The following is a 72089-nucleotide window of genomic DNA, read 5'->3' on the forward strand; positions in this document are numbered from 1 at the left end:
TATTTGCTCATCACCACACCCATAGAGATATTCACTCACCCAAACAACTGTTAGAACATGTAGTTCTAACTTCATATATCTATTGAATCAACTATTCACACAGCTTTGGGCAGTCACACACACCCCACCGAACCACACACACATTCACTCTCCCATACAAATACTCAGTTAACTAATCAATAACTAATATAGAATTTCACATAGCTAGTAACCAACTGGAGAACCAGTTTACAAAACAACTGACAAAGTGATACAGATATTGAAACAGTTTAGTCACTATCCACTATATTTAGTGAGACACTATAAATTGGTCAAGTAAACAGTCAATTACACTGCTACTAAATCCTCCATCCAAATATTTATTTTTATATATCCACTCATTCTTCAATGAAAATTGCTATATATATAATGCATATTTAAATAATGAAGCAAACCACTTTCACTGGATGATGTCATTTGAGATGTCATCAGTGATGTCCCTGACCATGCCTTGAATGATGTAATATGTGACATCATCAGCAGTGGATTGCTAGTGCGCGATATATAGTTAGTACAACTAACTATATAGGAGCAATTTCAATGGTTTTGTATGAGTGAAATGTCCAGCTAACTATAAGACCCCTAAAACTTATAGTTTTTTGAGTGAATTTTAAAGGTTTCTTAAATGCTAATTCCCAACTATATAGGGCCTGAAACCTATGTTTTTTTCAGTGAATATATAAATATATATATATATATATATATATATATATATATATATATATATATATATATATATATATATATATATATATTACCTACTGGCTATCGCCAGTAGGTATATATAGTTAGGATTAATTCCCTATGGGATTTCTGAAAATTCTATGTCTAATAACTTTGGCGTTTGTGGACGGAATCGGCTGAAATTTTCAGGAAAATGGCACATTTTGTTTCTGAGCAGCCCCTGAAAATTTGGTGGGGTTTCGTCAAGGGAGGGCCGAGAAAAAAGGGGGGTCCCAAAACGCGTTTTTCCCATTCATTTTTCCATAGGGCCTTTGGCCTCACTTTTAGCTCGAACGGCTGAATGGATTTGCACGAAACTTGGCAAAATTGTAGAGACTGTTAGCCCGATGTGCCTTTGCTAGGTCTCAATATATGTGCTTCAGTGGATTTTGAGAAATTAACGTTTAAATCAAGATATATATCTGTAACAGCGCTCCGGGCAGCGATCCGGTCCGCTTACTTTTCGCTTATCGGAACTTTGCGCGCAGAAAGCTGATTGGCTCTCCGGTGTCTGTCAACATTCTAAACAGTCCGGAGCGGCCGCCATCTTGTCTCTCGGTAGGATCGAGAGAGAAGAAAAGGTGAAAAACTAAGGGGGAATTTAATGAAAGGGGGCAAGGTATCCCCCTCTTGACCCCCTAGGAATGTTGTTGGGGTTATTAAAGGGTCCCGTGGGGAAAATAAAAAAAAAATGATTTTTCACGGTAGAAGCGCTTCACGGGCCGCGAACTGGGCCGCAAACTGGTAGCGAAACGGGAATTCGCCATTTTGTGCTTCGTTAATTAAAGTACTAGGTATAAGGGGGTGCGGGAGACGTATCCTAATCCCCTATGTTTCCTGAGGGTGGCTGAGGAGGCTGATATATGTTGATACATCTCTTCCAGCGGCTGCGCCATCTTGCCTTTTTTCGAATGCCACAATTTTGTCGTGCACGGCAGCCATTTTAGATGCCAGGCTGGTCCCAGGCTATCACCTAACCCTGCGGATGTAGTTTATGGCCCCAGCTGTAGAGAATTCAGACATGCCAATCCTCCTGATTCAGGCGTGTGACTACTGTTTCAGTGCTAGTCTCCCGCCTCCCGATTTCTGCAAGCAAAAACCCGGGGGCATATTACGAACAACTAGCGATAATTTTTGTCTCTAACTTGTTTAGAGACAAAAATTATCGCCGCACATCGGCGATTTTTATCGCAGATAAACCTTGCTATTATCGCAGAAAAGTCAGCGATATTCATGTATTATCGACCTAATGCTCTTAGCCATGTTATCCACCTCCCATTGGATAGCATGGCTAAGAACTGCTCAGGGCAGGTGTTAGATTTTGGAGATATTCGCGCTTAGCGCGAATATCTCCAAAAGTTGGTAATAGAAGGTAGCGATGTTAGGGACTGTTTCTAGTCGCTAACATCTTGGCACGCCACTTTGCATGTCATTAGTGATAAGTATCACTGACATGCAAAGCGGGGCCCAAGATGGTCGCAATCTCCTTTTAGCTGTCACTAACTGGTGTTAGCGACAGCTTGGTAATAGGGAGATAATTTTATCTCCGCTTTCAAGGCTTTTAAAGCCAAAAAAGCGGAGATAAACCCCCTTGATAATATGCCCCACGATTCCTTGGGGGTTTCAGCTGACAGGGCTTGGTATTGGGTTACATGGTAATTTTTCCAGGAAACGTCAGAGGGTCGATGCAGGGGTTCTAGAAGAGGTGATAAACCATTTAAGCCTCATGAACAAGCGCATGGTCTTTTAAAGATTTGTGAAGTACTCGGAGCGGCGGTGTGTGTGTGTGCCCTCTTTCAGGAGCGGGTGGGGGGGCACTGCCAGCAACTTGCCAGGTCAGGTAGTGTTCAACACGTGCATCACCCTTTCTCTGCTTGCTATTGCGCTCCATGCTTCGGAAAGGTAAGAAAAAGAACGTGCATTTGAGTTTGAAATGTCCGATCCTGCAGCAGCACACTTCCAAAGCCCACACATGACAATAACCCGATTCAAGGCCCCATTCACCCGTTTTTAAAAAAATAGATAACACTCCAACAAAGTAAGGTTATAAAACTTTATTAACTACTAACTTTAACGAACGGAACAAAAACTAAAAACATTTAAACATTTCTCAACACAAAAAGCAACAATGGTTAGAAGCTGTCTTTTGTGCGAATAGTCCCAAGGCAGCACAACGTGCAGAGTTCTGGACGGCACCCAGGTGATGTCGCCTGGGTGCCGCACTGGTTTAGGGATCCTACAATGCAGCACAGAAAAACAGCGTGGGGTGTCCCGGGTGGTGCGGGGGGAGGCCTCGTCAGTAGCGGTCTGTGTCCAGTGTCACATGGCTGACACAACATGTACGACAGGCACCCAGGTGATGTCCAGTAAACTGCTGCACTGGTTTTGGTATCCTACAATGCTGCTCCGAAAATTGGCGTGCGGCGGCCCGGGGGGGGCGTGGGGGAGCCGGCGTGAACGGGCCTCCCCAGGTGGCGGCCATCTAGCTGAGTTGCGCCCGCTCTTGCGGCTACAGCGTCTCGCTCACCATGTTGTTGAGTTGCTCCCACTCTTGCAGTGCAGCGATAGGCGGCTGCCACATGGCTCTTAAAATGGCGGACGGCTCCTCGGTTTTAGGCCTGGTCCACTGAAATGGCCCTGGGACACTTTGGAACTCGGACGCTTGCCTGCTAGGGCTTGGGCTCCATTCTCGAAAAGCGTTCCCTCAGCCGTGAAGATTGTATAAAAGTCTTGGGGGCCCCCGACTCCCGCAGGCTTCCGGTGGGGAGCGGCTGCCATGATTGCTCGCGGAATGACCACGACGGAGCCACGAGATGGTGGCGCTCTCATGCTGACGCCAGCTTCAGTCTGAATGATCCAGAAACAAGGTGGGGCTTTCATCGTTTGGGAAAAAAAAATGTTCTAAACCAATGAAAAGTGTTATTTTTAGGTCATATGACCAAGCCTTCCATCTTTAGGAAACCAAAAGTAAAATGAACCAATGAAAAGTTTTATAAACAAGTCACATGACCTGTTATGCGGCATAGGGCTACAAAAAGCGTAGAAAATCCGTTGGCACGTGAGGCGGCGTCAGTAGCGGACCGATGTGCGAATAGGCCGAAGGCAGCACAACGGGCCGAGATCCGGATGGTACCGAGGTGGTGTCCAGCAAATTGCCGCACTGGTGTGGCCATCCTACAATGCTGCGCCGAAAGACGGCGTGTCCAGCTGAGTTGCGGTCACTGTTGCGGTACAGTGACTCGAACGCGCCGAGATCCGGATGGCACCGAGGTGGTGTCCAGCAAATTGCCGCACTGGTGTGGCCATCCTACAATGCTGCGCCGAAAGACGGCGTGTCCAGCTGAATTGCGGTCACTGTTGCGGTACAGTGACTCGAACGCGCCGAGATCCGGATGGCACCGAGGTGGTGTCCAGGAAATTGCCGCACTGGTGTGGCCATCCTACAATGCTGCGCCGAAAGACGGCGTGTCCAGCTGAATTGCGGTCACTGTTGCGGTACAGTGACTCGAACGCGCCGAGATCCGGATGGCACCGAGGTGGTGTCCAGCAAATTGCCGCACTGGTGTGGCCATCCTACAATGCTGCGCCGAAAGACGGCGTGTCCAGCTGAATTGCGGTCACTGTTGCGGTACAGTGACTCGAACGCGCCGAGATCCGGATGGCACCGAGGTGGTGTCCAGCAAATTGCCGCACTGGTGTGGCCATCCTACAATGCTGCGCCGAAAGACGGCGTGTCCAGCTGAGTTGCGGTCACTGTTGCGGTACAGTGAGTCGAACGCGCCGAGATCTGGATGGCCCCGATGTTGTGTCCAGCAAGTTGCCGCACTGGTGTGGCCATCCTACAATGCTGCGCCGAAAGTCGGCGTGGGGTGCCCCGTTGGCTTATGAGGTGATGTCAGTAGTGGACCGATGTGTGAATAGGTCGGAACCAGCACAAGGCACCAAGATCCGAATGGCAAGTCCTGGATGTTGAGTGCCTCAGTTGAGAGTTCTGAGCAGTGCTTGTAAGACTGTCTGAAGCTTATTTGCACCTGCTGCAGCTTCACTAGGTCCGGCGGAACTTTTTTCCTTTTCCTTTCTGCTTCTTTTCCTACAATGCGTTTCATCTGAAGACACGACCAGGTCCCTGAATGTGTGCAGGGGGACGCTATTGATTGAATGAAAATGGCAGCTTGACACAAAGCTGACTCAAGCGTTACTGTTGGTGCTATACAGACAAAAATTGGTTTTCAGTTTGTACATTCTTCAGGTTTTTTTTTTCCATCCAAGTCTGATTGAGAGTTTGTAGAAAAATGGCTTCAGATTTTCCACATACTACTCTTCAACATTCTTCCTAAATGTAACAATGTGAAACTCACTAGGAGAACGGCTGTTTCTGTTTCCTTTCAAAATGCTGCCAACAATATTTTCTGAATGGAAGACACCATCTTGTAGCATAAAGGGCCGAAAGGGGTTCTGGTCTGGCCGATGGTTGGTGGAGACATTTTGACTATATCTTGGACCTGCCCGGCCTCGCCCAAAATGGCGCTGGTATAAATGGGACTCGTAACTCCTTGCCCGCAAATGTATATCTAGAAAATGTTATTGTAAGTGGCCCTGTTCTATTTTAATTACAAAATGTATGTCCACCGATTCCGCAACTGTTAGACACCTTAGTTCTTGCAACCTAATGGCCCGCTCGTTACGTTCCTCTACAGTGTAAATGTCTCCTCATCATATACGATTTCAGTTTGCTCCGTGGCCGGCCCACGTGGTTATAGGCCCGTATTTGTATACTGACATTTTCACAATAAAGGTTTTTAAAACAAAACACGGTAGTAGTATTTACATTGGTAAAGTTTTTACTTTTAGTGACTGTTTTCGAATCAGTAAAAGGCAAGTGAAATAAAGCAGTCCAATTACATGACGGATAAAAGGTATAATATGTAGGAACGCAGTAAAGATAAATGGTCAAGGGCAGTTGTGTTTTTCATGTCTGCAACATAAAGTGATCGATAAGAATCTGATAATCAGGCGTATCGGCGACTAAGACAGCAGGCCGAATCTCTTTTACTCAACGGCTCCGTCATGGAAGGAAGAAACGCCCTTTTTCTCGAAAAAGGAATATATTTTACTTGCAAGACAGTTGTAAATTTTCCGGGAAAGTACATTAGCCTGGAATATTATAACATATGTTTGAAAAAAAAATATTGTTCGAAAATAATAAAAAGCGTAATTTTTAGGTCATATGACCAAGCTTTTCATCATTAAATTAACAAAAGTAAAATGAACCAATGAAAAGTTTTATTAACAAGTCACATGACCTGTTATGCTTACGTTACGCGCTGCGCGCCGCGCCTCGGATCACTTCCGGGTGCGCTAACGCGGCGTGTCATAAAACGCATTACGCGACAACGTAGGTCAAGAATATAGTCTAAATGTCTCCACCAACCAGCGTTCAGAACACAACCCCTTTCAGCAGTCCAAAAAGTTCTGTTAAATGACAACAGAGGGGACAGGCAACAAGAACCATCAGTCAAAGAGGGGAGGGCAAGTTCTTCTCTTCCGGGTCATGTTGGGGCGCTACCGGAACTGATCGAATTGGTAGTCTATAGTGTTTCTGGATGTTTCAGACTAAAGCTGGCGTCAGCATGAGACCACTACCATCTCGTAGCTCCGTCGTGGCCATTCCACGAGCAATCATGGCAGCCGCTCCCCACCAGAAGCCTGCGGGAGTCGGAGGCCCCCAAGACTTTTGTAGAATCTTCACGGCTGAGGGGACGCTTTTCGAGAATGGGACCCAAGCCCTAGCAGACAAGCGTCCGAGTTCCAAGGTGTCCCAGGGCCATTTTAGTGGACCAGGCCCAAAACCGAAGAGCCGGCCGCCATTTTGAGAGTCCTGTGGCAGCCGCCTATCGCTGCACCGCAAGAGCGGGCGCATCTCAACTACATGGTGAGCGAGACGCTGTAGTCGCAAGAGCGGGCGGTAAACAGCTGAATGGCGGAAGAGGCACAGTGTAGCAAAAGCGGGCGGAATGGCAACTAAAACGATAAAGGGGCGCCCCACTACAGCTTGTCTTCAGGTCAAACGGATTGTGGGACAAGGTCCAGAATTGAAGAGTCATCAAAAGGCAAAAAGTTCCGCCGGACCCCGGGAGCCGGCCGCCTATGTCGGGGGCGATCTCAGGCTACACCAGTGCTATAAGACTTGGGGAGGGTGTCGGAGCCAAGCGTCTTCTCCGAGTCCATGGCCATCACACCGCCCCTCAGGGGCCTCCGTCAAGCTGTTTAGGAAGGTAACATATCACATTGTTTTCTAATGCAGTCAGGTCCACAAACGACACTCACTTACTTTGAGAATAGTGAAGCTGCAGTAGGTGGAAATAAGCTTCAGACAGTGTTACAAGCACTGCTCAGAACTCTTAACTATGGCACCCAACATCCAGAACTTATGCTATTTGAGAATGGCAGTGACATCGAAGCATCTCAGGGACCAAAACCATTAACGTACTTTCACGTATGAAAATCTTACTTGGGGAGGGGGCAGGAGCGAAGCGCCCCCTCCCAGTCAGCGCCACCACACCGTATGTTGAAAATCTGAAGCCATCGTTCTACAAAGTCAACCAAACTTGGATTGAAAAATCTAGAAAAATGTACAAACTGAAAACCAGTTTTGGTCTGCATAGCATCAGTAGCAACGCTTGAGTCAGCTTTGTGTCAAGCCGCCATTTTGATTCAACAAAGCACAGGCATTGAAAAAGGCTGAAATTCAGAACTCTAAACTATGGCACCCAACATCCAGGAGCTTGCCATCCGGATCTTGGAGCCTTGTGCTGTTTTCGATCTATTCACACATCGGTCCACTACTGACATCATCTTATAAACCAACGTTATGTAAATAGTTTTTTAATAAAATGTTTTACCCTGTTTCTTTGCTGGTGTGTTGTCTATATTTTTAATATTTGCATAGGGTTTGTCGTTATTTTGTGCGGGATGGGTGATGGAGCCGAGCTGTCTTGCAGCCCTCATGGTGTGGAGCTCAGTTCATCTCACTATTTTCGTATTTCTCATGAAGGGTTGTTCCTAATATTTCTATTTTAGCGAGGTCAAAAAGAGATCCAATTAGTGGCCTACTGATTTTGCTCGATTACTTTTATTTTTTTACACGATTTTTCACTATCTGCAAAGACTAAACAGAGTATTGCGACTTTGTGCTTGTTTGTAAATAGAGAATGATCCAAAGAGAACCAATTCTAAAACAGTAAATGCTTGGACAACAATCAATCAAATGGAAAGACAAGGAGGCACGACGGATTACAACGGGGGTAAAGGCCTGCGTTAACTACCCTTCAGTATCTGCAAAGAGAGAGTACTACTAAGACAAAAGAGGGGAGGGGTGGGGGGGGGTGCAGCGTTCAAAGCACATCAGTGCGAAAATGTTTTTATCTATCACGTACTTGACATTTTAAAGCTTTTCATATTTGCTATTAAAAAACCAATGAAATTCACAGAAAAAACCATAGGTTATAGTGGATATATAGTTAGGAATTTGCATTTACAAAACCTTGAAAATTCAATGAAAAAACCATTGGTTTTAGGCCATATATAGTTAGGAATTAGCATTTACAAAACCTTATTTTACTTGCATAAAACCATTGAAATTCCATATATAGTTAGAAGCGCTAACTATATATCGCGCACCCGCAATCCACTGCTGATGATGTCACATATTACATCATTCATGACATGGTCAGTGACATCACTGATGACATCACTGATGACATCTCAAATGACATCACTGATGACAACTCAAATGACATCACTGATGACATCTCAAATGACAAACCAAAGAACAACCAAAATGGTGGACGGAACAAAATGTAGGCTTTAAGCCATGTACTACTTGCAAAGCATGCAAAATAGAAAAAAAATGAAGACTGTGTTGGAACCGGATGGAAAATACATGCCTATCAAACAGTACATCACTTGCACATCAAAAAATGTGGTGTATGTGATAGAGTGCAATTGTGGAATGAAATATATAGGATCTACCACATGCATGTTAAAGAAAAGAATATTGGAACACATTCGAGCTGTAAAGAATCTGAACATGTTATATGCCACAGCTAAACATTTGAGCACTTGCCAAAATGGGGATTGGCGAGCGATGAATTTCTATGGTTTAAAGATGCTGACCAAATCAGAGAGAGGAGGAGACACGGTCCGTCTTCTTCGACAAATGGAATCACGCTTCATTGTCCGATTCCGCACCAAACAGCCCAGAGGCATGAACTTTGGAGAAGATCTCCACATACACCTGGAGTAAACATGAACTCAGCAAAAATAATATATGAACTTGGGTGCTATACCCTATACTTGAAAACTTACAATCATTCAAACTAATATAATTAGATATGCCCTTGAGTGAACACAACTTGGGACGTTAAGTACTATACTTATAATTTGAACACACCAGTCCTTTGTCTGTCATTAATATATTTTTTTAACAAATTTTGCTTTATATATATATATATATATATATATATTCAATGAAAAAACCATAGGTTATAGTCCATATATAGTTAGGAATTTGCATTTACAAAACCTTGAAAATTCAATGAAAAAACCATTGGTTATAGAATATATATAGTTAGGAATTTGCATTTACAAAACCTTATTTTACTCGCATAAAACCATTGAAATTCCATATATAGTTAGATGTGCTAACTATATATCGCGCACCCGCAATCCACTGCTGATGATGTCACATATTACATCATTCATCACATGGTCAGTGACATCACTGATGACATCACTGATGACATCTCAAATTACATCACTGATGACATAACTGATGACAACATCCAGTGACTGTATGTTTCTGTAAAGTTAAAATATGTCTTACATATTGAAGAATGAGTGGATGTATAAGTGTCTGGATGAAGGATTTAGTAGGTGCATGACTGACTGTATGAGTGAGTGATTAAATGTGTCTCACTGAGTGCATGGGTTAGTGACTAAACTGTCTTAATTTGTGCATCATTATGTCTGTTGTTCTGTAAACTGTTGCATGCGTTGATAAGTAGCTATATGAGTAACTATATGGGTTATTGATTGGTTGCCCAAGTATTTGTATGGGAGACTGAGTGTGTGTGTGGGTGGCTGGGAGGTGTATGACTCTGTGCATAGATGTGTGAGCAGTTGATTCACTAGATGTATGGTTTCAAAAGTGCATGTGGAAACAGCTGTATGGGCGGTTGACTGTGTGCATGAGTGTATTGGTGAGTGAATGGATATCTCAGTGCTACATGTCAAAGTAAGTACATATGTAAAAGACAGTACATGTGAGAGTTGACATATATAAATAACTGTGCATAAGAGCCAGTGAATGTGTGAGTGGCTGTATGGATCATTGTGAACTTGTATCAGGGATTGTATAAGAGAGTAAATATGTGTTAGTATATGTTTGAATAAGTAAAGTTTGTATAACTGTATAGTTGAGGAAATGGAGGTGTGATTGATTGATTGCATGACTGACTAGTTGTGTGAGTAACTCCATGGATGAGTGACAGTCTGTGAGTGTCTGTTTACACTGATTGTATCTAAGGTTATATTAGAGTCTGAAGAGGTTCATTGTATTATCACATGAATGATATCATGAGTGATGTCACCAGTGATGTCATTTGAGATATCATCAGTGATGTCATCAGTGATGTCATTTGATATGTCATCAGTGATGTCATCAGTGATGTAATTTGAGATGTCATCAGTGATGTCATCAGTGATGTCACTGACCATGTCATGAATGATGTAATATGTGACATCATCAGCAGTGGATTGCGGGTGCGCGATATATAGTTAGCGCATCTAACTATATATGGAATTTCAATGGTTTTATGCGAGTAAAATAAGGTTTTGTAAATGCAAATTCCTAACTATATATATTCTATAACCAATGGTTCTTTCATTGAATTTTCAAGGTTTTGTAAATGCAAATTCCTAACTATATATGGACTATAACCTATGGTTTTTTCATTGAATTTCAATGGTTTTTTGAAAGCTAATATCTGTATCTGTAAAATGTATTCTTCTTTAAATCTTAAAATATATTGTACATGTTTTTTATACATTTTAAAAATAAAAAAAATTTTTGTTCCGCTCCTAGTCCGCGAACCGGTCAGCTTCCCGTTAGCTCAATTTAAAGCCGCGACTTGGTGCGCGAGCCGGTAATCGTTCCTTAAGCGTAACTGTTACGTTATCATGACGTTTTGCGTTGTCGCGTAATACGTTATCCGACGCGCCAAGTTAGCGGACCCGGAAGCGGATTGGATAGCGGCGCAAAGCGCTAAACGTAAAGACAGCAGGTCATGTGACTCGGTAATAACACTTTTCATTAGTTCATTTCACTTTTGGTTTCCTAATGATGTAATACTAGGTCATGTGATCTAAAATTAACACTTTTCATTGGTTTAGAACTTTTGCTTTTTCCAAATGATGAAAACCCCTCCTTCTTTCCTCACTCTGACTTTCATCTTGGTGAGAGAAAGACCCTTTTACATTCTAGAGAAATGGTTTCAGTTGTTGCTTCTGGTAGTGTTCCACCACCACCACCTCCACCTCCTCATGGAAAAAAAGGACCACCTACTCAACCAATCTTTGAAGAAGAGGAAGATCAGGAACAGGAGGAAGAGCCTGAATTTTTGCCTGAGGAGCCCAGGAGGTACAACAGAACGGAAAATTTCATCTGGCAATTTTTTAAATTTCCACCAGGGCAAAAGAAAGTCAATGCAAGATATGTCTTTTGCCGTATCTGTGATGATCGCCTTTCAAGGGGGACGGACAAAAAATATAGTTTTGGAAATTTTACAATGCACATGCACATGAGTAGGTGGCACCCAAATAATTATAGTGCTGCTCAGCTTCGCAAAGAACAACAAAATCCCCCGGCAGTAGCAAGAAGATCTGTCGTGCCAGAAGTATCGGGACCAGAGGCAAGGGAGTTGATCCTGAATATTCAAATGGACATGGGGGAAGTGAAACAAATGTGCGTGTGGTGCAATCAAATATTATGCTACCGAGAAAGTAGCATTACTCTTATAATAAGAGCAATCAAAAATCATGTATGTCCAAAACACCCCAAAAAATAAATTCTTCTTTTTTTTGTTGCTCCTGTTGAGCCCTCTTCAATGAATCATTTTTGTTTCCCCCCTCCCCCCAAAAAATAAAAAAAGTACAAAATGTTCAGAAAAAAACAAAAAAATATAAAAAAGGTTCAGAAAAATAATTAAAAAAATTTAAATCAACAAAAACAAAAAAAAAAGTTCTTTTCAGAACTACCTCCCCATTATAAAAAAAAATTGGTAGAATTTTTGGAACTCTGCCAAGCTCTATTTCTTTTAGTTCGCTCCCAGTTCGCACTCTGGTACGCGAACCAGGAGCGAACCAAAAAATGTTTTTTTTAAAAAGAACAGTAAGTATAAGGAAAGGAAACAGACAGTTATGTTACAAGAAAGACAGCTATAGGGAGTAAAGAAAAGATACTGTTACCCGCAATTCACTTCTGATCATGCCATATATTACATAATTTTTGACATGGTCAGTGACATCATCAGCAGTGGATTGCGAGTAACAGTATCTTTTGTTTACTTCCTATAGCTGTCTTTTTTGTAACATAAATGTCTCTTTCCTATCCTTATACTTACTGTATATCAAATTTATGCTTGTTGAAGAATACAGAGGAGATAATAGATGTGAATACCTACCATTGTAGTAAAACATGCCCACTTATTACATCATTCATAACATAGTCAGTGACATCATCAGCAGTGGAATGCGGGTTAAAAAAGTAGAAAACATTTACCTTATAATTCTTGTTAACTTTTAAAGAAAATTTTTCATACTTTCAATCTGTAAAAGAGAGAACAAACATTTCCAAAAATATTAAAACATGTATTTAAAAATTAGAAAAAAGAAGGGAAAAGGTTCAAGAAGAAACAGTTTTTAAACAACTTTTACACTGACAGAAGCCTCTGCTTCTCTACGCCCCGTACACAATCCTAAAGATATTTATTTTAAACAAACAGTATCTTCATGCTGATGAAATGAGGCCTATTTTGGAACATGGTGCTTCTTTTGCATTGCTGATGTCTCACAATAGTGATGCAATAGCAGCGCAAAAGAGATGTAAAGCCATCATAACATTGTGTCTAACATTTTAAATGATTGTTTCAGGATGCAAATAAGATTTGTGCTTTCAAGAGCTTTCTTTGAGGTGAGGCCTATTTCTTTTTTTTAAAAAAAAACATCGCCCAGAAGTACAGCACTGTAAGCATTAAAATTGACACTTACAGAAGACTCAGTTTCGCCATATCTACCTCACATTTCTACATGTATATCATAAGTACAAAAAGCAGAACATTAATTATACATGTTAAATGGTTTATTTTTGCTGTTCTCAGAATGTATCAAATTTCACTTAAATCAGTGACTTGAAGGTATTCATCATGTAACAGCGGGGAAAAAAAAACACAATCAAAATGATTGTGTTTAAAAAACCCATACAACCTAAGAAATCTGAATTCAAAACTCCTTAAAATTAACTTACTTTCAATGACGTCGAAGGATCTCCTATGAACAGCTTCCACTCTGTTGTGCTATAAATATTTTCAGCCCGCCACTTTCTGAAAGAAAACCTCGATCGATTCGAAAAATATGTTACATACAAGAAAAGACTTCTCTCATTCTATCACATGTTTCCACTAGGCCAAATCATGTTGCCGCGATTCGCAAGTCTTGTAATTCTTCCAATCAAATCCCGACATTTTCTATTTTCGCAACTTTCAAAAAGAATACATTTAAGATTATTTTCACAATCCTGGACTACTAATATCTTACCCTTCTTTGTCACTCATGTTCTCTTTTTCCTATGACACTGATACTGCTTACTATGAAGCAGACTTGCATCAGGTTTATATAGTTGGATTTTTAAATTGGCATTATAATTAAAGGTTTTGCACCAATAATCTAGACAGCATTGCAGACTTACATTCCCTCTACTTCATGAACCTTTTGCAATTCTTCACAGGAAATCCCGAGATTCTTTCATTAAAATTTTGGTTTTAAAAACACCAGGTAAGAATTTTTAAGGTCAAACGGCAATTTTTTTTTTAAAGTTACAATGGAATCATTGCAGAATGACCAGCCGTTTCGAGACTTTAAATAAGCTGTATAATGTCCTGATGTTGTTGAAGGACCATCGTGATAGATAATTGCTACAGTTACAAAAGTCCTTCCTGATATTGAAAGCTGAGAAGCCACAATTTTTTTTATTAAAGTTGACAATTTTGATCCATCAGGCCTACATCGTTGGATCATTAAAATGACATACTGTCCATATCTACGTATAAATAATGTTGACATCATTTCAGATTTACATTGGCTACACTCCATGTTGTGATCCGCTGCATTTACTAGCTTATTAAAGGAGACTGATTTACTGTCTGGCAAAGTTAAATATATAAATCTTTCTGAGTCTACACTAGTAGTACTTGATACCATACAGTTCTCGCAGTCATGCTGCCATTAATAAGAAAGCCCAAACAGGTGATCTACATCTACACCCTCATCTTGCAATACATCAAGCATATACATTAAAAACTCCTGACAATCTTGCTGATTATTTTCAGAGAAGTCTGTTTGACCTGAACATTCATCTAACAGATAACGAACTTCAGACACACTTTCTACTTTTGTTCGATCAGTGCTACATTTCTCGAAAACAGAATTCAACAAACAGCATAAAATTTGTTCTGAATTCAACAGAATCTGTTCTTTTAAACTCTCTAGTGAAAAGAGAACATTAACCACTACGTTTGCATAGCAGTTGACACCAGAACTGTTTTCAAATTGAAAACCGACAACATCTTCAACAGAATCCACTTTCTTTCTGCTAACAATTTTCGGTTCATCGACTTTTGGTCTTTTTGCTACAACCTCCCTACTATTACTGATATTTCTACGTTTCCGGCCTACCACACGTTTCTCAAACAAAGGATATTGAGGCAAATGTGGCGCATACTCTCTTCTTAACCTATTGTATTCCTTAACACAATCTAGATCCGCACAAATGTTTGTGACATCACAGTCAATCAAGTACAATCCCGATAAAGTTCTAACTCGTGACAATGCCACATATGCCATACCCTCCTTGAACACAGAACTGCCAATATTCACCAATGCGCTGTCTACACTTAAACCTTGCGATTTATGGATTGTCACCGCATATGCCAAGCAAACAGGAAACTGTTTACGGCGAACATATAAGTCTTTAACAAGCAAAAACCTAGCAGAACAACGACCAATTAGCTGTACTTCCTCAATGCCATCAAATTTAATTTTTAAAAATTCTATTCCATCTCTATTTCTGTATTTCTCAAAATCAACAACATTACCCATTGATCCATTTACCAGACCTCTTTCAACATGTAAATTCCTTCTCAAAATGATTCGGCAATTTAAACACACATTCAAAGTCTTTTCAAAACCCGCTGTTTTAGAAATAGTCTTCTCTAATGAATCCAATTTTGATTTCAAATTCTCTGACAAAATAATTGTTGATCCCATATGCTCTATTTTGTCAATAGCTTCAAGTTTCACAATCTCTTGCTTTTCTAAATTCAACATTTTGTTGTTGAAGATGGCACATTCTGCAAGAGTTGGCATCAAACATATTCCGGATTTCTTCTCAGTAATTTTCTGAAAAATATTCTCAGCCACAATCTCTTGTTCGGGATATAAATTTGAAAGTAATCGTGCATTTAAAGCTTCTTTTCCATGCTCGGTCACTTTTCCAATTCTAATATCTTGTAGAATATTCTTGTAATCTTCATCTTTTGCCTGACGCATATTTTCATGCAGTTCAGCATAATTGAAGTTTAACCATATATTGACGTTGCCAATGCTCCCTAGGCACTTCCTGGTATCTTCATGCGTGAGTATTTTGAACACAGGTTGTCCTTTTACTGGTGTCAGCTGCAGAAGATCTCCGAAAACAATGATGTGTTTGCCACCAAATAACACATCATATTCAGTTTTAAGGACTTCTTGCATTCTCAAATGCACAAAGGCAAGCATGACATTGGGAACCATGCTTACTTCGTCAATGATAAGTAGTTTCATTTTCCTCAAGACTCTTGAAACTTCACAGCAAGCATCCCCAGATAACTTGTGGTATTGTAATTTGTTGTCATGCTCCACCGGCAGCATCAGTAGACGATGCAAAGTAATACCTTTAATGTTATGTGCTGCAAGTCCAGTAGGAGCGGTGACAACACAAGACAGCGATGACTCAGTCCTTTCCTGCAGATAGCATGAAATTGCTTTAATGAGGAAACTTTTTCCAGTTCCCGCTTCTCCACTCACATACAGTCGGACAGGCTTCAACGATGTACATGAGCACTCTTTCTTCTCATGACTTAATCCATGCTCAATTTGCTTGGTAACTTCATCATATATTTTCCTCTGCTCAACGTTGAGTTGTTTTTCCAAGTCTTCTAAGTTAACTGAATCCTCCTGAGCATGTGCCATGGCTCTTTCCACTTCATTCATAGCAGTGGCAGCTTCATTTTCGATAATAGGTCCTCCAAGTGGATCTTGGCTCAATGAAACAGAACTCTGACTGTCCTGAGAACTGTCTCTGGCAATCTCGGCTGCAATTGTTGCTTCCTGCTCAATTTCCAAAGTTAGCATTTCTTGATATTTGGGAAAAGCAGGACATTCTATGGTCTCCTTAGCAGCAGTGAAAGAGTCTTCGTAACAGAGGAAATCTCCAAGCAGTTCCTCTTCTGCACGCCAAGGCTTGAAAAGTTGCAAAAGTGCTAAATAGAAAAACTCCTTTTTTTCTGGAGATTTGCAACTCAATTTTCGATGGTTTACTAATTGGCATTTTCTTTGCTTGACCAGGCATCCCTCACTTCCAATTACAGCATACACTCCTTTCTCAATATCTTCTTTGATGTTCCTCTTGAATATATAATTTTGTAGAACCTCATATAGACAAACATTCTCAAGGTGACTGCTTCGATTTGGATAATATGTATCCAACATGTTGGTCTTCAAAATGTCGGTACTGTTTGGTTCCTTTTCTGACAAATATTAAATTTCCCGGACAGGTTTTAGAACCCGATTTCGCGTTGCAGCAAGACCAAGACTCGCCCAAACAATACTCCTGGATTTGGCATAGAGACTTGCTGAAGACAATCGATCTGAACATTCGTAAGCTCCGATTTCTCGATGCGACAACATCTTCAGACTGAAACTGTACAACTTCTTGCTGAGGCTCTTTTCATGGGAAATGTCCTCCCACATATCCTTCAGTTCTGTCTTTTCTTTTTTGGTGATATAAGATGTCACATACCGAGCCACAGCCATACAGTTGTCACCCACAAACTGTATATCCATGTTAGCATTCCACACGGACAAAATCACTGGGTTGTAGTCGTTGATGTACTTGGACTCTTCGTTCCTTTTCAAATTGTATGTATTTTTGGGTGATTTCCTCGTCACATTATGTCGTAGTGAAGACATCAAACTGTTCACTTTTCCTTTAGAAATCACCGGTCGTGGAAAGTTGAAACGACATTTGGTGTAGAACTTGTCCTTGTTTCTGAATTTACGACGACAGTACTTTCCACAACGATGGCTTTGGAAATGTAGAACTTGTTCTCTTAGGCTTTTCTTCTCCGTTGCGTTTGGAACAGCACACGTAGAATACTGTTCTATGAAATTCATCACTAAGTGATCCGGATCTGTTCCAAATTTAGGTGCATCCTTGATCCACAACAACATATGTATATGAGGAGCACCTCTTGCTTGGTACTCCTTTCTCCAGAAGAAATCCAACACCTCTCCAAGAGGTGGATTCTTCTTATTTGTGATGAAAGACATCATAGCTTCAAATTTATGATTGAAGTACCTGCATACATTCACAGGATCCAAAGAACACAGTTCTCCAGGTGTCTTGAATTCAATGTTTTCAATATTTCCATTTGCCTCTCGTAGAAATTCAAGTAAGTCTTCCCAGCCATACTTGGCACAGCTCAGAGTGAGGAACCATGTCGGAGTTCCTAAGTTCCTCAGCATACATTTTAAATCACCATGACGACGGTACCAGTACTCATTAGTACCACGCTGACACGCCATGAGATTAATTAAGTGAGAATCCAAAATACTGTCTTGGACATTGACTTTATGCATAAAGTCCCTTGCCGAGATATTTCGCATCTGTATACCACTTTTTAAGATGTGGTTCACTGCATATGACAGTCCAGACAGATCGCTTTCAAACAGGAGATGAAACAAATAGGGAATGCATTGACGAAACCTAGGATCTTCTGCATACAATCGTAAAGTCCGGTATTCAGACGCAGGAATTTGATGAGATCGCTCATCATATCTTCCTCCTCGACCTGTGGGAAATAGCTGTGGGAAACACCGAGCTTCCAAACTTTCCTCCCAAACACTAATGGCTCCCTTTGGCTTGTTTCATTTGAAACAACTCAATAGCATTCCCCATTACTTCCTTGGAATGCAAAGGATGAACACTATAATGTTCATATATTTCTTCACTTTTAGAGGCCTCTACTTTCTCAATTTGGCCAGCACACAAATCGCTATCCTCTTCATCACTTACTTCCTCTTCTGGAACATACACATTCTTATAATACTTATTATTTTTCTTCAAATACACTGTTGCCTTTTTGACTTTCCTAACATCCACTAAATCTTGCCATATTTTCTTATTCTTTGTCGGAACCCCATTAACCAAGATAACCAGAGGTTCCTCTTCCACTTCTTCTACTCCAATTGTGTTAATGTTTTTGTTCAAATCTAGAGGCAAATAAACAACTCTTCCCTTTAATCCTCTCTGTAAATCTGCTGGAGGCAACTTCCCTGTCTTTGGCTCCATTCTTACAATAGCCTAAAAGGGATGGATACTTTGAATCAAAATAGATTCATAAGTATTTAAATCCTTCAATTCAGAAGGAATCTCAACCAATTCCAGATTATTATGAACTGCCCTAGCAGGCATCTGGTTTTGGTTTAATTTATTACAACAATAAGTACACACACGTTGATCCGATCCCAAATCAAAATAATTTTCTACCATCAAGTATGTGGCAAAATCCTTCCATTCACTATTATTTTCCCTTTCACTTTTTGCATATAAATCCACTACCTTAGTCTGATTCTTATAATAAGTGCGTCGACAACATACACAAGTGAAATTAGGCCTCTCACTTGATTTCATCTGAAACGTGGCAATTTCTTTCTGAAAATTATCTGTACTGGAAACCTGTACATTATCTTCAACATTACTCTCTACTTCAGGGTCAATTTGAACATTCTCATCTTTACTACTAAAGTAACAAAACTCAATTTCTTCACAAATATTCTTCACATCTATTTCAGAACCATGCAAAAGAGCAGCACATAATTGTTTAAGCATAATTGCTGGACTCTTTGCATAATACAACATTCTCACTAATTTTCTCACTTTATTATGATGCACTGCTAGCATCCTGAAATGATGAAAAACACTCTGGCATACTCTCCTGGAAAGACAAGCCAGTGAATGACCACGCAAACCTGTCATTTGTCTCACTCTGCAAGGATCTAAATCTTGCAACAACTTCATTTTCTGCTTCAAACTTTTCTTATTAAATGTCCGTATAAAATCACAAAGCAAATTGATGGAAACCTGTCGCACACTGCAAATAGAACTACACTTCCAAATGTACACAGGACCCTTAGGAGGTCTTCCTAAAACCTCATCACTTAGCGCCTCTTCTGTCTCTGTTGTCACAAGTTTTTCTTTTTCAACTGGACAACCATCCTTCACTTCATAAGCTCCACCACTGGTGTCAACTGCAAACACCAAATCATTATCCTGAAAATAACTCTCCTCATTAAAAAATGCCTCAGAACTTGAACTATGCATCCATTCTCCGGAAAAAACTTCACAAAAGTTGCTACGATTTACTACTCTCTTCCATCTACTGTTTGTTTTGAAATCAGAAATTACCTTGCTTAGTTTCCTAATTCTATTGATTACCAAAATAAACAACTTTCGCTTAATTTCAAAAGCATGATCAATAATTTTCTCTACATTTTTCTTCTTCTTATAAAATGCCACTTTCTGTTTGCATTTCTTAATATTTTTTATTAAATTAACTATTATCCTATTACGGAACATTCGTTTTCGAATGTCCCTAAACTGTTCTTTCCTTCTACTATCATGCACAGAGTTATCTCTTCCTCTACCAGTAACATTTTTGATGGGTCTTTCCTTTCCATTTAAATTACTCTTCTTTTTCTGAACTGAAACATTTTGGCGATAAATACTTTTTTTACTAAAAATATTTTTTAAGAATGATTTTGTGCTCTTACCCGGAGCTTTCTTGGTGTTTTGATAAGTATTTGGGGAAGAGGACTGCTGCAATAAAACATCATCCTGCTGTCTTTGACGTTTTCTAGCCTTTCTAATTCTATTTTTTGTAGGCATTTTCCAAACTATGAAAGAATCTGCAGTTGAATCTGTGGAAAAATATAATAAAAAATGTTAATAACCACTATTACCAAACAGTAAATGAATAACAGTCATCAAAAACTTAATGCCCTACTTATTATTTAACATAGCAAATCTTTTGCACCAGCACTGCATCACAAAAATGACACACAGTGCTACAAAACAGGCATACAACAATCATAAATCTCTCCCTAATATTTTAAATGATTAATTCAGAATAACGATAAGGTGTGGCCTATCTACAGGTTTGTTTAGGCCCAGATCTTTTGACTGGGGTGAAAGTGTGTCATTGATCCTCATTCAGTCCATCGCCTGTTTTGTTTATTTGAGGTAAGGCCAACACATGGTTGCAGATAAGATTTTCACTTAAGAAAACAAAGGAAATAATACATGTGAAGGCCTACCAATGAAGTAAGTCATTATTTGAAATCAATTACATTTCTGGATATGTACTGCTAAAGCTTCTTAGGTTGTTTTGGGTCATATTTATAAGGCATATGAGTGTGTATGATGTTATTTTTCTTTTTTAAATGGAAAGCGTTCTTCATGGTGCAAGTTTCTTGTAAATGCGCTCCCACCTGCGAAACGGAACTTTGCAATGCGAAGCTGATTGGCTCCCCGGTGTCTGTCAACATTCTGAACAGTCCGGAGCGGCCGCCATCTTATCTCTCGGTAGGATCGAGAGAGAAGAAGAGGTGAAAAACGAAGGGGGAATTTAATGAAAGGGGGCAAGGTATCCCCCTCTTGACCCCCTAGGAATGTTGTTGGGATTTTTAAAGGGTCCCGTGGGGAAAATAAAAAAAATATATTTTTCACGGTAGAAGCGCTTCCCAAACACCGAACTGGGCCGCAAACTGCTGGCGAAACGGGAATTCGCCATTTTGTGCTTCGTTTTAATTAAATTACTAGGTATAAGGGGGTGCGGGAGACCATTTTGTGCTTCGTTTTAATTAAATTACTAGGTATAAGGGGGTGCGGGAGACGTATCCTAATCCCTTATATTTTCTGAGGGTGGCTGAGGAGGCTCATATATGTTGATACATGTGTTCCAGCGGCTGTGCGTGAGCTTTTTTTTTTTTTTTTGCTGCATGACGTCTGTTAACGTTCGATTCGAAGGAAATCAGGAAGTGTTGACCACCAATTTGTCAGTGCGATAAAATATTTTGGGGCATATTATCAAGCCTGTGCGCTAAAATTATCGCTGCTTTATCGGCCGAAAACGGCCGATAAAGCGGCGATAATGGGCTTGATAATATGCTCTGTGGAATTCCAATCGAAGCCCATGTTAGATGTCTTCACATCTAGCATGTGCTTCGATTGGAAATCCATAGAGCATATTATCAAGCCCATTATCGCCGCTTTATCGGCCGTTTTCGGCCGATAAAGCGGCGATAATTTTAGCGCACAGGCTTGATAATATGCCCCATTGTTATAAATGAATCCTTATTGATAAACAATGTCTGCGCCATCTTGCCTTTTTTACAATGCCACAATTTTGTCGTGCACGGCAGCCATTTTACATGCCAGGCCAGTCCCAGCCTATCACCTAGCCCTGCGGATGTAGGGGCATATTATCAAGCCTGTGCGCTAAAATTATCGCCGCTTTATCGGCCGAAAACGGCCGATAAAGCGGCGATAATGGGCTTCATAATATGCTCTGTGGAATTCCAATCGAAGCCCATGTTAGATGTCTTCACATCTAACATGTGCTTCGATTGGAATTCCATAGAGCATATTATCAAGCCCATTATCGCCGCTTTATCGGCCGTTTTCGGCCGATAAAGCGGCGATAATTTTAGCGCACAGGCTTAATAATATGCCCCGTAGTTTATGGCCCTAGCTGTAGAGAATCCAGACATGCCAACCCTCCCGATTCAGGCGTCAGACTACTGATTTCAGTGCTACTCTCCCGCCTCCCGATTCCTGCAAACAAAAACCCGGGGGCATATTACCAACAACTAGCGATAACTTGTTTAGAGACAAAAATTATCGCCGCACATCGGCGATTTTTATCGCAGATAAACCTTGCTATTAGCAAGGTTTATCGCAAATGCGATAAAAAACGGCCGCAATGCATGAATATCGCTGAAAAGTCAGCGATATTCATGCATTATCCAGCAAATGCTCTTAACCATGTTATCCACCTCCCATTGGATAACATGGCTAAGAACTGCTCGCAAATACGATAAAAAACGGCCGCAATGCATCAATATCGCTGAAAAGTCAGCGATATTCATGCATTATCCAGCAAATGCTCTTAGCCATGTTATCCACCTCCCATTGGATAACATGGCTAAGAACTGCTCAGGGCCCCATGAGGAACGCTTTCCATTTAAAAAGGAAAAAATAACATCATAGAAAAGAATCGTTTTTAAACACAGCATATAAATCAATTGTATACCTGCATTCAAGAGGAAATGACTGAAAATGTCCTTGAGACACATGAAAACGTTTTCTGGAATGCCCTAGCACCATTTTTTGGACATTATTAACATGGCTATGTAACTCCCATAATCAAAATATAAATTTGCCAAGCACAGGTGGGAGCGTATTTACAAGACACTTACCCCATGAGGAATGCTTTCCATTTAAAAAGGAAAAAATAACATCAAAGACACTCAAATGCCTTATAAATATGACCCAAAACAACCTATGAAGCTCTAACAGTACATATCCAGAAATGTAATTGATTTCAAAAATGGTTTTTAAAAACAACATATCTGTTTCAGCTTACATAAGAGACCATGGAATGGGCTTCATATACAACAATAACTTGTGTTACTGCATGCCAGAATGCTACACCGAATATGCAATTACAATTTCTCAAAGTAACAAAATCTATTTCTATATCACTACAGACAAAGCCACAGTTTTAAAACACAGCTTTCTTCATCATTTTCTCCTTAAATCATACTATTCTCTATCTAAACTAAATAAATCTTTTCTCACCTTAGCAAATTCTTTTTGAGTTTTGAAAACAGTCTCAGAAATACACCAAATTGTCTTCAGCAGAAGAAAAAGGATGCACTCCAGAGGCTGCAGCTATTGAAAGCACAGAAATACAGATATTCATTTCACATATCTCTCATATTAGCCAATCATAACTCTTCCCTCACTTTTTTCAAATCAAAACCCTTCCCCCCTCTGCCCTCTCTGCCTTTTTTCCATAGCAACGACCTCCTGGAAGACCTCTCATGTTTGCAAATTCACACAACAATGTTTCAATTGAACTCTGAACTCTCAGTGCACCTGCGTATCCAGTGCAATCTTTCATTAAAAGTTTCTTCCTTGACCATTCAAATTACATCTTTCAAAGAACACATCCATGCACCCTAACTTTCTGTTTTCAGAAATGGAAATGCACCAATCACTGCTAATGAATCATTAGCATTGGAAATCCACAGTTTTTTTTCTTTACAAACTCCTACTGTTTCAACTGCCCTTTCATTACCACACTTCATCTGACTGCAGCCCAACCTTCTCCCACCATGTTTAAGGTCTGGATTGTTGGACATAGTTACATCCACTGGGCTCAAAGGTATGCTGACAACAGAAATTTACACAACCTCAATTTACAAGATGTGGAAATTAAATGGTTGGGCCAAAGAGGATTAAAATGTCACCAATTGATACCATTGGTGAAAACCTTTATGCATTTGCCAAAACCTGACCTGTTAATAGTGCACTGTGGAGGTAATGATTTGGGCACTTTGACAGGGGTAGGTCTGGAAATGCTTTTAAAGGACACCTTTGAGCAATTAATGGCACTTTTTCCTCAAACTGCCTTGGTATATTCCAATATATGCCAAAGACAGAAATGGAGGTGGTCCAACCAATTTGGTCCACAAATTGAAAAAGCGAGGAAGCATGTAAACAAATCTGTTTCAGCTTTCATGAGAGACCATGGAATGGGCTCCCTGTACAATAATAACTTGCGTTACTACATGCAAGATATCTACAGAGGAGATGGAGTTCACTTCTCAGATGAGGGCAACAGAATTTTCATTCTGAATTTAAGACTGTGCATTGGTACCTACTTATAAGTACCTAAATGTACCATAAACCCAAAAGCTCTTCTCAGAGCTACCCTTCATCTGATCACTCACAATTAATACTTTTCTCTAACTTATTTCTGTAATTTTCAACAAACTACGCTCAAAGAGCGCTACCCGGTACGCGAACTGGAAGCTAACCGCCCAAAATTATTTAAAAAATGTTTTTTCTCCGCACATATGGTCCTCCTCAGCCACCCTCAGAAAACCTGGGGGGTCAAAATACTTGTACCGTGTCCCCTTCTACCCTTTCTGAACATTATTTACCCTCCATTTTATATCTTAATTCGACCGAAACACAAAATGGTGGACTCCCGTTACGCTCCTAGTTCGCGGACCAAACCGCTTCCCGGGAAGCGGTCCAAAAAAAAGGTGGGAAAGTAATTCACAGAAAAACGACTGGAGACACTCTCACCAAATATAGATTAGCTTATACTACATAACAATCCCTTTCATTTTCACAAATGTGATTGAAATTCCATTTAGCCATTAAGCCTGTAGACCTCTCTAAATACCTTGAGGTAAATTACTTCACAAAACACATCTGAAGTGTTGGAATTGACAACCAATGAAAATGTTACTTTCATTTTCTACTTTTATTACCTGATATTTGATTGGTTATATACCTGAATATATATAAAGGAAGAGAAGAAAACACAGCCATTTTGACTACTACTTCTTGTTGTACATCACATTTCAATAGTTACCTAACACTTCAACTTGTTTCTAAAGGTAAGTTGTTATTTTTAAAACTGAAGTATATTGTGCACTATAACTTGATATGGTAGACTTTTTCTGATAGATATACACTATCCCTCTGTAGTAGTTATGGATTTAGATAGACTTCTCTGTTATAGTTATGAATGGAGTTAGGCTTCTCTTCGTTAAATTACATACACTTTTTTATAGTCCTATTTCCACTCTGATACTATACACTGCCAAAAGAAAAATTCACTGATAAAAACTGCCTATCTAAAATTAATCCCAACAGTGCCCTATCTCTACTAATATATATTTTTTTATTCAAAATTTCAGGCAAAATGGAAGGCGAGCAACAAGTTACATTTTCAATTGAACTGAAGGAGAGCAGCCAAGACAAAATTGATGATTTTATGGATCAAAGTAGAGACCACGAACTTCTACAATGTGTTGAAACAGTGGACAACCTGCTTCAAAATGAGAAAATGTTTCACCCTATATTTAATTTTGACATTTCTGACACTGAAATGTTAGAAAGTTTAATGAAGTATGAAACACAATCAAAATAAAAAAAAAATTAAAAATAAAGAAAACAAAAAAAAACAACAAAAACAACAAATAATTAACATACAGTATTAGAAAAGTCTATCATTCTTTTATCCTTATAGTATGCTGCCTAGAACGCTTCCCGGTTCGCGTACTAGGTGCTCACCACGCAAAAATAATTTTTTTTTTATTTTTTTTTTGCCCTGCTGGGACCTTTTACAACCTCCACATAAAACCTAGGGGGTCAGGGAGGATCTACTATGCCCCCTTATCGAAATTTCCCCCTTTGTTTTGGCCTCCTCTTGTCTCTCGATCCTACCGAGAGACAAGATGGCGGCCGCACCGGACTGTTTAGAATGTTGACAGACACCGAAAAGCCAATCAGCTTTCCGTGCGCAAAGTTCCGAAATGCGAAAAGTACGCGAACGGGATCGCTGCCCGGAGCGCTGTTACAGATATATATCTTGATTTAAACGTTAATTTCTCAAAATCCACTGAAGCACATATATTGAGACCTAGCAAAGGCACATCGGGCTAACAGTCCCTACAATTTTGCCAAGTTTCGTGAAAATCCATTCAGCCGTTCGGGCTAAAAGTGAGTCCAACCGCCCTATGGAAATTAACATGGGAAAAACGCGTTTTGGGACCCCCCTTTTTTCTCGGCCCCCCCTTGACGAACCCCCCCCAAATTTCCAGGAGCTGCTCAGAAACAAAATGTGCCATTTTCCTGAATATTTCAGCCAATTCCGTCCACAAACGCCAAAGTTATTAGGCATAGAATTTTCAAAAATCCCATAGGGAAAAAATCCTAACTATATATACCTACTGGCGACCGCCAGTAGGTAATATATTCCTGAGATTCCCTCGCCTTCTTCCTTGGCAAAAGTCACGGCACCAATGCAGGGAGGGTTTCAAGTCACATTTATTAAATCACCATGTGCAAATGTGCAAGAATTAGGATGGCCTCCGCGTTTCGACTGCCATTAGCATTCGCCTGGACCATATATTTATATATGGTACAACAAGTTACAAATGATTTCTAAGTACCAGGAGGAAAGCACTCAAAGGAGCATTTTTCAAATTATAGTATACTTTATTGGTGCAGACCCCCAGCTTACTGATAAAAAAATATATATATATTCAATTCAATAATCTTTATTTCATTGCAATTGCATCATAAAAGATATACAGTTAAAATTCATTAGAGTACAATTATATAATATTCAAAAACACAAGTGAGATATGGGAGGTCTACTTAGAATTACATTACATTATCAGTTCAGTTCATCCCGGTCTACATCATCTTATTTGAGTCATGGTATTACGATCAAAAAACTCATCACACATTTTGAATAAATATAGAATTAAAAATAATCAACATTTTTACAAGTTAAAAACAATTAAATTTGTAACCACCATGGCATAATAATTAAAAATTACAATGGAATATTAAAAAATAATACATGGTTGGTATGCCCAACCGTAAAGTTGGGTACTCGGTCATCCTTTGCTTATGGCATATGTAAAGATCATGATATTAGTTTAAGAGGGTTTCAACAAGTTATATGGTTAAAAATGAAGACCCATTTTTAATCTAATAAAATTAGCAGCGAGAAGAAATCTACTGATGCCAAACACAATTACTTGAATGGTGTCTGTTTTTAAGATTCTACCAGCCTCCTTATAGGAATTCCAACCAATAATGCGACATAGCGGCACTATCCACTTTTTCCTTGACTTCGCATAACTGGAGCAGAAAAATATTATATGTAAGACATCTTCCCTTGCATTGTTAGAGCATAAAGTGCAGAGATCACTGTTTGTCTTCACCCAACTTTTCTCAAGGGCTTTAGTTCTCAATATTCCATATCAGTATTTTATATACAAGGTTTTTGCTAGTGGCGGCTGTACCTCATCCAAAAATTTTCAAAATGTGCCACATCTTTAACCATTAAAACATTTTCAGTTAAGGGGCCATGGATGTTTATGTATGCAGAATCATAACTTATATAGGACCAGTATAACAATTTGACAATTTTTCTTGAACCCAAACTCATAGATTCCGGCCCGCTCCAAAAATGGGCTAGTCCTAGTTTAACTAACCAGGATCTTACATGCTTAACCAGTAAATTTTGCTGCCACTATCTAGATCCATGACTTCTTTCAACCCGTTTTTATATTCATTCAGTTCAGGAGTTGTCCATAATCTGACCCACAGCAATATTGGTCTCAGCATTGCATGTTGGTCAGTGCGTTTAATATTCAGATCCAAAAATAGTGGTGTCAGCGGGGTGTTAGTGGGCACTTTTAATAATCCCCTAAAAAACTTATTCTCAAGGGTTTCAAAAGTATTCCTGCATACTGGTCCCCATAATTCTGCTCCATATAGTACAGCTGATTGGACCTTGTACCTAAAGATCTCTAAAGCTGGGGTAACTGCCTTGTTCAAACATTTGTTATGTCTTTTTAAAATTGGGAGGCAGTTTGTTTGAACACTATTTTCGTTTTTTCTAGCTGCGGTCTCCATGCTAGTAGTGAATCAATTAATACACCTAAATATGTAAAATTCTGCTCGTGATCTAATTTGTGACCATTTAACATTAGATTTTTTCTAAAACTTTTGTGCGGGCTCAGTGCCATGTATTTTGTTTTTTTATGTTAATTTCTAACCCTTTAAGATTGCAATATGACTGGAACCTTTCTAATAAATTCTGGAGACCCAGCGGTGTTTGTGAAATAAGGATGGTATCGTCCGCAAAATGGAGGGACGGAACCCGTTCATCCCCCAATCTAGGTGAATCATTGTCACACTTCTCCATATAGGACGGGATGAGGGAGAAGAGTGTAGGAGCCAGCACGCACCCCTGGCGTACTCCCCTTTTTATAGGTATAGACTGTGAAAGTTCCCCGTTTGGGCCCCACCTAACCTAAGCGTAATTCTCCTTGTGCAGACCCATCACCAAATTTAACAAATATATATATATATTCACTGAAAAAAACATAGTTTTCAGACCTTATATAGTTAGATACATTCCTACACGGGGGATGTGGGAGCGTTCTGGCGCAGGAACGCCTCTTAAAAGTGGCTGAGTGAAATCTACAAGATTTCACTTTGACACTTTTGAGATCATGCTGTGTCAAAACCCTGCACTTGCTTGAAGCAGGTGTAAGGATTGACTCAGCGTTGTGAGCATAGAGCCCCCGAGCATTGCTGGAGATGTGTTGCACTTGAAATGCAACGAAAGCAATGCGCCGCCTTCATTGCACAGATACATCACATATCTGTGCCGTTTTTGCCCCATAGTGCACCACATTGTAAATACGCCGCATCCATAGTAATGATGTCACAGTGCACAATAACTGGCATATCCCTGGGGATGTGCGAGTTATTGTACATCTACCCATTAGTGTATCAATGTAGTGAATGGATTACTACACACTGATCAATGAGTCACTACAAAACTATAACAGGAGTGACAACGTGTTTGGTGGAAGTGTGAGGATAGAGATTGGGGAATTGAACATATAAAAGGCAAGTTTCCAGGTGCATAGAAGACTGCAAGCATAGTCTATAAGAGTTTAAAACAGTCCATGGCCTAAGGCCTGCTTTGATCCATAATGATTTGGGTACTGACTAGATGATTACAGTTCTGCAACGAGAGTACGTGACTGAATTTATAAGAGCTTTATTTTTAGCACAATGCATAGATAAGGACAGTTTGCTGAATGGCTCAGTACAATACTGAATCAGCAATCACAGAGTTTGTGCTGGAAGTGTAAGGATACAGACTGGGGAATTGAAGGTATAAAAGACAAGTTTTCCGGTGCATTGAACAGTGCATGCATAGTCTATAGGGTTTTGAAGCAGTCCATGCCATAAGGCCCACTTGGATCCATGACCACTTGGAAACTGGCTGAATGATTACAATTCTCCAAGAAGAGTGTCAGGTTGAATGTTAGCAGTTTCAATTTTAGAACAGTGTATAGATAAACACATAGAGCTGTATGGCTCACTACAATACTGAAACAGAAGTGTGAAAGTGTTTAGTGGAACTGTAAGGATACAGACTAGGCAATTGAAGGTTTAAAAGGCAAGCTTGCAGGTGCATAGAAGAGTGCATCCATAGTCTATAGAGATTTGAAACAGTTCATGCCCTAAGGCCTACTTTCGTGCATGACTACTTGGGAACTGACTGAATGCTTACAGTTCTGCAAGGAGAGTGTCCGGCTAAATATATAGCAGCTTCACTTTTAAAACAGTGTATAGATAAGCACATACTGTTGTATGGCTCAATACAATACTAAAATAGCAGTAGCACAATGTTTGGAGGAAGTGTAAACATACAGACTGGGCAATTGAAAGTTTAAAAGCCAAGTTTACAGGTGCATAGAAAAGTGTATTTATTATCTATGGGTGTTTGGAACAGTCCATGCCCTAGGCCTACTTTGTTGCATAACTACTTGGGTAGTGGCTAAATGATTACGGTTCTCCAAGGAGAGTGTTGAGCTGATTGTATAACTGCGTCACTTTTTGTACAGTGTATAGGTAAGCCCATATTGCTGCATGGCTCACTACAATATTTAAACACTAATGGCAGAGTGTTTGGAGTGAGTGTAAGGATAGAGACATGGTAATTAAAGTTTTAAAAGGCAAGTTTTCAGGTGCATACAAGAGTACATGCATAGTAAATAGGAGTTTGAAGCAGTCCATATTCTAAGGCCTACTTTACTGCATAAAAACTTGGGTACTGACTGAATGATAACAGTTCTGCAAGCAGAGTGTCAAGCTGAATGTATAACTACTTCACTTTTAGAACAGTGTATAGATAAGCACATACTGCTGTATGGATCACTACAATACTGAAACAGTTGTGTGATAGTGTTTAGTGAAAGTGTAACGACACAGAGTGAGAAATTAAAGTTATATAAGGCAAGTTTGCAGGTGCATAGAAGATTGCAAGCTTAATCTTTAGGGGTTTAAAACAGTCCATGGCCTAAAATCTACTTTACTCCATAACTACTTGGGTACAGACTTGATGATTACAGTTCTGCAAGGAGAGTGTCTGACTAAATTTATAAAAGCTTCATTTTTAGCACAGTGCATACATAAGGACATCCTGCTGAATGGCTCACTACAATACAAACGCTTAAAAAATAACCCAATTTCCGTATTCAAGCACAGTTTAAAATAAATTCAAAGAGGAAAATAAATACTTTTCAGTTTGTATTTATCTATAAACATCAGTAAAAACTTAAATCAAGCAGCCCTACTTATAATTTAAGAATATTTTCAACTTAATTAGCGGTATTTGACATATAAGTGTGGTAAAAGTATGACACAGCACCTATAATGCCTGGCTTTCAACAAAACTGTTCACAGTTCGATTCAATAGTCCATCAGCATCTTAGCCCACCACTATCCCACTGTAAGTAATACCTTGCTTAATCTTCCCAATGCCCCAAGCGCCAGCACAACTTTACGAAGGTAGGTTTACGATTTACAAATGCTAGCATTTTTTAAATTAGGAAGCAAAATGATAACAAATATTGATCCTTTTTTTTCTTCTAATTATAACGATATTTTTTTTATGTCTTCTATTAGGATGTTTTCAATCATGAAAATGCAAAGAACACAGTTTACTGAGTAACACTTTTTAAACTCTCCAACGTATATAGATAATAATACCTTATACAAATTACTAGCGAAATCGAAACCTTTACAACTTTACAGCTTGTAACTTTTCCCAACACGTGCAGAAGTAAAACAGTTAAAACGTGAGCACGTGCAATCTGCAAAACGTGCCATCTAAATAGGCGGAGCCACATTTTCCTTCCGTAGACTACTAAACAACCAAAAATTATATAAACCACACCTACTGTGCAATTAGTTTTGTTTTCGTGAGTTATTTCTGAGGCGCCAATCTGTGTTGCAGGTTCCGTTTTCTATCATCAGATTCTCTTTTTGCGTCAACAAACATATTCCGGAGTTGTAAGTTGTTTTAATAGACATAGTACTTAGTTATAATTTGTGGCTATTTGTCAATATTTAAACATTTATGTCTAGAAAAAAATGTTATTGCATGTTTTTCGCTTTTTCTCTGTAACGTCAGCAGCTTGTTTTTAGAAACAGGTAGATTACAACAAACATTGCTCCTTTTCTGGCTCCTTTCACCTTATATATTGTAACTTTTTATATTATAATATTGACACTATACTTCACTTGAAACGTGTTGGTGACCCGTTGACACAAACCCTAAACCTTTACAATCAATGTCACCATCTTCCAGTTGTTATCGTGTTTTCCCCTAGAGATCATATATTGTTAATATGTATATTATAACATTAACAGTTATGGTGACCTCAGTGGAGTTCATGATCCGTCGTCACAAAGAGTAACGATATGTAAGCAACGTTACCGGCTTCCAGTTTTCAGTCGGTTTCCCCCTTGCAATCATGTGCTGGGAGAATATATACATATTATAATTCGCACAATCATGATCTCAGAGGAGTTTATGACCCGTCGCCACAAAGATCAAACTTTTTCACCTCCCGGAGAAAATAAGTTCAGTAAATAATTACTGCTTGAAAGTATTTCATTATTGATGTTCTTTTAAATAGATAACTTTATTTTCCTTTTCTTTGTACTGTATCAATGGTATTAATCATTATATTATAATAGATTGTCCTATTGCTACCGAATAGGAATGGGAGATTTGTCAGCGCCATCTGTAATATAACTTTAAAATATTAAAAAGCACTTAATCAGATATTTTTTTCAAGAAACATATTTTACGAAACTGCTTTAAAAAATATAGCTATCAAGCATACTTTGTTACTTTAAATATTTAATGAACCCTACATTTCTGAGTTATTTTCTAATTTCTAATATTATTTGCGGTTCCTATTCCCCTTCTCCCTAAAGAATATATAGGACCTGTACTTTATATTATAAGAGTGCCATCCTATATATTCTTTAGTGACTATGTGATTTGTTAGCGGAAGAGTCTGCAACCTCTAAGCACTACAACAGCACGTTCCTGAATTATACAGAATACAAATTTGAAAAATAATAATGCATACATTTCTATGAAATATAAAGTCACTTGTATTTAACAGTTTTTTACTTGTTCTCTTGTTCTCAGATAATGTAGTGCGGGAGTGTTTGTTGTAGCACTTTTATTCTTCTTTCCCTAAAAGTAACTGAGGCCCTCTTACATCATCAAGAATGTGGTGCAACACTTTTACAAACTGTAGCAGAAAAAAGAAGGATATAGCCATGCTTAACTGATATTTTTTGAAATTCCATTTTTAATTGTCACCCCTTTCATATATACAGCAACGGTTTCTGAAGAAAGTTTATTTGTATTTGCTTAATAAAAACTGCTTCAAACCAAGACTGAATTTTTTGCTGCGCAACCACACCTCCCCATCAGAAAAGTAAGCAACACATTATAAGTAAATAGTACTCCTAAGAAGTATGTCACCCGCAAACTTGATAAAAAAATAGCTCAAGACACTGTCATGTTTCCGCCGTAATTTATACACCACACGGCAATGATATTTTTGGCCCTTGAAACATATAGAAACATTTTTTCCCTCATAATCCCTCTGTACCACCTTATGAGCACTGTACAGAGTTAATAGTGTTCCAAACCTGCCCTCTACTACTTTCTTCTCCCATACTCCTTTTGAACCGCGTCACCAAAATCATTGATAACAGTGAACTATTCCCACCCAATAAGGAGCAAACTTGTGCTGGTAACACTTTCGCCAAAAAAAAATGTCCATGTTGTTCCGCAGAGGAGGAAGGAATGACAGCCAAACCTTCGACTTTTAATACTTCACAGCCAATGAACATTAAGCTTCGTAAAGTCCCGCTTGGAGCACGTTACCCTAATACTCTACGAACAGGAAGGAATCGCTTACAAAACTTTTCCACTGACTTCTTCTTCGACTAACGGTTCCTATGAAAAAAATATATATCTCCGGAACAGTAACTATTTCAATTAGCAACATATTGTGATAAACTTCTAACCTCTGTGCTCACGCAAGTGTTCCATGAACTGTTACTATGGTAACAGGCAGAAAGCCGTTTGAGGATAGCGTTGAAAGGTACTGGATGTACAAAAACCGTTATATTTACCCTGGATCCTCTACAAGACAGAAAGGAAAGCAAACTAAAACAAAACACTGTGTACCACATTTACAAACCCTTGCGCCACTTGCGCGTCCATGCTCCACCCCCATACAAAATGAAAAGTGTGTGGACCTCAAACCCCGGGAACGAACACCCCCCGGAGATTTCTGTATTATGTGACAGGGGCTCGGTGGCCCTACGCATGGTGCCCTCGAGAGCCCTGAAGACTAACGAATTTTGAGGATTCGCAGTCCGCAAATTAGCACGAAATCGGCTAAAAAATCCACGAGTTTGCGCGAAAATCCGTGAACTCGCGGATTTGTGACGACGGTTGTCCGTAACTTTGCCACTGCGCCAATAGGCGCTGAGGTCCCGCGAGTGAGCTGTCCATCATAGTGAGGAAAGGGTAGGAAGACGTTGCATACCCTAGTGTGTGTGGGGCAGGCCAAACGGTCGGGGCTTCCATGCGAGTTAACATGCCATGTTTATAATGGGTCAGAGACCGATCAGAGCAGCAGATGAGAAGGAACAGCCTCCTGGTCATAGGAAGTACACGGGGATTGCGTTCGAGAAACTCGTGGATGCAAATACCTCCATCAAGGATTACATCTAATTGTAGGCGGTAAATATGGGGAGGAAGCACACCTACCTAGTCTCGGCACCGTGCTCACTAGTTGTTTGGGCTGATTATAATGCGTTACTGAATTTGAGCTTCATTTCGGGCACCTTTATAATCTGTAAGTGCTTCCTGTTGAGGTTTAATTTTTGGGACAGGAGCATCGTGCCAGAATGAATCCTGCCTGCATATTTATCCACAAAGATGCCACCATGTTGATATTTACTGCAAAAAACAAATCCGCCAGTGAGCGAATTTGCTGATTTTTCTGCATTTTCGTGAGATTCGTGGATTGCAAAATTGCCGAAAATCCCAAAATTCCCCGAGCGGAATGGATTTTGCGCCCATACTTACTGGAGACGGCAACGCCAAGAGCCAGTTCCTACAGTGTCCTGGGATGCCTACCCCCGGGACACTGCTGTTTGCTATGAGAGGGGGAAGTCTTACGGCTCCCGCCCTCCCATAGCAAATTTAGTTTGAACTTTGAAAGACACAGCAGAGAAATCTGTTCTCACTTTCAAAATCCAAACAAGATTGCATGTCCACATGCAACTTAGCATCTCCCCATGTGTAAAAGCAATGCTGGCTCCAGAAGGACACAAGGACTCGGCATGACCGTGGGGCAATTGTACACTCCGTCTTTTTTATAGATAGGGTCACGTGTGTAGTGACAGAAGCGCTGGATGGGTGTGGTGTGGGTGTATACCAGCCATGAGGGAGTGTGTGTTCCGATCTTTTAAGTAGACCTGGAACTATAAATCACTACAATGGAAATCTGGGCCATGTAGTGTTGTTGTGTTTTCCAGGTAGCGTAAGCACAGTGGGCTGTATCAACGTTTTCAGTCTCGATTAATTTACTCCTCCCCCGTGGCTTTTAAATATTGGGACGGGGGCCACGCGGCCCTGTTTATAACACTCAAACACAAACTGTGATGCGTATGAATTAATAAATTAGAGATGTATAGACCTCACTATTCACCTGTGAGGATTTCCAGCTACTGGGGGAGTATGTGGGGGGATTTGTGCAGCTTTCGTCATTCGATAAGGCACGTGTTATGGCTCTTCCTGAATGCTTTCAGTGTGGGGGTTCATCTGATGCTGAGAGTGAGTTCTTTCCAGGTCTTGGCCATGATGTACGACAAGGGTGTGCCTCTTGTCTGGTTATCTCATTACAGAGGATTTTGACAAAGCCTGGTCAGAGAAGTGGACCCCCTCTGGGCAACACATTATAAATAAAAACATTCCCCTGGGATTTGGCCAAAAATAAAGCAGGCTTCGTTTTTTTCTTCTTTTTCACAGCATACACGTACCTAATGCGTATACCGCAACTTTTTTCAAAAACATTTTTTATGTTTTTTGCCTAGGTGGTCTTGTGGGACCCCATGGGCAGGCCTACGGGGTCAGGGTGTTTCTACCCTGCCCCCTTTCTGTGTTTTCCGCGTTTCTTTTGCTGCTTTCTTGTGCCTCGGTTCTACCAAGGCACAAGATGGCTGCCAACACTTCCTGGTTTGGAGTGTTGACAGACAGTCGACAGCCAATTAGGATGCAGCTCGTGCTCGTAAGGGCACGCGAATAATCCTCGGACGGTACTTCGTCTATAGATATATCTATAATTTTACTTTTGATTTTCTCAGAAACCACTGAACGGATTTACACCATTTAACAAAAAGCGTAATCTGCGAACCAAGCTCTGCCTTTTTGCCAAATTTGGTGCAATTCCGTTCAGCAGTTTGGGCTGTAGCCCATCTTAAAGGTCCCTATGGAAAATTGCATAAAAAAACACGTTTTGGGACCCCCTTTTTTCTCAGCCCCCGCTTCACGAATCACCCCCAAACTTTCAGGGAAGGAGCAGAGTGGAGCAGGCCATTTTCTTGGGGAAGTTCATGAAGATTCATTGATGGGCGCCAAAGTTATTCCAAATAGAATGTTGTGGATTTCCTATGGAAACTAGGTCCTAACTATAACTACCTACTGGCGACCGCCAGTAGGTAATATATATATATTTACTGACACACATACAGGCACATAAATATATTTCATGATTATCCCTATCATGGTTTCCTACATTTTTCTTACTTTTGTATGGTTGGTTTAAGTATTTTATTTCATAACTATATTGATGTTTTGTACTTGTTGCATAAAAGTGCTTACATTTTCTCAGGAACGTTGAAGTTAGTGCCAATCTACAAAGAGTGTGTCAGTGTTTCATTATAAAAAATTATCTTTGTAAGTCAGACTATTCTGGTGTAAATGGGGCCCAATCACACTTCACATAAGAATATTGGTCCCTCCTTCCTATAGCTCAGATTACCTGAACGTATATGCCAACATCAAAGAATTTTATAGCATTTTCCTAGTAACCAACATAGGAGTGATGCATCAAATTTGAAGGGGCATGTTATTCTTATTGATTTATTTTTTGATATACCACAATAAAACCTGACAACAGAGTGCAGGGGCACTATACAAGAGGGGGCACTTTCACATATCTCTAAGGAGTCTTACAGGGTTAAATAACTACAGTGTGAAGTCCTACTTATTTTACTGAATAGAGGAAACACTAAATGAGATTACTATGACATAACACTGATTTCAAGTACTTGACTGGTTATAGATGTTAGAGGAGCGGCCACAGACATATGAATGGCATATGCTGTTAAAGTAACAAAGTCCTGAAAGTCAGCCATATGATATACAATCTACATGCAGACAATGCATGTTGAGGCTTCTTGATGTATACACACACATCAGAATACAAGTCTCATCATTTCACAGTGGAAATTCAAATTGTGAGGTTTAAAATATATGTTCACAGAAACAGATTTCTAAAACATAACACATTAAATGCAGATCTTTTCCCACAGAGTGTTTATTCTTGTTTGGTGGAAGGGCAGTTGATTAGAAAGCATGAGCATAGGTTCTTGCTCATATAATGTGATTGAGATCTCTAGATAGGATAAGGGCATACCTACAGTATTTAAATGAATTTGGGGAAATTAGAGGGCTTTGAGGATCAGATTGTTGTTTACTTGGCAGTCAAATTACACTGTTCTGCGCAGTGGTGATGTAGTCGTTTTTGAGCTGGAGATAAGTCGACCAAAATGTCTCCATTGTTGAAGTTTGAAGTGGATTGGCATGGAGACTGTCATAGATGTAAGTGGAGTAAACCTGGTTTGGGAAACTACTGCAAGGACCAGCTTAATTTTCTGGGATGGATGTACATGGATAGTAACTAATTAATCAGGTTGATGTGGTAGAGTAGTGTTTTACTTGAGGTAAAAATCAGAGGCCAGATATAATGAGGATTCTTCAGTTTCAGATCTAGTTGGGTGGTTGCAGGACAATCAAAATGCAGTCACTAGATGTGCAAAAAGCAGAATATTAGACTTATCTATTCTGCTGTAAAACTAGCTAGCTACATTCCTCCAGGACAAAAAATATTTAGCAAGTTCACCTTGTAAGTTGGTGGCTGAGAGTGACCACATTTCTTGATGTGTGATCTGTCAGAGCTCCTGTACAACCTAATTGGAAAGAGACCAGCCAAATTATCCCAAAGGGCTTTTACTTCTAATCATAAGGCTTAATTTATTTTTCTCCACATCCACATAACTGCAGCATTATCCTAACTGCAAAGTAAGGAATCCAAACTAAAGTGTGAAAATAGTTGTTAGAAATGGGCGTCTGGCAGAGGTATGCACCTTCGTCCAAGTAGGGACCTTTCCTTCTAGTTAGGGTAAGGGGATTACATGCTTTAGATAACACCCGCTAACCCCCTTGGTAGCTTGCCACAAGCAGGCAGGCTTAACACAAAGGCAAAATGTATAAACAAAGTGTGCAGGTGTAGTGAGCAAACAGTGACCTAGTCAAAGAATTATTGCTGACTGACAGAGTTTTTGCTACCTTTTTAGATGCTAGCAGTCCGCGATATAAGCGTGCAGACAAGTAAGAAAACTGGCACCACAGTTTTACAAAGGGTTGAAATGGTACTAATTGCCTTTTAACTATGTGGGCAGAGCAGCCGTGAGGGGCAGGTCACGGCACCATAACGCACGGCTCTCCCCACATTTGTAACAAGACTGTTGAAGGGGCCAAACTGACTGTTGATGATGTAAGGATTAATAACACCAAGCAGGATTATGGCAGATTCCAGTAACATTTATTGTCCCCACAGACTAACAGAAGGTAGAACAGGATAAAGACCGCTACAGTGATCATGGAAAGGGAGTCATCGGTATGCCCAAGCAGGGCACCCAAGCGGTAACTATATACTGGCTTATCATGTGGACAATGGTATGTTAATGGGATTCACCATCCCGGGATGCTGTACTTGTTATGTGTTGTTTTAAAAATGTGTTCCCCATAGTATTCATCAGCAGATGGAATTAAAGACGAGTGGTGAGAACTGACCCTTGCCTTGAAGAAATTGCCGGAAATTACTCAAGGCAATGAAACATGTTGACCCTCTATATAGCTAGAAGGCAACTGAGTGTCTTTTAAAGTGAGCAAACCCACGGCACAGAATAAAGGATAATAGCCAGTGTAGGTTTAGCTCGTTTTTATTATAAAAAAGGTGGTCCTAATAGTTTGAGGTTCCATTTTATTTGGGGTCAGGAGTTAAGCACGCAGGAGATATGTCCTAACGCGTATATTTCCAGTCAGCAATAATTCCTCAAAAACTCATGTTCTTTCAAAATGTGATCTAACTCAAATCGATACATGTACAGATTAGCATTCATTGGACCAGCACAGTTGCCCATTGAAGTTCCAGAGCATTGTATGTAATAATTACCGGACCATTCAAAATAACTGTGATATAGCGTAAAATGGATGAGCTCCATTAAAAAGATTTTCAGGTCGTTGGGTTTGTCCGTGATCAGGAGGAAAGATTCTACTACCGCCATTCCTTTGTCGTGTGGTATTGATGCGTATAGTGCTTTCGCATCTATAGTACAAAGAATGGTGTTCAGAGTGACTTTGTCTTGAACGGTTTCTTGATGCCAATGCTGGCATCAGGAAGGCTAATAGCTGCAGATGTCAAAGGGTTTTGGAACTGTGGAGGCGGTGGAGCTGTGTGTCGTACACTTCACAAATGGAGCCCCAGGCCTCAGTGTAGTTTGCAGCGTCACTGGCGTCATCGCTGATGGCATTGGTGTTGTTCTTCTTGCTTTGCAACACCAACCACACAATTTTCATGGTTTGGAAACTGGAACTGCCACCCATTTAAATACAGGAGTCAATTCAATTCAAAGGCTTTATTCGGTTTGTGCAACAACCATAAAAGCAAAAAGACATGATTTTAAAATACACATATTAAATATTCAATACATATGATGGTCCAATAATAGTGCATAATACATGTTCTAGCAGCAATTTTTCTAATAACAGTGGGCCAGATGTAGGTCGGTCGGTAACGGCCGAAAATCGGTATTTTCGGCCGTTACCGACCGGTATACATGATTTGGCATGTAGGGGCACAATTTTACAGAATCAGTAACTTTACCGATTCGGTAAAGTTACCGATTCTGTAAAATACAGAATCAGTATTTTTACCGATTCGGTAAATCTCTGATGTAGGTGGGACTCTTCTGAGTCCCAAAGGCCCTACAAAATCGGTATTTAACACACAATCCTATTGTGTGGTAAAGGTGTGCATGCACATGTGTGCATGCACACCTTGCCATGTGACAGACAGACATGCCCTTAGGGCATGTCTGTGTGCCACATGGAGCACATGCCTATTTGTGGGGTGCCAGAGGGTGTCAAAGTGACACCCCCTGCACCCTTGCAAAATTCGGTATTTACCGATTCTGTAAATACAGAATCGGTATTTCCCATTGATTCCTATGGGCTTTGAAGCCCATAGGAATCAATGGTAAATACCGATTCTGTATTTACAGAATCGGTAAATACCGAATGTGACAGATTCGGTATTTACACATCTGGAAATACCTACATGTCTACCACATTGATTTACCGATTTTCAATTACCGAATCGGTAAAATTCGGTAATTGAAAATCGGTAAATCAATTTTACCTACATCGGGCCCAGTATCCAGTGCATAAAACAATCCAGTTAATTAACAAGTATAATGGATTTCCTAGCAGCAATTGATTTTAAAATATAAGAAGCAGCATGGAAACATAACCCCGGGTCATTACGCATCACCAATAAATTCATAGCAGCTTGGGTTGTTCTCACATTAAATTTTAAGAATATAGGTTTCATATAAAATCGTCTTAAATAGGAATAGAACTGACAAAATAGTAAAAAATGGATGGTGCTTTGCTTAGATATCCGATCACACGGACATAGAGTCTGCGGGCACATTTTGTATTGGGAAAAGCAACTAGATGGTGTATTATGCCTAATCTCAGATGAATCAAAACAAAATGATGAGATGGCCTGGTTACTACTGACAGGTACTCTTGGAAGCCTATTCTAACCTTCAGCTGTTGATAAAATACAAAAGTGGGTTGCTTCACTCTCCTGCGCACTTCATTTTGATGGGCTAAAAAGGTATTTTTAATCTCCTGTTTAGATACTAGTGTAATACAAACAGGGTCATCCTCGATAGAAAGATTAAACAAGTTATTACACCAGTCCCGAATATTCTTCAACCAGGGGATCTTGTGACTTTTATCCAGACAGACAGTCTAAGAATAGATTGAGTAAATTTTGTCTCCTCTTTAGCCCAAATGTATCTCCATAAAAGTAATGGTCACAGGCCAATAAGATGCAATTAATAATTAATGCTTACTTCACAGTGTATAATTTCGATGTATGCTGATGAGGGTAAGCACAAAAGGCGTTTTAGAAAAGAGTTTTCTTCAAGCTGGAGTGCCTGTGCATGGTTATGGCCCCAAACACCTGCGCTGTAGAAGGCTATGGCGACACATCTGGCCTTATATATGTCAACCATATCCTTAATACGGCGGGTACCTATTTTAGCTGCAAATCTAAAAATCACATGAGCTCTCTTAGCCATCTTGGAGCGTACATTCATAAGTTCATTCGTCCAATTTCCTGAATAAGTTACACCCAGGTAGCAGAAAGTATTAACCGATTCCACTGGGGAATTACCTATATAAAAAGATTTACTTTTCTTGGATATCTGGCCACAAACCATTACAAAGGTTTTAGTCGTATTTATTAGCAATTTCCTATTCCTAATAAAGAGGCTAAAACTATCTATTAGTCACTCAAGGCCAAGGGGGGGGTTCTGGAGAGCAACACTGCATCGTCTGCATACAGTAAGACGGTCAAGGGCTTTCCAGCTATTCGTGGTGCATCTACCTTTATCGACCTAACGGCTATGTCAACTTAATTTATAAATGAAGAGAAAAGTAACAGTGCCAAAACATAGCCTTGGTGGATGCCTCTTTTGACCTCAAAATATGGTGTACAATCTCCCCGCTGTCCATATCGCACCTTGCTTGAGAGTTTCTCATACAACCTTGCTAAGAAAAATATTTTTTCTTTAGGGGCACCTCAATTAAGTTTTCTTGGCCATAAAATAGAGTGGTCAACAAAGTTGAACGCACTGCTAAGATCTGCGAAGCACAGATATAATCTGCCCTCTTTGGCCTGAGTATATTTTCCTATCAGGAGGTCTAGGTTAATACATTGCTGCTGGGTTGCTAGCCCTTTTCTAAAACCATATTGGACTGGGGAAAGAATCTCTATTTCCATAACCCATTCTTCAAGTCTTACCAGAAGTATTCCGCTCATCACTTTGAGTGAGGAATCCAAAAGTGAAATGGGACGATAGTTTTTTGCTTCAGTTTTAATACCTTTTTTAAAGATAGGAATTATCACAGATTGACCCCATTACATCGGAATGGACAATGGAGCTCTATAGAGCTATTTCGCTTTTATAAATGTCAATGGGAACCCCATATGGGCCTGGTGCTTTACCTCCCTTACTGCCAGTCAGTCCATCATGGACTTCCTCAGTAGTGATATTTAGTGGCAACACAGGCCACTGGCTTCCTAATAAACTTTGCAAATAAAATATATCGCAATCAGGTGGATCAAAAATACTAGAAAAGTGTTCCACCCATGCCTCACAATTTATGTGCGAGATTAGTTTGGGAAATTAGTAATTCTTTAGGAACGGTGAGTTGACAGTTTCCCAAAATAACTTACTGTTAACTGTTTCTGCTGCCATGGTTAATTTATCCCACGCTAACTCTTGGAGCTAATTTTTTCTAGCCTTAAGAACCATTTTATAATTATAGCGTAAGTTTATGATGGTCTCTGCATTCCTAGGTCTACTACCCAGGGCTTGTTTAAGTTGGTTTAAGGCTTAGGTACAGTTATGGTCAAACCAACTTCTGGTTTGAATACTAGTTCCCTTAGGAGATGTAGTCAATCTCCCCTCAATTACAGTATTAATTTGGGGAAGTTAGCTAATAATAAAGGGGGGTTAACATCCTCATTAAGGCAATAACAAATCTCAGGCTCACATTTAGTGACAATTGCTTTAAAAAAGTTTACGGGGTCTACACCAGTCCATTTAATTTGTATCCCATTAAGCCTAATAGGGGTAATACTAGTTATCATGTCATGATTTACTGTCGTTTTTGGACATAGTGCTGACATGGAAATACTATTATGGTCACTTGATATCTGGTCAGTAATCCATGGAGTAGAACACAAATAACTGCTGTTTGATGTAATAAGCATATGGTCAATAATAGAAGCCGCATTTCTGCCAGTAAATGTGGGAAATATGGCACCATTGATATCCCATGCACATTGTAATAATTCTAGATCATATTCGGCCATCAATAGACTAAGGGCTCCTCCATAATCATTATGTATAAAGTGCATACTTTCATCTTCCTCTCCGTTGGAGTTCCCACAGACCTTAGTCATCGACAATGGGCAGGGTTGGATGTTAAAATCCCCTTCCCAAATTATAATATTAGATATCCAAATGCTTAATAGTTTGCCAAGCTCTTTATCCAGTTCAAATACAACGTTGCTAGGGGTTAAATCAAAAACATTATTGAAGTAATTAACCATAATCATATCCCTACCATCTTTACAATATGACCATTACATTTGAGATTGAGTTCCCACAGTAATGATTCTTTTAACCCTGAATACAGTTATCTTGTTTGAAATAAGAGTCAACATCCCCCCTTTGGCTCTGCCTGCTGGCGGAGGCACAGCCGGGAGCCAATATGATGTGAAACCGTCAACATGTATGGGTTCGGTACACCAAGTTTCTTGAAGACAAATTATATCTTGCTTAGAAGTAATAAAATCCTGCCATTTTGGTAAATCCTGTTTTCCCCTTAGGCCTGCGACATTCCAGGTAGTAATGATATAACAATTCTCCAGTGTTTTTCTAATGTTGCCTCCTGCAGACTTGCCATTACTTACTTTTGCTATAGTTGCAGATGGGGTCTCAGGAGATATATCCACAATGTCTGTGATATCTATAGACTCAGTCTGGGGTAGTTCCTGTATAAAAAAAAACCTGCATGTTTATCATTAACCCTTCCTTCATTGGACAGTATTTCCGGTCTTGAATGGTTAATACACTTATGTCAATCTTTCTGATCAAGTGTACTCAGGGCTTGATATCTGTTAGAGACTGGTACATCTTGATGGTATGGGATTGATACAAATGAATTTGCACTCCGGGGATTTAAATCATCACCCCTTGTTTGTCTGGCCCTTAAATGCCTATAGAAGTAGCCAGGTGGCAGATTCACCAGACCATTTTTTGGAAAAACAGGGGACCCCTACTAATATTGCGTTTGCTACATGTAGGGAATAACAATAGTTTTGAGAAAAGAGGTGCTGTAGCAAATGGATTATACCTTATATGCCATATCCTATGGGGTGGATTTTTGTGTCACTATGATACATATAACAACATGAAAACAGCAATAATCATTAGATTTTGTAAAAATATATATTGTGTTTATTTATATTTTTCTTATTTTGTTTTAATTTGATTTATATTACATTTCAAAATTTCATATTATATCAAGTAGATCTGGTCAACATTAAACAACATATACAAAGAAGAAACTACAAAAACAAATGACTAGTTGGTTTAAAGGACTAGAGAAGTTGGCAATGCGGTGGGTTGCAACACTACGCACGTTTCAGCCACTGCCTTCATCAGGAGAACGTCATTTGCAACAAAAACAATGAACAACAACACTGAAAAGAATAGATAATGAAAATATATCAAAAATACAATCATGTACATTATTATTAAACACTATACTTTTCTATATTAGATCCACCTCTAGGCATGGTCATTTATTGAAAAACATTATCTAATGATAAGACAGTTGCACTCCGGGGATTTAAATCATCACCCCGTGTTTGTCTGGCCCTTAAATGCCTATAGAAGTAGCCAAGTGGTAACAGTGTCATACTCGTTTCGAATGGTAATAGTGAGGGTGCTCTTACCAAGTTGTTTCTAGCCCAGCTAGGGTTTCAGAAATTAACAATTATGCAATCTCTTTTGAAGCACTTAGGTAGAGGGTCAATCCAGCCCACCCTAAGTGTCAGAAGAATCTCATTTGCACCTACCAAGGGGATATCACAATTCATATCAAGCCAGTGTACTATTTTATTCCTTGAGGTATCGTTACTCCCATATGTCCTGGTTGTAGAGGTGGCACATTCACCAGAACAGTAATGTACGGACAGCACTCTGGGGGAGGTTGATAAGGACATCTGCTCTCCTCTCAGCTTAAAATATAGCCTGCTTTATTTGAGGTAGCAATTGGATGATCTGCAATGGTCCCCTCCATCCTGGCCCCTCATGATGATCGGGAGTGGTTACTCAGGGCTTCCTGTCTTAGTGTCCATCAACTGTTGTTTTTGCATTTGTCACCCCAAATGGGATGGGTATGCTCAGACGTGAGTCCCATGCTCTCCAAACCAATGGAGTCAAGCTATCCTGGCTGAAGGCGGCTGATAGCCAGAAACCGGCCCTAGGATGCTTGATTCTGGTCCAGGAAAGACATGGCTTGGCAGTTCGGGCTGGACTGTTCCCATGAGGCACAGGGTCAAGGCTGATTTGCATATGGCCATGTCTCAACTGGGGTGGCGTGGAGTGCAAAAAAACAATGGATTTAGGCCCAGATCTCTGTACTGGGGTGAATGTATGACATTGTACTGCATTCTGTCCATCAATTGTTGTTTTTGCTCCTGTCTTAGTGGGACATGGGTTGTTGGTTTGTTGGTTCCTATGCTTGCCATGTTATTACGGCCCTAAGGGAATTCACTACCTGTTCTTTTGTTTGTTTTGTTAACACTAGAAGTAGTTATCTTGTGCACCACCTCTTTAATACCTCCCCTGGATGCATCCTTCTTTGTCCTGTCACTATTATTGGTGTCCTTCAATAGACCGCTAATCTTGGTCACCTTGCTAGATAGTTTATCAATTTTCTCCTGGAGCGGCCTGAGTAACTCCTCTATCTTAGAAGAAATTGTGGCTATAATTAGAAAGGTTTGTGGGTTGGCAATATTATCCTGGCCTTCTTGGGTATCACTTATCGAATCTTTAGGGTTCTGCATGGGGTATTTCTTGCCTTTAGAATTGCCCAATCCCTGTTTGTCTCTTCTTGCAGCCTTTCTTCCTCTTCAGAGTTGGCGATCTATCCGGTGTATGCGAGGTGCGTGAATCAGGTTGGGTGGGCAAATCATGTGCTAGATCTAGTACATTTCCATGGGGACTCGATGTACACAGAGGAGTCCAGGTGCTGGTCAGTGGGCTGCAGGTGAAGTCATTGTTTTCCTGAGACTTCAGAACAGGAAGCAAGTATATGCACGCCTTTGGATATTCTTCTCAAGCAGGTTCACAGCAAAGTTGCAGTCTTTGTCCTCTCTTTGGCAGAAGCAGCAACTGCAGGACAAACCAGAAAAGCAACAAAGCAAAGAGGCAGTACTCCTCCTTATGGCACTCTATCTCTTCTCCATGGTAGAGCTCCCTCTAGAATCCAGAAGTGATCTAATTCTCTGGGGTTTGAAGTCCAATACTTATACCCATTTTCTCATTGTTCACTTTGGGGTAAGGATCTCTGAACCCAGTTCAAACCAGTTCTTTCATCTCTGGCCCCCCTTCCACTACTCTAAATGTAGACCCAGTCTATTCAGCCCAGCTATGAGTCACCCAGAAAAGGCAGGGCACACCTCAACACTCTGTGTGACTGTCTCGAGTGAATACACATCCTCAGTTCCTGTCACTTCAAACCCAGACAGCGAATACACAAATAAGCAGAGGCACTCAGAATAGTTCAACAAGAAAATGGCTACTTTCTAAAATTGCCACTTTTAAACACAAAATTTCAAAACCACCTTTACTAAAAGATGTGCTAGTACATTTTTGAGTTCAGAGAGCCTAAACTTAATTTCTCTATAAAATGGAAAGTTTCACTTGTAAAATGTTATAGTGCTGCTCCCATGCCTTGCATAAAAGAAAAGGGAAGATGTGGGCCTGGCAAGTGAGTGCACTTGCCAAGTCAATATGTCAGTCACAGACTGTATGCACAGACACTACAATGGTGGGTCGGAGACACATTTACAGGGCTACGCAGGTGGGTGGCACAACCAGTGCTGCAAGTCCACTAGTAACATTTGCATTAAAATCCCTGGCACACCAGTGCACTTTACTAGGGACTTACCAGTGAATCAAATATGCCAATAATTGATAAACAATCATAACTCGAATTTACACAGGGAGTACTTTGACTTTGACGCTGATCTGAATTGGCAAAGTGCCTAAGCATCTAAGCCAGTAAAAACGAAATCCATTACAGTATAAAGTCAAAAATGCAGAAGGTAGAGGCAAAAAGTCAGGGGATACCACACCAAGGATGCAAGTCTAACAATAGTCAACAAGGGAATAAACATTAGTCCAAGCTACAGTGGGAAAACACGTTCAACTCATCTTTATTTATCTAACAATTGAGAATAAGTAGGGGATTGGAGTTTTTCAAGGAAAACAAAACTAATATCACTGATTCAAAACTTTAAAAAAAAACAAGAAATCAGTTTTTAAAAAAAGCATATCAAAACCAAATGGAAAGTCAAAAATTATGCTGGGGAGAGAGGAGGTCTCAGACCAAAGGTCAGCGGTCTTGCTCCAGGTCAACACCCGGTGGCCCACTGCCCTCGGTAGCCCCCGAACCCCACCGATCACATCCCAAACCTTGGCATCGTTCTCAACTCCTCCCTCTTCATGAAGCGACAGGTTAACGCCGTCGCCTCCAGCTGCTTCAACACCCTCCACATCCTCTGAAAGACCTTTAAATAGATATCCCTTGAGTCAAGGAAGACCGTCACCCACATACTCAAAACGAGCAGACTGGACTACGGAAACGCCCTCTATGCAATGATCAACAAGACCCTACTCCGCAAGATCCAGACAATACAGAACACCACAGCCAGACTTGTCCTCGGCATCCCTCGACACAAACACATTACCCAACACCTACAAAACTTCCACTGGGTCCCCTTTGAGAAAAGAGTCACTTTCAAGATACTCACCCACACCTGCAAATGACTCCATAACACCGGACCCCAATACCTCAATGACAGAATCTCCTTCCACATACCCAATAGAAACGTCAGATCCATTAACCGGGCCCTCGCCGAAATGCCGACATCCGCAGAGCCAGAACAGGAAGAAGAGCCTTCTCCTACATCACGGCCGAGACCTGGAACGAGCTCCAGATCAACATCATATGCGCCCCCTCCCTGAACGTCTTCAGGAAGACACTCAAGACCTAGCTCTTCAACCCAGCAGAATTGCTTACCCCCGTACCCCCCAGCTCCGTGAGACCCTCACAGGTGAGGTGCTTTTTTCTTGCCGATTTGCTGAAAGAAAAAAGAGCAAAGCAGAAGCAGTAGGAATCTATGGTATAGATAAAAAAATAAAAGGTTGGATGTAGATAGATGTGACCTTGCAGATAACCAAAAGTCAATTTGTCCGTCTGTAGTACGTCCAGGAGTTAGATCTCTGGTTGGAGTTCCTACAGTTTGAAGAAATTTAAAAAAAACTGTTTTGTGAAACACAGTACTGTCCTGGTGATCCAATGGCAATCCAATGCCACAAGTGAGAGGGGTGGCCCTGCCCTGTCTCCTTCTTGTGCCGACGGGCACAGGATGGGCCTGCTTTTGGCCTGGGCTTTGCCCCGGCAAGGCCTGTTTGTATTGCACACCGTAGGAGGTGAAGAGGCGCTTTATGCATGCCGCAATGGAAAAACAGGATCAGCCCCTTCTTCTGCCAGAAGCACAAGTAATGCTGGAACAATGAGTCCCCAGGAGCCAGTGTATGCTGGTAGCTGAGCATCCCACGCCACTGGATGTGAAGAGAAGCTTTATGCTTGCTGCATAGGAAAAACAGGATCATCCCCTCCTGCTGGCAGAAGGACAAGGAATGCTGGTACCAGTCCAATAGTGCTGGTGAATGCTGGTGGCTGAGTGTATGCCTATAGATTATGTGCTTGTTGCAGAATTCATGTACATGTATTACTCTGTTACCAGCATCAATAACATAACTTTTGTTTGGCTTACTATCCAAATTTACAATTTGGGGATGATTTATAGCTACTGTGATGTGTGTAGAACATCAAGCTTGACCCTCCAGGGATAGTTCTGAAACGTTTTACAATGTGAAATAACACCCTTGTGCTGTGAATCACTTCTGCAGTGTATCATTTAGAGAACTGCAACTGTTAAACGACTGAATTTTGAAACAACGAACACCCTCATGGTCACTTCCATGTGACATCGCTGTTCAACTGCACCACAATTAAACAGAGTTTATGTCAAAACAACTGGATGTGTATAGCATTCCCAAGCATTTAGGCTGACACACTTGGCGCCCATAGTGCTGAAACTCAATATTCATTTCCAGGATTTAAAAAAAGACAAATGAGACTTCTCTATCTCAAACTGCACTGCGGCTTCAACACACTTTTAACAACAATCATAAACTCCCCACAACATTGTCCCGCTGCTTACAAAGTCAAAGTTCCCACCAGAATATATATTTATGATCAGCCCTCACAAACACTTTGACGAGTTTGCAGAGTTTTCTGCACTCAGCGCTCCGCTGAGCTCGGGGAGTGCTGAAAAGTCTGCTCTGTGTATTGTTGCAGAGTTTCTCCCTGCTCACGCTCGCTAGCAGTAAGTTGGCAAGCTCGAGCTGCATTTCGGGTAGAATTTCTACCCGAGCTGCAGGATGAGCAGAGCGGATGGCAGTTTGCACAACACTCTGCCACTTGCGGAACTCCGTGGAGTTTTTTTGTCACTTCACAGTTCAACGTAGCGAAACTCAATGAACTACAACCAGAACTGAACAAATCACCAAATGAAGTGAAATCTTCTTCCACACAGAAGAAACCAAAAGTATCACACTAACTACAGAACAATACACTTACAGTCGGCAAAAATCAGCCTTTTGGGAACTAAAACCGGACATGAAATGTAAAGGAATTTTGCTGTTGCAAAGTGCGAGGTTCACAAAATTACGGTTTGCGACAACAAACAGTTTTTCTGACTCATAAAAGGGCATTTGAATCCCTTTCTGGATCGCGGGTAGGAAGGAAAATGAATAGGGCATCCAACACTTATCTGCAATTCGCATACCAGTGTACCAATAGTTTGTAATAGTAAGTGCAGGCATATTCCTCTTTGGTAATTGAGACACCACCCTTGTGGGGAGCAGGCAGTGATGCATGAAATTTCTGCTTGCATTACTCTTTTTCTTGTCAGTTTTTTTTTCAAACAGCATCCAGCTTTTTAATGGATTGCTTTGAAAAACAATGCGGAGATAGACGTCAGTTTTTTTTTTTTTTATCCTCATTTGCCACCTCGCCACCCATAGCTTCTATCTTAATCCATCACTGGGCTTTTTATCTCATATGCTGGTTTAGAATAATGGGGCGTGGACATCACCTATTCTTGAGTCTGGCCTTTTTCCGAACTATCCCTCTTGGCCACCTGACTCAGCAAGTGTGTCCTCCTCCATCTCTATTTTTCGTCCTGAAATACCACATGCCAGCGAGATAGGAACGGGCTTAATCATCGGACTTCATCACAAAAAATTATTCAACCAAAACATAACAAGAAGGGTATCCAAAATCCTCTATTTCTATTAGAATGGTCTAGAATATCAAGCTTAGCTATATACCTCATAGCTAAAATCCAATCCATTAAACTAGGACTGAGCGGTGAGACCCATAGTTTACATATCTCTCGACGTGCTAGCAACATAGCATAAAAAATTTATACATCTGTTTTCCAAATCACATCTCCCCGTAACAATTAACTCAGGGCTTACCTCAATGCGTTGGTTCAGAGATTTGGAGAGAGAATTACTTACATCAATCCAGAATTGCATAATTTTTGGACAAGACACAAACATATGTATGTCATCCACGTTTGGGGTTTTACATTTTGGACACCCCACAATTCTGCCAGCTTTGAATTTAGAAAGTCTATACGGAGATAGAGGTCTGTTTTTACTTGCAGGCCTCCATTCATGCACTTACAGCCGATCACAAGGGTTTGCAAACTGCAACCTTCCTTATTAATATTCATTAAAAGCTATGAGCCAGATGTATCAAAGGGTTGTAACAATTCTATGTCTATGGGAAATGTGTTTGTACATATGGCCCTGCCTTGTACTGTCTGATGTTTTAAAGTGAAACGGGGAATAATGGAGTATTTTCTTAACCTATATAACACCTCAACCTCTTGTTACTCGTTAATTCTTAGTTTTAATGCTCCATTAACTCCTTAGTAGCTTAACAGAAAAATAGATTCCTTAGGCATGAAAACTTTCTCTTAAAGTTCTAATTATTCATATCCGTGATTCTGAAAGTAGCAGAAGGAAATGCCAGCTGGAGATAGAAAACTTCATTAAAAAGGAGCAGTCTACCTTAGACATAAATGTTTCCACTAAATGTTAATTCCTGTCTAATTTACCTAAATGTCTGATTGATGCACAATATGCCTAAAGGGTGACTCTTTTCACATGGTGCATTTTCCCATATGAAATTATTGAAATGACCCAGTATTTATTAAACGAGGTTAAACCACACATAATTATATATGGTGATCATCATTATAAATACATTATTTTGGCCGCAGACCATAAAAGTTTGAAAGAATACAAAATAAAATACAAATAATGATGTCTTCACTGATTCACATCACATTGCACTGAATGACTCAAGCTTTAAAATATGCATAAAATAGAATAAACCAGGAAGAACTTCTCACAGAAAATAGTTAACTAGAAACATCTGCATATTCTGATAAAAACAACACGCTGAGATTCCGTGAAGCACAAGAAGCTGTGCTACCTGACCAAATCATTTGCTTTAGAAAATTTGAGAAGTTGTGGAATTTGCGGCTTTTTCTTTTTTTTCAAATGATACAGGACTGTGCACTTTTTAAAGTCATATGTTTCAAGTATTTTGGTCTTTTGTTTTAGCCATTTTAAAAAAACATGGTACAGGTTTAGGCTTCTTAAAATAACTTGGGTATGAGCACTGGTCCAGCAGCAACCACAATCCTAGTATGGGTAAGGTACAAGCAAACCCCAGATGTCTCTGTGTTCAACCCCATGGAAGCTTGGCACAGAGAGATCAGACTTAACTTTGAGGCAATGCATCAAGCATTTGTGCAACACTTCAAACAGTGAAAAAAACACATTAAAAAATTCCACACTAGGGGGCCGATAATGATGTCGGTCGGAAAGGCTCAGACCGGAATATGGATTCTCCAAATCCGATTAGAAACCTATATTTCTGATTGATTACGATGCAGGGAAACAGTTTGAGCAGTCCTATTCTGGTCCGATCAGCATTCGGACAGCCCGAGTCATTCGGAACCAAATCGTAAAGCTCTGTCGACACCGTTTCCGACCGAGCAATTACGATGGCTGATTCTGACAGCTGTTCTATTCGACATGAAACAGCTGTTGCAATTTTACTTTGGGGGCCTGTAGCAAGCCCCCCTTCACCTGTTGGCCTCAGGTTGGGGGCCATGGTGGTTACCCAAGGGTTGCATCTTGCCAACCATGCACATTGTGGCAGGCATCATGAGGTGCCCACCACAGGGTGCAAGGTTTTCCCCAACTACCCCTTTTTTCACTGGGAGCCTGGGTTCAAGTTTGAAACACAAGGTCCCATTAAAGTCAATGTGAGTCTGACTGAACAATGCTCAGAAGCATCATAATCAGTCAGTTGGTCTCGCAGAACCCGATTTGGTCAGAAACGATTCCGAAACCGATTCGGTCGGTAGAGTCTCCGACTGACACCTTAATCGGCCGCTAGGTTAGAAAAATAGAGATTACTTTAATAATTAAAACAGGGCCAAAATGACAAACATAGACTCAGTAAAACCAGAGATAGTGAATTGTAAAGGTTTTAGGGAAACTAGTGTCAAGTGGCTTAAAGAACCAACTGTGTATATCTGATCGTGCCAAACGAGGACACAGCCACAAGTTCAGGCTGACTGTGATGGACTGCAGATTGGCTTCAGGGACCCAGTTAGGCCCACTGAACAAAGTACCTATACTCCTGGTTTGCTGAGCATTGCATAGATCATTGTCAAAGATGTGTCATGGAGCCAATACAAAGCATCAGTTCCGAGATGCAGAGAGGCTGTGGTTCGAAGTCCTGTTGATGTTGAGCATCCCTTCACTGGACTTCGCAATGCAAGCCTCGATGTATGAGATGCGGTGTGCCATCGGGGCAATGCACAGGTTCCAAAGAGCTTTGATGCAGAGTACAGTGTTGTTGAGGCTGCCACTGAGAGATGCGAGAGCCTGTGCCAAGAATGCATTGCACAGCAGCAGTTCCGCAGGGGATACCCACTCTGGGGGCGATACAAATCTTAGCAACAGGTCCAATCCAAGCAGTAGTGGAGATACGTTGGTTCTGCTTGGGGTTGCACTGTACAGCAGAGGTGATGCACCTGTACTGCTGGATCTACAGAGGCTGACAAAGCACCTTAAGCTAACGCCCAAGGGGTGGCACCAGTTGGCAGGAAAGACTCACAGGTTATGACGCAAGGCTATTGGAAGCCTGTTATGTCCGTGAATCTTCAGCTCAGGAAGCCACCCAACTAGCCCTTGGAGTCACTCTGAGTTCTGGGTTCAAGTGATACAAGCTCAGTCCTTCTCAACCCAGCAAGACCGCAGCAGGTCAGCACATCAGGGCAGCAGGTCCTTCAGAGTATCAGTCTCGCATAGAGGCAGTGCTTGTAACAGTACTGCAGTCTTTCTGCCAGGCTGAGTTTCCACAGGCCAAGAAGTTTACTGAAGTGGTGGTGTCTGAGGTCCTTCTTTTATGCACAGCTGTGCCTTTGAATTTGGCAGACATTTCCAGAGTTATGCCTTTGAAGTGCAAATGTGCCCAACCTTCATGGCCCTCGCTCCACACTAATGACAGGAAACATGCAGCCCTATGTGTGGAGACAGGACACAGCCTATTCAGGTGTAAGTGAGGCTAGGGCCAGCTCCTCCCTCCCATTCTGCCAGTGGTGGTCCATCTAGTCACACCTAAGCTGCCATTGTGTGTGGCTACTTAAATGTAGTGTATTTTGTAGTGTATTTTGTAAAGCGCACAGCTGCCCCAACAGGGCGTCCTGGCGCTCTATAACATTGTGGAACCCTTCCTGGCTCTCCCTGTGAGATGCCCCTCCTGGGCACCCCCAAGGTGAAGCCATGCATCCTACTGTTGTAGGGGCCATTGTGGAGATTAAGCAAGCTATTTCCCAGAGTTGCAGCGTGGGACCCATGATTAGAGGAGGCGCCGAGGCGAGAATTATAGAGTCCGCAGAAATTGAGCCCAAGACCCTGCCGCCACGGGATTTAAACCCTGGTCCCGGGCCTGATCTCTGCTTCAGAGTCTGCCGCTCTAACCAGTGAGCCACACTTCTCCAGGAGGAATAAACAAGGTCTACCTGTCAACTGCACCCAGTCATATGACCAGAGAGAGGCTGCAAGCACTAATTTGCTCAGGCAAGAAAATACCAACATTCTAAAAGTGGCATGTTTAGAATTGTGATGTAAAATCCAGTTTCTCCCTAAGCTAGGATTTTGGATTAGGATTCCAGAGACACCACACTGTTGAAGAGGTTTCACTATTCCCAGTTGGAAAATACATGTTTAAAATGTAATAAGGCAGCGCTAATGTTATCCTATGGCAAATGTATACATTTTTCAGTACTACTACATGTAAAACTTAAAAGGACATGTCCTACTTTTTAAATTCACAACACCCTGCCCCTGGAGCAGTCCATGGACTTCCTTAGGGTTGACTTACATGCATTAAAAAGGAAGATTTGGGTGTGGTAAGAGGTGTATTTTACCAGGTTGAATTGTAAGTTTAAACTGCACACCCAGGCTCTGCAAGGGCAAGCCTGATACATGGTTAAACACTACTCACATGGAACTTGGAACTTGGAACTTGTAAATCGTTTGTATAACAACAGTCTCATGGTGCTAGGAGGAGAATTGAACTATCCTTCAGTAAACTTAGGTTGGAGAACCGGGCATTATGGGCCTGGCGGCCGGGGTACGCCTTAAATCCCCGAGTTCACCTGCCTTGTCGAACAGAGACACGAAACACTCTGTTTGGGGTAAAAAACCAGGTTTATTAGCTGCAGCTAAGCACAGTTATCCCAGAAGTTACATACAAGGTAGGTTCTGAGGAGACTGTCACTTCAATCCGTGGCGCACAATCTTTTACAGTAAACATATTTACAAAGTTTACTCCCTACACATACAAAACAAGCCAAAAGGAAAAGTTGGAAAACAGGCTATCAGGTGTCCCAAATACGGCCCACTTTCAGACCCCGTGTGTTACCCCTCCCAACAAATTAATCAGTGCTAGTACCGACAATCCAATTTGCAGGAGGCAGGACGTATTTGTGCGCCTCAAAAGATAGTTGTGTAACAAGAGAATAGAAGGAGAGAATAGCGAAGGTCAGTCGGATAAGATAATGCAAGGAAAGAATAGGAGAAGGCAAATAGTCAGTCGAGACAGGGATCAATCAACCCAGACATGGATTAGCGAACTCGGCCAGACCCTGACATCGGTTTCCTAAACAAGGGCAGGGGGTTACTCTTTAACAGAAGAGACACGTAGCAGCTGAGAATAGAAAAAGTAGGAGAACGCCTAAGTAGGCACCTAATTTTCCCAAATATTTCCATTTCTTAGGAATACATTCTAATACTCCTAATGAAGGGGACTCTTGATAACCTGTAAAACGTTAAGTAAAAGAAACCTTTGAATATTATTATATAATGAAAATGTATTCAGATAAATTAACTTTAAGTTCAAACTAAACCTTAAAAGAATACATGTGTAAAGGACACATTATTTTCTTTCTAAGAGAGTACCCTTTAATTGAACACAGCCCTGAAAAACTCAAAGGAAATTATACTAACACTATATTTGTAAAAGCCCAGGACATAACTAGGGAAACTAATTGTGTGGCAATTAAAGATCACCAGGCAAGCACAGTTTACTGTTTTGCTCGTTTTCTATCCAAATAATGAATACATAATGTAAAAATGTAAAAATGTGAATGTAAATTGATACTTGTATAGCGCACTACTCTGGGTCTCAAGGCGCTTTTACGAATACCGCTGCGGAACACATCCTGGCTTTCCCTGTGAGGCGTCCACTCCTGGGCACCCCCAAGGTGGAGGCCAGGCATCCTTAGCATTGTGGGGCTGTTGTGGAGATTAAGCAAGCTAATGCCCAGAGTTGCAGAGCGGGACTCCATGATTGGAATAGGCACCGAGGCGAGAATTATCAAGTACGTGGAATTTATGAGCCCAAGACCCGCCGAGGCAGGGAATTGAACCCTGGTCCCGTGCTAGACCTCTGCATCAGGCATTATGGGCCTGGCGGCCGGGGTACGCCTTAAATCCCCGAGTTCACCTGCCTTGTCGAACAGAGACACGAAACACTCTGTTTGGGGTAAAAAAACAGGTTTGTTAGCTGCAGCTAAGCACAGTTATCCCAGAAGTTACATACAAGGTAGGTTCTGAGGAGACTGTCACTTCAATCCGTGGCGCACAATCTTTTATAGTAAACATATTTACAAAGTTTACTCCCTACACATACAAAACAAGCCAAAAGGAAAAGTTGGAAAACAGGCTATCAGGTGTCCCAAATACGGCCCACTTTCAGACCCCGTGTGTTACCCCTCCCAACAAATTAATCAGTGCTGGTACCGACAATCCAATTTGCAGGAGGCAGGACGTATTTGTGCGCCTCAAAAGATAGTTGTGTAACAAGAGAATAGAAGGAGAGAATAGCGAAGATCAGTCGGATAAGATAATGCAAGGAAAGAATAGGAGAAGGCAAATAGTCAGTCGAGACAGGGATCAATCAACCCAGACATGGATTAGCGAACTCGGCCAGACCCTGACATCGGTTTCCTAAACAAGGGCAGGGGGTTACTCTTTAACAGAAGAGACACGTAGCAGCTGAGAATAGAAAAAGTAGGAGAACGCCTAAGTAGGCACCTAATTTTCCCAAATATTTCCATTTCTTAGGAATACATTCTAATACTCCTAATGAAGGGGACTCTTGATAACCTGTAAAACGTTAAGTAAAAGAAACCTTTGAATATTATTATATAATGAAAATGTATTCAGATAAATTAACTTTAAGTTCAAACTAAACCTGAAAAGAATACATGTTTAAAGGACACATTATTTTCTTTCTAAGAGAGTACCCTTTAATTGAACACAGCCCTGAAAAACTCAAAGGAAATTATACTAACACTATATTTGTAAAAGCCCAGGACATAACTAGGGAAACTAATTGTATGGCAATTAAAGATCACCAGGCAAGCACAGTTTACTGTTTTGCTCGTTTTCTATCCAAATAATGAATACATAATGTAAAAATGTAAAAATGTGAATGTAAATTGACACTTGTATAGCGCCCTACTCTGGGTCTCAAGGCGCTTTTACGAATACCGCTGCGGAACACATCCTGGCTTTCCCTGTGAGGCGTCCACTCCTGGGCACCCCCAGGGTGGAGGCCAGGCATCCTTAGCATTGTGGGGCTCTTGTGGAGATTAAGCAAGCTAATGCCCAGAGTTGCAGAGTGGGACTCCATGATTGGAATAGGCACCGAGGCGAGAATTATCTAGTCCGTGGAATTTTTGAGCCCAAGACCCGCCGAGGCAGGGAATTGAACCCTGGTCCCGTGCTAGACCTCTGCATCAGGGTCTGCTGCTGTAATCATTGAGCCACACTTCTCCACATAATGGATTTGTAGGGGACACTATCACTATGTACTCTCTGAATGAAACATTTTATTAAAAGCAGGCATTAAATCATCTCCTTTAGAATCAAATTGTGCTGTCTAAGGTGCCTTATTTTACTGCCAGTGGAACTCCTCCTCGTTTTCGAGCCCAGAATAACAAACCCTAATCGATAAAAATATGTTTTGCAGGGGTGTAACAGGGCCCGACGGTGCAGGGGCCCTGCCAATCTTACAGGAGGCCCACAACCTTTCTGGGGTGCCCTATTTACCTGAAGGTCAATGAAGGCCAATGAATATCTGGTACTGCATTACACAAGGTGCCCCAGGGGTGCAACAGACCCAATGCTTAACATTCGGTTTACTAAGTTCATGACAAGAGCAGCAATAAGATTTTTAACCGGAAATGCCTACTAGTAAACAATGGTCAACATTAGATGGGATGATCTACCCCTTTGTACCATGAAATAGCAGCCGCTCGAGGCTGCATTCTTTCTTTATATAGACAATTTACGGACACTATGCGTCTCGGGATCATTAAGTCATCATACATAGTGTTCTTACTGTTTCAAAAGATTTGTGTTTTTAGCAGTACCAACTATGTACCTCCATAATCCTGGCTTTCGCCTTGTGTTCATTTTTTAGTAGACGCTAACTCATACGGGACAATAACGGCTCCCAAGTGTCCTTTTTTAACATGACTAATAAGTTGGTAAAATCATGTGAATTAATTTTATATCGTTCTTTTTTATAATCTCAAATGAATGCTACTTTTAATGTTCTGTGATGCTACAAACAGATGATTGTAATGATTTTAATTAATCAAACAATAATGTTTTACTTATACTAATGGATTTGTAGGGGACACTATCACTATGTACTCTCTACATGAAACATGTAATTAAAAGCAGGCATTAAATCATCTCCTTTAGAATCAAATTGTGCAGTCTAAGGTGCCTTATTTTACTGCCAGTGGAACTCCTCCTCGTTTTCGAGCCCAGAATAACAAACCCTAATCGATAAAAATATGTTTTGCAGGGGTGTAACAGGGCCCGACGGTGCAGGGGCCCTGCCAATCTTACAGGAGGCCCACGACCTTTCTGGGGTGCCCTATTTACCTGAAGGTCAATGAAGGCCAATGAATATCTGGTACTGCATTACACAAGGTGCCCCAGGGGGGCAACAGGTGTGCCAACGTTGCACGCCCCCGGTGCACTTTGGTATTACAGAGGGGGCAGCAGACACTTGTGAGTCCCCTTCTGTGATATTGAAAGTGCTAACACACAAACAGTGCCAGCCCTTCCTCAAGAGGACATTCCCTCATTTGCATGAGTGTGTGGCCCCAGGCAAATGAGGGAATCCCTTTACCTCTGTGCGAGCACCGCATTACAGGTGCGGGTGCAGATGCAAAGAAGGGTCTCAGGTGGTGCACTGTCAGTACGCCCCTGGTGGCAGCCCACTGGTAGTGGAAAAGAGGTTCCCCCCAAGAAATCCTCTTGCAGGTTGGTGCAGTCACTCACTACACCCACCTGCAAGGGGATCTCTAATCCCCTTTCAAAGTACGGGCAGGTTGCCACCAACACTGTGAAAACACAGAACAGCTTTAAAGCAGCCACTCTGCTTTTCACATGGATGGGTTGCCCTCATTAGTCATAATATGACGCATGTTCATTGTTTGTGCTGGGCTTTACCTTTCAAAAGGTGTGCCAGGTGCAAACAATGAAAGTGCGCCTTTTGTGTAGTATGGCACCTGGAAGATACAAGAAATGCATGGGTCCATCCTCTCATTCTGTGGGGGGTACCTTTTTGTGTTACACCACTGGTACAGAGAGACAAGAGGGCTGCTCGTTGATAATTGTAAATGAAACAAAAAATCTTGCACACTATGCTGTCCGGCTTCTTAATTACAAAAGCTAGGTCTGGAGTAAATTACATTATCCCTGTTATTAAAAAAGAATTCATTATGAATTGGGTGCTCAGTTGTTGTTTAAACTAAATAAGGACTAGCTCTGAGGTGTACTTTAAAAATAACGAGCCTAAATTAAATCCATTTTTAAATGATTACCTAATAATTTGCTACTATTTATTACACCCGTTGACCAGATTAATAAACATGTTGTTGCTCTCACATCATTTGCCAAAAAGGTAAATCCATGGTGTTGTACTAAAAATCAATGGAAAAATAAAAAAGGACAAAATGATGTCGGGCATAACTTAAGAGGCATTGTGTAAAATATTCATGCAACACTTAAATCACAGAAACACAGTGAACACACTACAAAAAGACTCTGCACCCCTCTATAAAAATAGAGAATATTTATCTAAATAAGACAAGACCAAAATGACAAAACTTCAATAAGTAGAACTTGATATATGAATGTTTAGTGCATAGAAGTCAATGGTGTTAAAAGGTTACTTGAGGTCATCCTAGAGCGGGGTAAATCCAAAGTTCAGGCTGATCGCAATAGAGGAATATGGTATACAGACCCATGCATCCCCACCAGAAAAAGTACCTTGGATGAAGCAAGCGTCATGCAGTCAAGTTGTACTGTCAAAGTCTAGCCTTGCAGCAGTATCTTAGAACTGGTGCTATGTCTTCGTCAAGCCTCCAAGTCGGTGCTGCATCATTGTCGACCCCCTCGGTCAGATCCAGTATCCTTGTCGAGCTGTGCTGGGATGTCCTCAGGTTGGCACTGCATAAGCTTCAAAGGGTACTGTGCGGATTCTGGAGCTAAATGGCTGCAGAACCCACTTCTGAGGCCCAGGACTGGAGGGGCACCGCGGGCAAGGAAGGAATAAGTTTGCAGAGCCCAGCAGCTGAAGCAGAGTTGAAGAAGATATTTGAATGTCCCTGAGGCTTCAAGAATAAGGGACATGCCAGCAAGCATTTGGAGAAACTTGAGGTCAAGGATGTAGAGAGCAGGTCCAGTACTTCTCAATCACAGGCAAGAAGCAGCAGGCCAACACAGCAGAGCAGATAGCAAAGTGGCAGTCCCTGCTACAGCACAGCAATCAGTAGGCCAACATAGGAAAGCAGTTAGGAAAGTGGCAGTCCCCCCTTTAGCACAGCAGGTCTTCTCCAGGTAGATTGTCCGGGGTTCCAGTGAAGCTTTGATTTGGTGGTGTCAGGGGTCCAGTACTTATACCCATGTGTGCCTTTGAAGTGGGGGAGACTTCAAATAAGCCTTTGGAGATCACAAGGTCCCTACCTTTCTTGCTCTGGCTCCAGTCTCACTACAGAGGGGTACGCAGCTCTTTGTGTGGGGACAGGCAAAGCCCCATTCAGGTAGAAGTGGCAGCTCCTCCCACACAATCTACCTCAGGAAGGCCCACCACCCATCAGCCTTTCAAATCCATAGGCACCAAACTCCAAATATCTCTCTTTTCCCAATTGTAGATTACACTTAAAAGATGTATTGAGGCAAACCCAATATTAACCTCTGGAAGAGATGGGCTTTGCAGCAGTGTAAAATGTATTCAGCAGCGTTTCACTACCAGGATATGCAAACTCAAAAGTATATGTTCTACCTTTAAAATACACTGGACCCTGCCCATGGGACTGCTAAGGGCCTATCTGTGAGTAATACAAGGAAAGAATTGAGCCTGGCAAGTAGGTTAATTTGACTTGTAGAAATGGCAGTTTCAACAGAGCACATTCAGGCTCTGCAGTGGCAGGCCTGAGTCATGTTCAAGGGGCTACTGAAGTAGGTGGCAAAAGTGGTGCTGCAGGTCCACTACTAGTATTTAATTTGCAGGCCATGGACACATCTAGTGAGCTTTCATAAGAACTTATAAGTACATTAAATATGCCAATTGTGGATACTATGTTACTATGTTTTAAGTACAAGAGCCTATGCACTGCTTAGCAGTGGCAAAGTTCCCTTAAGCCTAAAGCCAGCAAAAATGAAGTCAGCAAAACAGGAGATCAGAAGGCAACAAGTTTGGGGAAACCGCACCAAGGATACCAGGTGTAGCAGCCTTCATTGAAGGAGGTATATGATACAAATACCTCAATGTAAGCATAAGAATTGTTTTTGTCCAATGAAAGAAATGGACCACAGAAATGGCATTGTTTGCATGGATTTTTCGCCCGTGTTAAACTGAATGTGAATGTGGGTATCATAAATTTCATTTAGAGATTGATCTATTGCTAGGAGCTTCTGAAGAGCTTGCCAAGAGGCATACATGTATGTTGAAGAGCGGGTGTAATAGGAGAGGCCCATCAAGTACTCCACCTGACATCATGCATGATGTGGATTTCATTTAAACAATATGAACTTGTTGGCTGTGGCTGGTAAGGTCAGTGTGACCCCATTCTATACACAATCAACAACTACAGCACAATTGCTGGCTGTATTCAGCCAATGATACTTAATGTTTTAGACTGTAGATAACTCGGGTTGTTTGTGGCCATTGCAAAAATGTTTGTACCACTATACAAAAAAACAGTAAGCTTACTTAATTCCGAATTAGTAAATAGCTGTTAATGGAACTATCATGGAAGGACCTCAATGCCAACATTTTACCTGAAACCTGCATCTTCTCTTTGATTTAAACTGTAATAAATATGACATTTAGAGATGTATCTATGAATCATAGAAAAAATACAAAATTCAACTTTGTTGGTAGGGGTTTGCAAGATGTATTTTATTTCCTTTTGCGCAGTAATGTAAATTGTAAAAATACCCCTTTTTTGTGGTCACCCCAATTTTCTTTCATTACATTTTAGTACTGGATTTTAACCCGTGCACACTGGGTCATGGCTGTACAGTGCAAAGTGTATGTGCTCTGACCGCTAATTGACTAATCCCAGATTGATGTATTTAACTCTCATATAAGGCCAGAGTATAAGGTGAGGAAACTGCGAATATGGCACTGAAAGGTAAATTTCACCTGTCAACTGCAGGACTTTTTGTGCCATCCGCTAGTGTGCAATTGAAAACACTGCTTTAGGCCTATAATTGGTACAAAAGGGGGTGGTGATGGACGGAGCATCTGAATCAATAGAACACTCACACCCAGTCAAAAGATCTGGGTTTAATCCATCACCGTTCTTTAGCCCACTCTGCCACCCCAGTTCAGCCATGGCTATATGCAAATCAGTCTGACTCTGTGCCTCATGGGAACAGCCCAGCCCGAACTGCCAAGCCATGTCTTCCCTGGACCGGAAACAAGCTTCCGAGGACCGGTTTCTGGCATTCCAGCCGTCTTCAGCCCGGCTTGCTTGAATCCAGTGGCAAAGTGAGCAAGGGACTCACGTCTGAGCATACCCTGCCACACTTATGGCGGCCAAAAGCAGTACAAAAGGGGGTGGTGATGGACAGAGCATCTGAATCAATTAAACACTCAAACCCAGTCAAAAGATCTGGGTTTATTCCATCACCGTTCTTTAGCCCACTCTGCCACCCAGTTCAGACATGGCTATATGCAAATCAGTCTGACCCTGTGCCTCATGGGAACAGTCCAGCCCGAACTGCCAAGCCATGTCTTCCCTGGACTGGAAACAAGCTTCCGATGACCAGTTTCTGGCATTCCAGCCGTCTTCAGCCCGGCTTGCTTGAATCCAGAGGCAAAGTGAGCAAGGGACTCATGTCTGAGCATACCATTCTACACTTATGGCGGCCAAAAGCGGTACAAAAGGGGGTGGTGATGGACGGAGCATCTGAATCCATCAAACACTCACACCCAGTCAAAAGATCTGGGTTTAATCCATCACCGTTCTTTAGCCCACTCTCCCACCCCAGTTCAGAAATGGCTATATGCAAATCAGTCTGACGCTGTGCCTCATGGGAAAAGTCCAGCCCGAACTGCCAAGCCATGTCTTCCCTGGACAGGAAACAAGCTTCTGAGGACCGGTTTCTGGCATTTCAGCCGACTTCAGCCCGGCTTGCTTGAATCCAGTGGCAAAGTGAGCAAGGGACTCACGTCTGAGCATACCCTACCACACTTATGGCGGCCAAAAGCGGTACAAAAGGGGGTGGTGATGGACGGAGCATCTGAATCAATCAAACACTCACACCCAGTCAAAAGATCTGGGTTTAATCCATCACCGTTCTTTAGCCCACTCTGCCACCCCAGTTCGGACATGGCTATATGCAAATCAGTCTGACCCTGTGCCTCATGGGAACAGTCCAGCCCGAACTGCCAAGCATGTCTTCCCTGAACCGGAAACAAGCTTCTGAGGACCGGTTTCTGGCATTCCAGCCGTCTTCAGCCCGGCTTGCTTGAACCCATTGCAAAATAAGCAAGGGACTCACGTCTGAGCATACCCTGCCACACTTATGGTGGCCAAAAGCGGTACAAAAGGGGTAGGTCAGTAGAAAGAGAGTTATGAATTTTAACATTTGTAATGCAAAATAGCAACTAAAATAACAAAAAGTCAATCACACGCATCTGGTTGCATGAGACCATGTCAAAGTCAAAGGTTAATGCCAATGGAGTGTGAGTCAGTTACATAAGGTGGATTAGGCCTGGTCTCAGCTTACCTTCAGACTCAGTATTCATTTTCAAAAAAGGTTCCTGAGAATGTAGAGTTCCATTGGGCAAGGCAGTAGGCATTGCCCGAGGAGGAGGGAGCATCCGTCAGGTCACGGTGAAAATTTTTAGCTTTGGCCTGGACTGTGTCACTTTTATGAAGTCATAAATCTTCAGTGGAATGAAGATACAGGTTGTATCAGATGAGGGCTCTACAGGGCTGGATACCTTCATTGAGAGGTTTCTCTGAACAGTATATACTGCTGAGGAGAAGAACATAGCTCAAGCTGTCACAAGCTCTGCCAGACTCGATATACCTTGGGTGGATTGGCTTGAAGGTAGTCCCCAGTCTTCTGTCAGTGCATAGAGCACTTTTTGGTGAAAACATTTCTACATCCCCATTTTAGGTTTAGGCAGGAGCAGCACCTCTCAAACCCCTTCCAAGGGTGCAGGACCTAGGGAGAACCACTTTGGGCAGTTACAACTCACTCCAGCAGAGTCTAGGTGCAGGGTTCAAAGTGTCAGGAGCTTGTTATGTTGCAGAAGCTCAAACAGGAGTCACTTCTGGTGGTCCTAGTTTCAAGGAGATGATGCAACTCTCCTTCAATCAGCAAGGCAGGTCTTCATGTAGTAGGGCAGTCCTCTGGTAGCAGTAGGGCTGTCCTCTGGGAGACTAGGCAGTCCTTCTGAAATCTTCCACAGGTCCATGAGGGTACTGAAGAGCATTCCAGGGGTCCAATAGTTATACCCAATGCCAACCATTGAAGTGGGGGTTCCATTTACGACCACCACCTCTGGTTTTGGAAAGCTCTTCCCTTTACCTGTCAAGGCTTCCCTCAGTCTAGTGTCAGGTTCCTTTGTGTGTGCTGGAAGCAAGCCCCTTTACGTGCAAGTGGTGCAGGAAACAGCTCAGCCCCCAACCATCCTGGCAGGATGGCCCACCCTGTCCATGCCTATTCCCTTTGCATCACTGTCTGGGAGGAAATATCAAAGCCCAATAGCAGAGCAATTCACCGTCATGTGCCCCAGAACACTGGTAGAAGTAAAAGACACACAAATTATGGACAGACCTCAGAACAAATTAAACAAGAGATCTGGGTTAAATCCATTGTTTTTTGCTTACCATGCCACCCCAGTTTAGACCCAAACCTGTGCATATCAGCCTTGACCCTGCTCCTTATGGGAATAGGCCTGTCTAAACTGCCAAGCCAGATCCTCCTTGGAATGGAAACGGGCATTCTGGGACTGTTCCCATGAGAAGCAGAGTCAATTTTGGCAAAGACTCTGCCAAATACCAGCAGAGCAGAGTTTACCAGTGGGCTCACAGACTTCATTCTCCAAGAGTAGTGCATGAGGAAGCACATTTGCAGAGTGGTTGAGAAAGGGGGTGGGTCCTCCAATGAGGTCTCAGCAGTTCCACTGTGTGGTATTTACTAGTGGCAACAAGAGGGGTTCTTGGCCCTTATCAAGTCTCAACATATAAGGAGACTTCATTAGGGGTGGATGAGCGAACTCTGCAGAGTTTGGTGGATTTTTTTTGCAACTCCTTAGAATTCTGCAGAGTGAAACTCCATAAGCTCCACCAGACCTACTGATGGCTCCCCTGTAGTGAAGTGTGTTGTGCTCCAAGACATTGCATTTGGGTATTGGAGGTATATTCCTTGCTTGGGCACTATGGGCTGGCAGCTGTATCCAGCCTTTTCCTCAGGTTCAGACAATATTTACCCTGTTACTGGTAGATGCAGCTCACACAGAGGCCTGCCTCCCTTTTGTCTTCCTAGTCAGGCCCACTTCAAATGCAGTTGGGGCTGCACAGAAATTATTTATGGGGTAGGCTAAGTGTAGATCTCCACCCACAGGCTTGTGCTGGGCCTAAAAGGAGATCCCAAATACCTCTACTTAAAGCAACCCTATGTAGGAGAAGAACTAGACGTAGGTCTGCCCTGCTATCTGAACAACCTGAAGGAAGATTTGGTCAGCAAGCCTTGGTCCAGAACCCCAGATATGACTCCAAGGATAAATTGGCTGAATGTTATGAGCTACAGGTCAGCATCAAGATTACAGAGCCCTTTCTCATGCTATTCAGCTGAAAAGTCCCAATTGGACCTGGCTTGGTCCCCTCTATGGCCTCTGTGGGATTAAGTTCTGACCCACAAGTACCATCCCCAAGGTCCTGGACCCTTGGATGTAACCAAAGTCTACTCTACCCTGCCTAACTGAAAACTTCACTGGTCTTGAAGCTGACAACCTTTGTTCATAGCCTTTCCCAATTTGACACTGAGTAGCACACAGACGACAGCTGCACTGGAGTTTATACCAAGCAGCTTCTGCGCAATGCAATCAATGTTTATTGATGGCTTCACTTGGCCCAACACAGAGCACCCTCCAGTCAACCATTCTGAGATCTTGCACAGCTGCTCCCAGTAATCATTTAGCCTTTTCTCACATCCAGTCAGCTGCCTGGTCCAACTGAATACTTTCTACCCCATAAAACTTTACAAGTTACAAGGTAAACTTTCTAACTAGATGAATCCCTGTATCCAGCCTGTGATCCATGGATGTCGGCCTTAACTTTTGACTCTGACCCAGTCTAGCGTGATCCGATACTCATAGTTGATGTTTTGTGCTTTTTGGCACTATTTTTAACTCAAATTTTATAAATCATATCTCTAGTTCTACATTTTGGATTTCTGTCATTGTAGTGTCATTTTATTTGTTAAAATATTCTCTAATTTCATAAATTGGTGGTGGGGTAAATCTTCACTTTATTACTGTTTGAGTACTGCATAAATACTTTACACAATGACGCTAAGTTAAGCCTCATTGTACTGTGCCAAGCTACCAGAGGGTTGATCTTAGGTTTATTTAGTGACTTTAGCCTTTTACCCTGACAGAGACTCTGCTTATCAATTGATGTGGGTTCCTATCCCTCCTTGACCAATACTCCAAGTTTTTACAACCTTTTTTGACAATTTAATACCTCCCTTTTGATTATTAGTAAATCAATGCTATGTAGGTATTTTAGTCCACAAGGTAGAGTACATGGTAGTTAAAAGTGATATATGGAAAAGTTATGTTAACACATCCCTAAAATGACAAGGCCTAAAAAACTATTCTCACTGTGTTGGGCTTAGCTGCCTCATGCAGAAAACCTGAGTGCAGTTTAAAATACTTATACTGATATGTTGAGCAATGTACTAGCTACAAACCTAATTAAATCATGATATATTTAGTTGTTAATAAAAATTCAATTCAATGATGAAGATTGATTTTTAATCAATATTAAGGAAAAATAACTTTTAAAAAGGTGCACTTTACCTTCCTGAACTTTCAAGAAGATATATTGCATTAGCTCTCCATCCGCTGCCAGCCAGTGCTCATTCTTGAAAATGGTGTAAATGAGTTGTGAAATTTCTCCCAGTAGCACACATTAGGCTGATCTGAATGGGTAGAGATGACTTCTGAGCTCAATGAAGTCTGTAGCATTTGAGCTATGCCACTCCTATTGAAATCCCAGTGCCAGATCTCCCGTGACAAGTCTGTCTGAATGACATGTAATAATTTTGCATCCTTCAAATGGAGCAAACAGGAAGATATGACAATTCATGTGTTTCGCCTCTCAGGTTGCTAAAGGTCTGTGCTTTTTTTCTTACCAAACTTCTGTCTCCGGGTTTGTTGTGGGGTCAGTGCCTGCTTCAAACTGGCTTTCAGTGTTAGATGTGGGAGAACAGTAGGAGTACCACAGTATAAACCCACATAATACTCTAGCCCTCAGAGCCCAAGGTTAGTGTGGCTGAAAAATGTAAACATCTTGAAAATTCCCAGTCACATCACATTTTGGGCTTTTTTTCATTAGAAAACAGGAATTACAACCACTGCAAAGGCAGTTAGGTAAGGGCCATGGCACCTTTAATCTATTGGACAGAGAGCAATTAGAAAGGCTTTAGGGTGCCCCCTCCACCCGCAGGTTAGTCAACCCTACAAAGCTGGACCCTTATCAGGCCTTTTTCAGAACACTGCAGTACATTGCAAAAGGATACCAGGCAGTGTGAAACTGAAGAACTTGGTATCTGTAACCTCTGAGAAGGACCTGGGGAGGCTGGTCTCCTTTCTACTTCACATCCAAGAACCATAAGGTTGATTCTCTGTGTAGGCTCCAGGAATATCACAAATCTGAAGATGACACTTCTGTAAAGACTCCCAGCAGACCAGTGCCAACTGGATCAGCACTAGAGTTTGCTATTGCCCTCTGCCTGACAATATGGGAATCTCTAAGTGCGCCACCTGAGGTCCTGGGGGCTTTAGAGTCATGATTTTGTGGTTGTTTGGGCACAAAAATAAGTTTGGGAATTTTTTCAAACGTTTTGCACCAGAGCTTCAAGAGAACTTTCTTCACCTTTGTTTGCGCTGTATGTAAATATATTCTAATAGCTAAGAGTAAAGACAATCTGGAAACCGCTACATTTAAAGTTCTACTAGTATGCCATTTTAAAATTCTCTCAGTATTTCCACTACTCACCTGAGTTTAACGGTCCGACACGGCTTCGCCAATTGAGCAGAGGGAGCTCACGGCAGACAAGGCTGATTGCTCTGAGGCGGCTATTCCACAATGGTCTCCTACCAGTAGACTGCAGCGGTCTAGCTGTCACAATCTCCACTATAAATCAAAAACCCGGTACTGTCGTGCATTGGACAGATGCAGTGGGCATGTAAAAGGTAAGCCCGTTTGTGCCTGTCCACACCCGCCCATCGCCAGGAGCGACAAACCCTGCATCTTCACCCTCAAGTACCATTCAACACTCCCTAATACTGTAAAACAGTAATGATTTACCAAACTGTAACTTCTTTCACTGTACTCCCCATTTCCTGTTTTATATGGAGGTTCTTTTTCATGCCTAACATGTAGGTTTTCATGCTCTATCGCTAAACCAATCGCAATATTGGATAAGCGTGTTAGCTCTCTCTCAACTAAACTGTTGCACCAAGATCATTTTGACTCTACTCTCTTGGTACCAGTTCCCCTTAGTAAATCAGAGAGCCCTCCCTCCCCGCTTAAATGCATATACATTAATGCTAGATCCATATCCAAACACACAGTAGAAATGTAGGATTTTCTCACCTCAGTACAACCAGACTTGTATTTCATCAGGGAAAGTTGGCAACATCAGTTAGCATTGTCCAACATTCTCATTGCATTTCCAGACCTGAAAACTACAAATTAATAAGGGAAGACAGGCATCCCAAACCATGAGGTGAGATAGCTGTAGTCTTCCAGGATCCCCTCAGAGTCAAAATCCTTGACTCCTTACTCACCAATTGGGTTGAGCTGATCACATTCAAAATGCTTCCCCCAAATGGCAACTCCTGGAATGGTGCCCTTATCTACTGTCCTCCCGGACAAAAAAAGGATTTCAATCCCAATCTAACGGAGTGATTAAAACCCCCAATGCATTAGCCACACAAGATTCCCTGTTAATAGGGGATTTTATCTACTACACTGATGTTACCACTGATCCTGGCATTCCTATCCTACTAGCTAATCTCGACATGTTAGATCTGCATTTAATAACAACTGGCCCCACTCATTCAGCAGGACATGGGCTAGACCTCATTTTCTCCACTGTCAGGCTACCACAAATTGACTTGGACCGACTTGGACCGATCACTTTTTAATCAGCTTCCAAATCCCAATCACCACCCTCCCAGATAAACCCTAGGTCTTGAATCAAACCATGTCAAGACCTTGGAAACTCATTCATCAGGAGTAATTTCAAGCTGCTTTTTCTGACTCAACACCAGATAGTTCACAGGACATAAATTCAGCATTAGCACAGTTTAATAACTCCCTCACTCAGACATTTGATACTGTGGCCCCCCACCAACCTCTCCCTAGAAAGCACTTGACACACAATGCACCTTGGTATAGGGTGGAATTGAAAGATGGCAAATCATGCTGTAAAAGGCTGCAGAGTAATGAGAGGAAGTGAAAATCCAGTGCAGATCAACTAATATTCAAAGATGCTTTACGCTCATATCATGCCAAAACAAGGACAGCACACAGACAACATATTGACAACAAAATAGACCAGGAAGGCAACTTCTCTAAAGAATTATTTAAAATCATAAACACTGTTATCAAACTGCAGGCCTGTTCTTCTAATGCACCAGCTTCTCAAAGATTTTGCAACACCTTGTCTTTGCATTGTCAAACCAAAATTGCCAACATTTATAGTAGTTTTCACTCTACGATTAATCCATCCATTGTCACACCACAATATTCCCTCAATGGTATTAAAAAGATTTTAACTCATCTCTCAAACACAGGTGCTGGACCTATTAAACAAAGCAAAATCGGGGTCCCCTTCCGATCCATGTCCTCCACATGTCAATACACTCCTTTCCCCTCTCCTTGCTCCAAATATTACAGCTCTGTGTCCAATCCCTGATTCAAGCCACTGTCCTGAGACTATGGAAAGCACCTCTCGTTACACCTATCCTGAAGAAACCAACTGCAGACCCCCACCTCCCAACTAACTATTGACCCATTTTACTCCTCCCTTCCTTTTAAAAATTCTGGAGACCCATGTTAACATACAGCTATCAGCCTACCTTGAGAAAAACAGCCTGGTGGACATTTTACAATCAGGCTTCTGACCATTACATAGCCCTGGGACAGCTCTACGTGCAGTAGTAGATACTATTAGGCTCACCCTGGATGCCGAACATCCTGCCATACTGGTTATGCTTGACTTATCCCATCTTGCACTCTATTCTGGTGCAACATCTTCAGCGATTATGTATCCTGGGACCTACCCCAAAATATAGATTCCAACCAATTTCTATGGATACATTCCACTCCAGCACCCCCCTCTAGACAAGGAAGTTCTACAGGTCTCCCCCTTGAGTCCTACACGTTTTACTATCTATGTTGCTCCTTTAGACCATATATTTAAGTCGTTAGGGTTTGAGACATTTTCATCTGCAGATGACACCCAGTTGGTCATCTCATTTGGGCAGGCCATTAAGAACTTCAAACTGAGATTCCTTACAGGCATGAGAGGGATTGCCATCTGGAAGTCCCTTACCTGCCTCCAACTTAATGGGGGCAAACAAAGATTCTAATGTTTGGCAAAGGTCAGCTCTTCTGGATGGAGGATTGGTGGCCGGCTGAACTTGGTCCTGCCCCTTTGCTCAGCCGAACCGCTAGAAACCTAGGCATACTTTTAGAGGACCAGCTATCTATGCTGTCCATATCAACTCCATGTGTGGAACGTGTTTTGGTACCATGCGCCTCCTCAAGAAAATCTTTTGGTGGCTTGGGCAGAGCTCACGTAAAACACTCATCTAGGCCCTCATTGTTAGCCGCTTAGACAATGGCAATGCCCTGTTCCACACCTCAAATGAATATCTTCTAACAAAAATAAAGTGATCCAAAACACTGCGTATGCTAAACAACCTGCCTCCCAGAACTCCATCAGCCCCCACATTTAGAGGCTTACATTGGATTCCCAGCAATCGGAGAGTGATGTTTAAACTGCTTTGCCTGTCTTCTAAAGTCTTGTCAGGCTATGGCCCAAAGTAACTTCAGAACAGACTCACTCTCTCTGTCTCAGACAGGAAGTTGCAATCAAGCAAATCAACTGCTAGTATGTCCATGGCGCGTTAACACTGCTAAACATGAAGGCATATCCTTTTACTATCTTGACCCACTTCACTGGAGCAAACTTATTCTGTTCATCCATGCGTCTCCAAGTCAACTTTAACTTAAAAAACACCTTAAAACTTGGCTGCCTTAACGCTGCTTCTACCCAAGTTCCTGTCTTTCAAGTGCTGAGATGTCCCTATGAGGACGAATTGTGTGCTATATCAAGACTTTAATAACAAAACATAACAGATTGAGAAAATTATCAAATCATTAATTGTCTTGGACTGAAATTAAAGTTTGTCTCAGGT

Source organism: Lissotriton vulgaris, chromosome 6 (assembly GCF_964263255.1).
Source record: "Lissotriton vulgaris chromosome 6, aLisVul1.2, whole genome shotgun sequence".
In the NCBI taxonomy this organism is placed as follows: Eukaryota; Metazoa; Chordata; class Amphibia; order Caudata; family Salamandridae; genus Lissotriton; species Lissotriton vulgaris.